A 72,089-nucleotide genomic window follows, 5' to 3' on the forward strand; every position below is an offset into this window, starting at 1 on the left:
TTCTTGAGGGCCTGAGGTACCTGCAGGCACGGGGATCACTGCAAGCGGGGCCCATGGAGAGGCACCAGCCCGGCCGAGGGGCGGCTGCCCGGCTCCGCCACCCTCCTGCCCCAGCCACATCAGCACAGAAGCGACAGAAACCTGAAGGGTTTTGCAGGAGCTGCCTGCTGCTTTCCTTACTGCTTGGTAGCAAGGGAACTGGTTATAAAAACAACAGGGTTAGGAACCTTCCTGCTCCTCAAATTGTCATCTCCAGCCGTGCAGAGGGTGCCCTTTCTGAGAGCTGCTTGTGCATGTCAGCTCAGGAGTGCTGCCAGAGCTGCCTCCTCCGGGGACATGGACTTTTATACACATGCAGCCTGGCACTGATGTGGTGGGAAAGGACAGTGGACAAGGCTGCGCACACAAAACAGAGCGAGCACAAGTCAGGACATAGAGGGGCAGCTCCTCTAACTTCAGCCATCAAAGATGGGGGCTCACTTGCCCATCAAAGGAGAGAGGGGCATCTCCCGGAGATCCAGTTTACCCTGTGTCTGTTACAGACAGGGTTAGTCACCCACGTAAAGGGTCCCTTTCTTTTCTGCTGGCTTTAGAGGGGGCTACAGGGATTACTACCACCCTGCACGTTGAAGCCTGCTCCCGAAGGCAGATGGAGAGCAGGTGGAGGGGGCACTCCCACTCTGCCTCCTCATCTACAGTACCAAGTCCAAAGGTTAGATGCTTTACAATTCGGCACCTTGGCTTCTTTTAAGGCTTGCTGCTGAGGAATACTGTCCAGGGGTCTTCGTGCTCAAAAATGCTCCATTAGGTTGAATGCAGTGTTGAATTTGGGGAGCCGGACATCTTTCTCCTACTATGTGACCCGGCACACCAGATGCTTGTTGTCATGAGACAGATAATGATGCTGTACTACGAGCTAGGCAAAAAGAAAGATTACAGCTATCTCTGGACAGAAAACACACATGTTGCTGCTCTACTAAGACAGCTCAAGTTCATTACACACTACAGAAAATGGAGTTTCAGTGTGGATTGCCAACAGCACTTACTTGCAGGCGCCAAGGCTTTAGTACTTATGTCTCTGGACAATTCTCCACTGAGGTTACACAGCAGATGGAGCTGCCAGGCAGCCATGGACAGAGACATGAACTCCAGCATCCCATCCAGCCTCTGGAGGAATTCTGCAGATGCTCTGAACAACAGCTGAGAGCGTAAGTCCCCCAGAGCATGTGTTTGTATGCCTCTGTAGAGGTCAGCACAGCATTTACTGCCATTATCAACAGCACAAATATCTCCTAAGAGATTTCCCTCTTCTCTCAGATAATTCTGCATCTTCCGGCAATTCTGAGAAGCAACAGACCCTTCTCTCAGTGCTCCTTCCTCAGCTACAGGATAGCCAGACTTCTACACAGCATCCTCAGGCTCTCCGTCAGAGAAGCAGCTAAAGCTGGGTGTCAGATACTTTCAGCAATAGCTCTTAAGTAACTACAAAAATACTTGTGTTTCCATCAACCACATAAGCAACATTTTCATTTTTTGAAAGGTAGATTTTACTTCTTGCTGTAATATGCCACTGAAATTGCATTAGAATATCTGATAGCTTCTTGATCTTTTTTTTTTTTTGAGTTCTATCTTCAGCTGCACATGGTCTCAGCATAAGGACTTTAAGTCTGTGACACAACTGGAAACCTTAACATAAGCCACGTGAAAGAAAAGACATAATTAAAGAGGATCTAATATCACAAAAAATAATATTACAGACCATTCTGTGGGGCTAATAACTAAAAGAAAAAATGTATTATCAGAGTGTAACAGACATTTCTTGAATCAAGAAAAGGTCATTTGGCTCATCCCTCTTGGACATCTTATTTCTTCATGAAAGATACTTAATTGACTCTTTAATTTGTTCCGGGAACCTTGTTAGGGAGAGTGTGCTGTAGCTGTTGCTCAGTATGTGGCATGAAGCCTGTTCCAAATTCAGCTTACATTTCCTCAAAAATATCTGTGATTTTCTTGACGTTTCTTGTTTGAATAATGAATGTTTTAATCAAACATTTCAATTAAATATCTCTTATATGAATTTCAGTCAAACCTGGCAGCCCTGCAGACTGAAGTCCATTCTTTAGCCAGGGAGGAGGAGCAAGGCAGGCAGCCACCTTGAATTTCTCTGCCAATGTCTCAGCTGTGATCTTCAGTGACAGCTTTTAGGGACAGAGAAGAGTTTAGGCTTCCTCATTATCTTTCCAAGAAAATGTAATTTCCTATTAATTTCCTGTTATCATACCACAAAACCTAGAGAGCACCAATGACAGACGGTGTGATTGCAGCAGAGAAAGAGCTGGCCTGTTTGGTTGGCCTTTGATGGATAAACTTTGTCATCACCAGTCTGCACTGGACGCCTGCAGGGAATCCATCCAGCTTCTAGGAGGTTTATCACTTGCAATGCCTGTGAAGTCAAGTGAAGGAGGTCAGTCACATCATCTTCCCAGGTTCAAACCAACTGAATTTCCAGGGAACCATTTTGGAATATTGCATCAGTGATGACAGTGATGACCATAAACATAGGATCTCCTGACGACTCAGAACTGGCTTCCCATTTCACAGGTTGACTCGTCATTCATATTGTCAGCCTTGGACATGATTTTCATATTCAAAGCTTCAATGACCATAAAGTGTTAACTGACTAATCTGCAAAAGTGACTCAGGCGTCTATTGCATCAGCCTGTGGGGAGGAGACCTTCATGGCTTTGTCTCTGAAATTAGTTTGTTCAGTCTTTAAGAGAAGCAAGTCACAGATGGGGATTCAGCCCTTGGAGCATTCCTATGTTCAGCAACAGTTGTTAAACACGCCTACTGCCCAGTCAAGATGCTCATAGAGACAAGAAAGCAGCATAGTTGTAAATCAGGTGCAGCATAGGACAGAGACACCGAGCTCTTGAACTTCTTTGGGGAAGAAGATTCCTTTTAATTTTGAAACAGAATACCACATATACAGTATTACCAGAAGACAGTGAAGAGACAATTCAGTAATTGGCTACCTTGTTTCATCCATTTGATAGGGAAAAGGAAAAAAAGAAAAATCTTGAAATTCAGAGACAGAAAATCCAGATTTTTTTTTAGTCTGAGTGAAGTTTCTTCTTAAGAAAACTTCTTGGCTGAAACCAGTACAGCAACTTCTTTTTCACTTCCCTTTGTTATCAGTCCCAAGGTATTAGGAGGATAAAGGAGAAGGTGACTCATGAATCACCATGGCTATCTGGTGAGGCTGCAAACTCATCACAAACTTCATGACTGTGATCACTGAAAGCCACCCTCCCCCTCCACATGTACATTTTTTGCCACCACCAAATGCTCATCTAGGCATCAATCTTAGCCTTTCACTTCGCTTTCAGGTGGTATCCTTAATTAAGCCCATTTTGAAAGGAAGGCATCTTGGATCGATCCTTTACATTTCCATGGATTTGGAACATGAGGTACTACCAAAATATTTAACAAGGGACTTATTTGGAGATGTTTTTCCCCATTATTACTATGCCTATCCCACCACAGAAAGACTCTCCACTGCATCCCAACCATCAGAGCTATTTCCTTCCCTCCTTCAAAATCCATCAGTCCTTTCACTTTCTCTTGCCTGATTCCACACCTCTCTCCCAGTCTGCTTAACACCCAGGGCCTCCTTAGACAGTTTGTCTGTCCTGGCAGTTCCTCCTGACAGCAGGAGCTGTGGAAGGCAGCGAATGGCCTCTGCTCTGCAGCTGGGTGGGTGGCAGGCAGGCAGGTAGCTCCCACATGATGGCTGGAGACTGTCCTTGGCTTGTACATGCTGCAGTTGGGAATGTCAAGTCTGATTTTGATTTTACTTTGCAAGCGCATTCAAAACCTTGGGCTTTGTGTGTACGGCAGATTCAAGAGCAGGGGAGAATTATTTCTGGTGCGTATTGTATCACTGTAACAGTCACTGAAGCAAAAACTGCTGACCAGCCCCTCAGGATAATAATTTTGAGCTCCTGCAGTAATGGAAAAGGGGAGACTGTGGAGTATGTGATGACATGTCCCAGTGCTCATCAGGCACTGGCAGGTTTTTTAGTTAAGAAAAATCAAAATCAATTAGGTACTTCGTTTAAAACCCTTATCCGTGCAGCATTTGCTATCTTCACTCTGATGATGATGTCATTTTACAGGTTCCCCTACGACCATAATTGTGACCTGAATTTCTTCCAGGGATAGCAGTACAACCAAATTTTAATCAAAATCTCAACGCAGTTTTATAAGTAACACAGGCCTGGCATATGCTTAACGTATAAATCCTTAATTTACAAAAAAGGCAGGGAAAAAAAGACAAAAAGATGCAAGCCTAACTCTTCTCTCTGAAGGTCACGTTTAATGAACCTGATCCCATTTTGCAAAAGTCTGGACCATTTTTCAAGGTCACATTCCATCTAAAAATTCTCATTTATCAAGTCCACATGCGAATAGTTTGTGAAACACCCCTCAGTCCTGTGAAATGGCAGGGTCCTGCTGAACATGCTACTCTAATTGTCCTCAGTGAAACGCTCAGAGGGCTGGCTCGGAAGTTGGGTCGTGTAATCTCCTATGCGCTTTGAGCTTAGATTCTTGCTGCCTCACTTCCCTATCTCTCTTAGCATGTCTTCTTACTTCCTTTTATTGTAGTCTTGTTATTAGCATTTTCTTTGCTCACCTAACCAAAATAGGTTTGCATTCTTGTAAAAGAATTATGTATCTTCCAGAATACATAATACCACAGACTTATCTTCCCTAACATTTAAAAGTAAGCTATTTCTATAGACCTAGCTGTGCAACCTTCTGTTTTGTTGGGAGTTTAGCACACAATGAATTTCAAGCCTGACAAAACAGTCTGGGAAAAGATGGATAGTACATGAAATTCGCTATGCAAAAGTTAGACTTTAATACTACTGACAGGCAGCAGGAGGTAAAACCCATCCTTATGCCTTGGCAGGTCAGGACTAAAGTTCAGGCTGTGCTAGAACTGCAGACTGACCCTCAACCTGCTTCGTCTTGGAGGAAATCACTCATTGCTGATGCTTGCTGCTTTAGGTAGTAGACTTGCAGTTCTGTTTTCCTGCTATTAAATGGTAAGCACTTTTCTTCAGAAACTGAGTAATTTTTCGCTCTTGTGTAAAAGCCTGACACCCCTTCATGGCCATTGCTCATGGACATGTGGCAGGATGGGAATGCAGGAGGTGAACGGTCTGGATTCACGCTGAAGTGCATTACATCATCTAGCTTGGGTGACATCTCAGCTATAAGCATTAAGGAGTCGACCTTTCTCTACTTTGAACAGAACTGTGAAACCGAGTGCAGAAACGCTGTCAGGTCTCAAAACGTGCACACGGAAGTTTTGCTGAAGTTTAGTGTTTTCTCTACAAAGCCTACAGCCCGTCACACCTCTGGTGGTCCCAGGACAAGTGACCAACTGAGGCAACAGCACATCCTTATCTTTGGTCAGAAAAATTCTCATTCATGAAATGCCACTTGCTGGCAATCCAGAGACAATCTCACTGACCTAGAAGGGTTCTCTAGTTCCTTTTGGCAGTAGGAGTTGGAATTAGATATGCTGATGCTAAATGGCTTAGCATTAACAGCACAACAGCTTAATTACCCTGTCCCAGAAGGTTGAACTACAATGAGCCTCTTAAAAAATGCTCAGTGCAATGGACAAGTACTAGGCTTTGTGCCATAAGGTTGGGCATCAGTCTTCCTCTCTATTTGGTGTGTGGCTATACAGCGGCAGAAAGTGTTGATCCAGATAAGACCATTTCTAAGTATTACTTTTGAAAGAAAAAAAATTATCAAATTTAGATGTGAAGAAATAACCTGATGGGAATTGGACATTAATCTATGAATAAGGATGTTTTACCATGACAAGGAGCTTTACTTAAACAATTCTTTCCTCTTTAAGGAACTTAAAAAATTCATCAGCTTGGGACTTGGCTTTGCAAATTCACACGTGTTGACAAGCTGTTATGTCTGCCCTACAACTTACCTGGGGTCCATGCGGGATGGTCTGCTGTGGGGCAGCTCAGGTGCATGGTATTTAGATTTGTGTAGCTGGCACTCTAATCCACAATAGTGGCATCGCAAATGAATGCTTCCAGTACGCAGATACCATTTTACTCACCACAAATATGTAGATTCCTGATGAAACGCTCCAGCTTTAAAGTGCTGCAGCACAGTTTATACAATGGAATGGGATTAAAAGCAGGAAGAGAGAACATGGAGCAAACAGAAACAGTAAGGGAGTAATTCCTACCAGCAAACCCAATGTTTCTTGTCAGGCAAGAAATGGCTGGTCAACGGAATTCATTTGCTAAGTTGCTTCAGGGAAGCACATCTCTAGTAAGGAAAAAAACATAAATAACAGCCACCCTAAGAAAGGAAAAAACCAAAAGAACAGTAGCCTATGGTTAAAAATACTTATTTTCTTCAACTATTTTCCAAGCCCTTTTAAAGACAAGCGACAGACATGTAATCCAGGGCATGACATGTTTGAAGTTCTGTCCTTGAAACCTTTTCTTTTTGCCCTTTTCCTTCTGGTCAGGAGTCACATAAAGTGATGGGTCTGCAATGAATTACAGCATTCCAGAGCTGCATCCCATAGTTGAGTTTGGGAGCCTGTATGTTTTAGCTTCGTTCAAGGTTACTTTCCGCCACTGCCATCTGGTAACGTGTGGAGGTTTTGCCAGTAGGACTAAGCATCCACCTATGCAGCTGTGTTAGAAAAAGTTTTCTTAAAAAAAAAGAAAATAATTTTTTTCTGCAGAACTGCTCTACCAGAAAGTTCTCCAAACACATCTAAGACTGCCCTGCTCACTGCAGGAACCTTGGGTGTTCCAAAAATGCGGGTTCCTGAGAGGCCAAGCAAAACTGCATGGCTTGCACAGTGAACCTCCGAAGCCCTTAGAAATTCCTGCTTCCAAGCCACAATTGTTGCTGTATTTTGCCTAGGAACACAATCTGAAATTGCTGTGTTCTCTCTAGTTCTGAAAAAGCAATTTGGTACGTAGCACGATTGACTTGGATCTACCCTGTACGTATTTTGCCGCTAGTAACTATTAGCCCGCTGGAAAGCCAGCAGATGCATCCCTCATCTAAACGGTGGAGATAAGGGATGTGACACTACAGCCTCACGCCGTCACACCAGCCAGTGCTAACGGATGACTAATACCCCTAATGTCCCCTCTCATCTCCAAAGCAAATCTACACCTCTAACACAGTTCGTTCTGCTTCAAGCACCCATTTAAACACTGCTGTGCTTTGCATCTACTGAAGCTCCATGTCAGACTTGCAGAGGAGAGGGTAGAAGATAATTTGATCCACAACTCAACTCATGATAATGCAAAGTGCTGACTCCACTGAAATCACACCAGCCCGAGGTGGATCTCTCACCCCGAGACCAAACCAGGAGAGCAGCCTCAGCTTTTCTGCTTTCAGCTGGAAGCAGAAAGACATGGGACAGGAAGCCTTTGGAGCACTTTTCTGTCATGCATCTGTCAAAAGCAGAGCTTGGGGACAGCAAGGCACAATGTCAAGAACTTGAATTGAGCTTCATTTGCTGGAGTTGTCTCTCGTCATGAATGTTTCTGCATTTTTTAAAAAGCAGGTAGCTGTTATGGCAATTAGCACTTGGCAGGTTTTAATTTTTTTTTATTGTTATTTCAGACTAGGCTACAAGAGGATAGAAAAATAAAAAAGGAGAAGAATCCTTAAGGCAAAGGATTTTGTTAGCACTAAAATGGAAGAATAAACGAATCAAGAAACCTTTACTGCATAATTCGTAACCTCAAGAGTGGAAAAGCATGCTTGGGTCTTATTCATGACAACGAGCAGCTCCTAATGCTACAGCTAACAGGTAATACTAATTTTTCTAAGGGTGGAGTAGGCAAAAAATTATTTTCAGTTATATTCACGAGACTAATGCAAGGCCTTTGAGTACAGCTCAAAGGCTACAGTGACTGTTTAGAATAGTTCTCACTTTCAACAGTGAGTTTTGAGCCACCTTAACACCACAGCAGTAGCAAGCAATTTCCCCTCTTTGAAAGGGTACTTTCATTTTTAGAAAGGCTGGGATTCCTTATTTTCCAGCAACTTATAACTGCACCTTGGAAGAAAAGAAAACTACTTACCACAAAAAAAATCTCAAGAGAGAATTGGGAATAGAGGCTAAATCTTGACTTCCAGTGAATTTTCTTATCCATAGGGCTGTTCTTCCTTCCCTCCTCTGTTCAGAATCTGGAAATATCAGCCTGCCAGGATCTTGCCGAGATGTAAGTGACTGGAAGTAAGGAAGCACACCCGGTCACGCACTGCCAGCTGCACAGACAGCTTACCAACAGAAGGTGCAGCGGATTTAGCTACCTGCCTTCCTAGAGGACCCGAAGCAAAAGGTGAGTAAAAGGTGGGCGCTAACTGGGCTGTCAGAGACTGCTTCTGCAGCGCCTTGAACTTGCAGCTGTAACGCTTCGGCAGCCCACGTTGCCGTTCGGGAAGTTTTCTCCACCAGAGCACGAGGCTGCAGGTGGGTGCTAGGCTGCCCCCACTGCAACAGGCGGGTCCCTTTAAACACCCCCAACCCAGCCGCTCTCCTTGTTTTGCCTGTTCCACGTGGGCTGTCCAGCCCAGAGTTGGCGAGTGCTAGGCAGTTCCCACAGGAACACCGTGCTGGGTTGCCGATGGGTGTGGTGGTGGTGCTGCTGCTGCTGCACCAACAGCTCCAAGCATTCAAGGCCCCCACGAGCCTTGTCCGCTCACCAAGCGGGAGGCTGTGCTGCAGAACGGGGTATGCGCTGTGTGGGATGCAATGCTGCCACATTTTAGGAGGTCTTCAACGTCAGAAGGAAGGCTAAAAATACACAAAAATATGCTTCTAAGAAGGGGAGACCGATCATTCAATACAGGAATTTTTTTTTCATGATCGCATACTGCAGATCACTCTAGTGGAGAAGCAGAGGAAATGAAGGCACCTGTGATATTTAAAGGATCAGCTTAGGTATTGAAATAACAGAAGCCTTTCTTTAAAAAAAAAAAAAAACAACCACAAAACAAAACTGAAAACCACGACAACAAAAAACCACAATGGCTTCCCATGTAAAGATACCTTCGTATTTTGTGTTTAAAGGCACAAGAGGAAAGCATTCCTTCTGCTATATTCCGCCACTCCTCACTTGATTATGTGCTTTTTAATTTTCAGTGATACCTTGATTTCTCCAGGGACACGGAGTAACTTTCCAGAACCCTATTAACTCATAACTTTCTTAAACAGTTGGATGAAGGTTAAAAAAAAAATAGTCACTTGCAGGTCATGTTATTTCATATAGCTTAAATTTGAATATTGAGTAAAGCAGTTTATCATGCAAGTTGAAAGTGACATCTTTTCAGCAAGGGAAGAGAGCAACATCTTCACTAAAGCCTTTCTAAGAGACAGAACTCTCATTTACTGCAGAGTCAGATATGGTCTTTCCTTTATAAAGCGGATCCAATATCCCCAAAGGAATTTTTTCGTCATGCTCTGACAACTTGTGTAGCTTCCAGACTGGAATGTAGCCCTTTGTTTTGTAAATGTTCTTGATTACTGCTTTTTCCTTTTGACAAGTGCTTTCATGTATTAAAGAAGTCATTGTTACTCTTTTCAGTAGTAATTGAGGGATATACTAAGTTCTCCCTTAGAAAGCCTCATTAACCTTTGCCCTCCATATTCTTCCCTTCTTCCTGCTCTTAATCAGATTCTAATTGTTATTACCTATTGTAACAGATTATTAACTTTCAACTCTACAATGGTAACTGGTGTCCCTAACTACTCTTTTAAGGTTTAAGATTATCCTGCCCACCTTTTCTACCAATCTTGATTCTTGAATTCTGGGACAGAGGGCTCAGCTGCTTCTAGAAATGGAGCATCACATTCCAAATGCAGTGATCATATGTATTTTAACTTTTTTTTTTTCTTTAAATACAATAAAAAGCCTGTACTGAACTACTAAAGTTAGACCTGTAACTTGCTTAGGGCCACTGCATGTGCAAAAGGGTCAGGCAATGGAGTTCACATTCAGTGATTTGGTTCATCATCTTATTCCAGGTATCAGATCAACCTGGTGACACCAAGATAACTTGTCATCCAAATAAAAGCTACCTAAAACTAGAAAATGCTTATGCTGTGCTTACAGGTGCAGTCAATCTCAAGAAAAAGGCCACTGAAGCTTCCCTCGTTGGCTACTCAAATATTGTAATACAGTTCAATTATTTACCAAAAGTATCAGTTCTTGAGAGATGTGATATTGTTTGAAAATTAGACTCAATTTCCTTGTAACCACTGCAGTTTCAAACCAAGTATCTACAAACACCATAGTTACTCTGTGAACACCATCAGTGCAGACCTCACTGGGGAAGAGGAAAGGAAGAGCATCGTTACTCTGGGGAGCCTTTCCACAAACTGAGCTGTAGTGTCCTGCTCAGTTCTTTAAAGAGCCAACAGCAGCAAGCTATGGGCTTCCGTACAGCTAGACCTGTTCCAAAGGTCAGCTCTTAAAAGAGGCTCGTATGCCTTTTGCCGTAAGTTTGGGGACCAATATGTTTGTTAAGGTATCTCCAGAGTTCCGGCCTGACAGCGAGAAAGCTGTAGGCATCTAAAATTTGTAAACTAATCAATTATAGCAGTCTTAAAATCAGATATGAAGTATTCAATCTTGACTTCCCTGAAATTAACTAAGTGCCTAAATGTGTATTAAGATTTTCCATAATGAAAATACTTCCATATGGAATTTGTAATACTGCCATTACCCTAGCAGGTGTGGGAAGACAGATGACATGAAATCTACACCAAAGGTAGTTGAAAAGTCCATTCATAAAACTTTTATTCCACTTACATCAACTTAATACACATGTTCTGAACAGTTATGCTTGGATTGTTCATGAAAATTTCGTAAGACATTAAACAAAGCTAGCCATCATCTCAAGTTATTTCCCTGTTAACTATTTTTACAGCACATGCATGTTAGGCAAGTATCAAAAAAAAAAAATCACAAAAGCAAAAGACCTAAAAAAGTTAAATACATGGGTTTTTGTTTTACTGCTGTGCTCGATATACAGTGTCATTATGGATATCAAGCAATTAATTTTTTACTGCATCTTTACTTGTACATTTGTTCTTAGGTTGCTTAAACCATTTAAATACAAATAAAATGTGTAGCAAAAATAATGAAAGCAACAGCAGGTAACTTTACAAATAATGGAATGTGAACCGTTTCTCTGTCCTTCTCTAGAGAAAGTTGACTGGGTTATCAAACTGTCTTAAGGAACACTTCAGCTGCAATCAAAGATGTACACTTGATCGGCATATTCCATAGATTTCACATGTTGACTTGACATGCAATATCCATGGGACATCAGTTTATTCACAGCCATGTGTGCTCCAGCTTGAACACTCATGAGAACTACACCTGTGGCTGCAACTGACTCTCCCTTTTTTCCATCATGACAGACCAATATGCAAGCAGTCGTCTTTGCTTGACATAGAAAGCTGTTTTAACACTGGCCTTGTGGGAAGCCACAATGTACCAAAAGTACTATGCCAAACATGTAAAACTTGTATAAAAATTTCACAACCCTATATTGGCCACCTCAGATGAAAACAGATAAATTCCCCAAATGTTAACTGGCTCTATTCCCCTAATATTAAACAAAACCACGTGGGAAATATAGAAATCCAAATAGAAGTAACATAAACCTGTCAAATCGTAAACAAAAACTATTTGTGGGACAGCATGGATGACAAATGGTCTACTGTGTAAGTTTCAGAATGAGGCAGACGGAAGTTGGAAGGCTGGTTAATTCTCCCCTCCTTCTCCTGCTTCAGCTTCATCTCCTTGGGTATCCGATGTCCACAACTGTTTGGGAAAGAACACAAAGTAAAGCAGGTATGATATTAACATTTATGACTAATAATTGATAAGAAATTATTAGAAAGCAAGCCTACTTCTTAAACAAGATTTTTGTAAGAGGTCCTACTAAGCACCATGGGAAAAAAAAAAAAACCACCCAAATAAACCACAACCCGCATGTCACCATGAATATATTTCTTGGCAATCACCAAATGCCAGTCTAGTCCTAGGTGACCCAACTCTACACTGCATTTAGCAAGGAAGTTCGGGTTTGACTGTTCATGAAGTCTCATATCCACAAGGCTCACTAAAATACAATTACAAGCAGGCAAGAATCAGACCTACAGAACAGATACATGAGAATCAGGAACTAACACTACTTGGTTTCCTGTAGTACCTTTTCCTCAAGTGAGCTTTATGCATCTTTCTGAAGGAAGAGCTTCAGTAAAGGTCTCTCTCCACATCCAACATTACAGCAAATGCTACCTTTTCTTCTGAACAGGCATCTGAAGTTTTTTGGGGTTTGTGGTTCTTTTTGTTTGTTTGTTTGTTGTTTTTTTTGTTTGTTTGTTTGTTTTTAAAAAAACCCCAAAACTAAAAACATTCCACAAAAATTTCTATCCCTTGATATCTGTATCTATTCAGTCAGTCGTGTCCCCCTTCAGCAACTTTTGGAGCACAGAGCTTCCAAACTTGGAGGGTAGGACAAGGAAAGAAGAAAACCAGGCTAAACATGCAGTATGCACAAAATCTTATTTTCAGCTCCATAAAATCATACTGAGAAGATTAAGTACCAACTACGGAAACTAAGCATCAGTTCCAGAACAACACCCAGGACAAAGAAATTATTTTGTGAAGCAAGTATTTTACCACGCTGGCTGCTTCCAAACTATTACCAGCCCAGTATGATTTGTACTCTCTCACTTTACGGAGTTACAGCAGCATTAACCGAATCCTTCACGCTCTATAGCATAAGGTGGTAAAACCTAAGAACAACTAATTCTCTACCTACAGTGTTATACCACTAAGGTCTCATAAGGTGCTTTAAAAAAAAAAAAAAAAGCCCACAAAAAACCCCCAAACCAGAAACATTTTATCCTTTCCAGTAGTACAAGACAGTAAGAGCAAGACCAGCAGCCTTGTTCTTACCCTGAACATAACACGTTACCTGCACTAGATGTTCCTTACTGAAGGCATTAAGCAATGTTATTTTACCAGAGACAACAGCATGCTAGCCTCTCTCTAGCCACCCTACTACATTCTACACTGCATTATCATAATACTACATTAGTCTCAATTTCAGTGCTATTCTGATAAGGAACAGTTTTATCAGAATTTCATCAGAGGCTTCTATCCTAAATCCTCACCTGTAGAGTATCTACAGGTATGTACATATACGTACCTTTATTCATTAAATTAAAAGGGCCTGACCGCTATGAAAGGAGGATTATTAGTTGAGGGCACAGTTTAACAAATTTGCTGGGAAAAAAGCCCCTAGGGGGAAGGGATGCTTTTTTTTTTTTTTCACTAAAGAAAACAAAACAAATTTCGCAACAAAGAAGGAACTATCTAGCAAACCCAGTAAAGCAGATGACTTTCTATGTTAGAGAACCCTCTGAACACCTCTCTGCCTTCAGTCCCTGCTGAGAATGAACAGACTCTTCTTCAGCCACGCAAGACTCGATGTAAAACCACCCCTGCACATAACTGATCGACAGGCTGAATCACTGTCAAAAGCCCACCTCACAGACTGTAACAGATCTGCATAATGAGCAAACCAGACCTTTTTTACATTTACAAAATTCATTGCAGTCTTTGTCACTCACACATACATCAAGTTATTTTCTACCTCAAAAAGTTGGGGAAAAACATGGAATCAATGCACTTGTACCGGTCACGCTAAGCATTTACGGCAAGACATATCATTCATTCAAGAACATGGAATCCTGCAGCTGTCTACAGCTTTCTCCCATATAATGGAAAGCTCACAACAATCACCAGGCCTACTACCACAATTCACACACTATGGTAGCTCAGTCCAACTTTTGCCCTTGTATGAAACAATTTGCTTTCCAACTGCTATAACAAGCGTTACATTATTTTTACCAGGAAGCTAGCAATTAAAGTCAGCTTCTATTCTCTATCTCAATACCACTCATTCAGAGGACAGCTCTTGAGCAAGCTCACTCAAGGAGACAGCACACACAGACATTGAGAGCGATGCCAACCCTGGTGTCTGTCACCACTACAGAGGTTGAGAAATCTCTTCCATTTGTTTTGTAAGCAACAGCTGGAACAATCACAAGTAGTTTATTCAGTAGTGCTAAGTTGCCATTCTAGTGGAAAAGGTTCCAAGGAACAGGGAAATAAAGTGTTCAAAACAAAAGCAGAAAACAAAACAACTCCCATTTTATGCAACTGTACAACTTTACTTTCAGTTATGTTAAAGGAAGCCCAGATGTTTTGTGAAGGCCTCTGATATCAGATGCACAGAGGTGAATAAGGGGCTACATCTGGTGACACAAGGTGCTTCTTATTGTTTCAGTTCTTGCCTGCAGCTCTTTCCTCCACAAAGACAGGGAGTGAACTATGCCATTAATTACACTATTGCACATTTGCTTACATTTACTGTCTCATTTGCTTTAGATGTTTATCTTTGCCAGTCTTAAAGCTCAAAGTAGGTTTATACTCCCCCCAAGAAGATTTGATTACTGACAGAGCAACACGATCTTGAGCCGTAACTTACACCAGACAGCTATGAGTCCAAGGAAAAGAAAGAATTAAGATTGTTGTTTTATGACTGCCATGGAAACAGCCTGGCTAGATTTCAGCTTTACCAAAATTGAAACCAAACAAAAAACCCTTAAACACATCCTTAAATGGACTTGCTAGCTTTGTTTGCAGTTTTCATGTACGACCTATTCCTTACACACACAATCACACAGAATAAGCTATTTGGAATTTGATGTAACTTTTGAAGAGGCAAATGAGACCGTATTCTCAAATGCTGTTTAGCAAAAGGTAATAGTTTGGACTGTGACTAGCAAAGCTATCTCACTTAAACATGCTAAATTCCTTGAATAAAAAACCTGAAGAATTTGGTATATTTGTCATCTGTCAGAAGACCATGCTAATCAGCACACAGACAAACAAGGACTAGGCGGGGAAAAAAAAGATGTAGCTCAGAAACATGAGGTACTGTAAACTCATCGCTAAGTAAGTGACAGACACAGCTAAGAATGAACAGAACAACTCTGAGTGCCACAAAGACCAATCCCATTACCAACAGTATGCAAACTTTAAGGATACTCACTGTCAAGTTGTCTCTCAGTAACTGCATTATTAGCGTGCTGTCTTTGTATGATTCTTCACTTAATGTATCAAGTTCAGCAATTGCTTCATCAAAAGCCTAGTGTTATAAAAACAAACAACTCCATTGGCCATGCGACAAAAGGTTATGCAAATAATTTAAATGGAATTTCCCTCCCCCTTAGACTTACCGTTTTTGCAAGGGAACAGGCTTTCTCCGGGGAATTGAGAATCTCATAATAAAACACGGAGAAGTTCAGAGCCAGACCTAATCTGATAGGATGTGTTGGCTGCATCTCCTTTTTACTGATTTCAAAAGCTTCTTGATATGCTTGTTGTGATTGCTCCACTATCCCTTTGGGGAAAAAAACCAAACACACACACAAAAACCACAACAAGTAAGTAATTCACATACTGTATTCAGACACACAATCAGGATCGTGTATGTGCTTGCATGAACCAAGAACGTTAAGAGTGAATGCCTGTGAATGAGCACTTTACCTAACAAGTGGTGTTTTATGAAGATTTTACTAAATTACTTTTTTTAATTACTTTTTTTTTTTAAAAAAGGAGGAAGTTGTCATTGACCAAATCACAGGTTTGAGTCTCTCTCTGCTACCCTCTGACTACTTGTATTCACAAATGTTTGCAGCAGTTTTGTAGCACTTCAGGAATATAAAACCCACCACCTACATGAAAAGGCACAAAACTGAAGTTTTAACTACACAGAGGTTTGATATAGCACCGCAATTTCAAATGTCTTTAAACACTGCAAAGCATTACAGATCCACATTTTAGTCACAGAAAACACTGGTGATCTTTGCCTATCATGCTGAACCCTTTCAGTAACAGCCATCTAGGAATTTCCATTCAAATTGCTTGGCAAAGATAGTGTGGCATACCTCAACCCAAACCGAATATATATTTTTACAAGCTTCCAACATAGTTCCATTTCTAATGCAGATATGGAAAGCTTTTTTACCTAACTTAAAAGTTTAGTACCTATAAACTTTGAAGTGAAGGAGAAAAATTAACAATTGGGCTCCTCAGAGATTAACCTTTTGGCATTCTCTTAATTGGTTCAATTGTACAAGTTACAAACACGGGAGAGAAAAACATGATACTGTCTACACTAAGATTGAAGAGCTCAACCGTTTCCATTCTCACTGAACACACTTGAACTTGCGAGCAGACTATGCCTGCGCAAGTCAGAGATCGCAGCCCAACACAGCCCACAAGCTGGACTATGCCCTTGATGACTGCAGGAGCTAAGACTCCCTAGACACTGCGCACAAAGGGACCGTTGTTCCTGCGCTCTCCAAGACCGTTAACAGCATCTGAGAAAAAGGTGGGCAGGAAGTCACTCAATTCAGATGCAAAAGGACTCAAATCCTAACATTTCTGGATCAAACTAGAAATGCATCCAGCATGATCTCTGCAAGAGCGCCAGTCACATGTATTCAAAAATAAAGAAAGGAATTTTAGGCTAAGGACTCAAAAATACATCAGTATTTAAGTCAGAAGTACTCAAAGTCCGAGAATAACTGAACACCAGTATTTAGGATGTCTATGCAATCTCTAGTTGTTCACCTTTACATATTCACAAAAATTAAAGCAACACGTTGTCCTCTTCAACACGGAAGAGGGAGGACACTCACTGCACTACTATTCAACATTTTGTCCTTTCTACACCCATCACTAATAAGGGAGTGCTTCAGAAAAATCAGACAACTGCCATAATATCTTGAAAGTGACCAGAAGTTGTTACATTACAGTTGAGAAGAACCAGGCTTACTGTAAGTTAAATTTAGAAATAGTGGGAAGTGTTTTACTCTTCTCATAATGGAAAAGCCTCAGAACATGGTGCTGTTTATGAAAGGCAAAACAAGCAGCATGAAAAGCAAGTAATTTCAAAGAATTAAGCTGAGCATTTTATTTTTTTAATAATTTTTCTTTAACACAAATAATTTTTTGAAAAAAGCAGCACATTTTTTCTCCTTATTTGAGAAAACAGAGTACCTTTTTACTAGTGATCTGGGGAACTTACCGCAAAATTTGATGCATTCTGTTAATTTTCAAAGGAGTCACCCAGTATAAAAAAAGTTTGAGGATTTTTAACCTTGAATTCTTTAGAAAGTGTTGTACAGTTCCAAAGTTCAAGGCTAAAATAGTAGGGTGAGGTACCTGCTTATTATTCCTGTCCACTAGACTGCCATAAGAAAACCCTAGTCAACAAAATAAACAATCCAGTTTACGAAGATAAAAATCCAATTCCTAGAGTTGAGAGCTTTATACTGTTGCTGTATTTACTGCAAAAGGCTGAAAGAGTACTGTCCAACTAAACAGTCATTATTTCCTAAACAATAATTATCAACTGCTCTTCTTCAAGGTCACAGGCAGCAGCACACAGGAAAAGCCTGTGAAATGAAACACTTGGCAGGAGGCGGGGAAATTTTCAGTTTAGAGATCACAGCAACTATGAGCTAGATGGGCTTTCAAAGCATTTTTCCCACCTGGAAACCCACTAAAAACTGCTCAGACAGGAGATTGGGTTAAATAAAAATGAACTTCAAAACCACTTCAAACAAAGATTTTTCAGAGTCTAATTTTAGAGCCTGCAACTTAATCCTCAACAGAAACTTTGGGATTCAAAATACTGTACCTTCTATGCATGTGAACGGAGATGACTACAAGGAAAGTACAATTACCCTCTGTACAGTAACGGATCTAAAGTACTGGTTACACATGCAATTCTGCAGTCACCAAGACTGGGTCAGTTCGCACACCGTAAGCGCCAGAAGTCCAATCAAGCCCTACGATACCGAGTCCCAAGTCCGCGCATTCAGTTGTCTGCACGCTCCTGAGCACCCCGTATTGCTGCAGACCGAGCGCAACTTATCTGCAATTAAGACAAGTTGCTTACATGAAGACACAAGAAACTTGAAGAAAAAAAACCCCAAAAACATTTGGACATTAAACTACCATGGTTATGGAAGAAGTTTTCCTAAATGTAAGATTAGTTTTGTTAATCCTTTTCTTCTCCAGATGGTTTCTAGTCTCTTTCCTCACTGAACCTATGCAGACCTTTTGTATTCTGTAGAAACGCAGGAGAAATAGCACAAATAAGACTTCAAAAAGCTACAAGACACTGCCCCCCTACAAACAGGTAAAAAACTCCAATACTCAGCCAGGCAGAAGATGCATAAACCTGTACTTCAGTGATAAACCAGAGGCATGCATACATAAACTGGAGCTGATTTCAAGATTTCATGACTGAACATCTGTTCCCTGCTTCAAACGGCAGAAGTACATGGAAACTTTCATAACTCATCTGAAAGCAAATGATCTATGATTTTTCTTCAGAAAACAGGAAGCCTAAAGAAATGTACATCCAGAATTATTCTAAAATTAGAGTTGCATCACCACCCCGCCAAAAGCAATCCAATTTGACAGTATTTAGCCACAAGCTGACATACGATACCTTTCTTGTCATCTCCAGCAGCAACCTCAGCCAAGTAGCGGTAGTAGTCTCCTTTCATTTTCAAATAGAAAACTTTACTTTCTGCTTGTGAAGCATTAGGGATCAAGAACTTTTCCAACAGAGACTAAAAGAGAAACAAAGAACATTGTGTTTTGAACATACATACTTCCACAGCACGCTGAACCAACAATTCAATTATATTACAATCTATTTCAAAGTCAAGACAGCTTTACTTCTTGCCTATTTTCTTCACATCCTACATAGCATATTTGGCTAAAGAGAATGTGTTCTGGATTACAACTGTAGGTACAAAAAGGAATGCTGCATGCTATGACTCTATGGGGAGAAAGCAGTTGTGTTAATTTAGCAGATGAGTCTTGTATGACCAAAGAAAGGGTTTCTATAAGCCGTTAGACAGTCCCTGACAAAAATAAGGCAATCCAAAGGCAGAGGGTATACAATGGAAGAGAGTTTGCATCCACAGAAGATAATAAAAGGATTTGTTTGAAGTATCAGCTGCCAAATCGGAGACCCAAATATCTTACATACACAAGCAATAAATAAGCCTCATTAACCTAGTTCCCATAAACCGGAACGGTGTACTGGCATCACCAGCTCAAAACTGCAAGGTGAACCTGGATTCTTGCATTTCCAGGCAGCTGACAATCTGACAGTCAACTCCATAGCACTGACAAGGATCCTCTGTTTGACTTCATGTGCTGCCCCCTAAGAGGTGTTTCCTATAGCTTCCAAAGCAAAGGTAGCTCTCTGGAGTCACTCCACCAAATCCCCTGTGTGGGCTGCCAGTTAAGACCAGGTGTTTCTAGATTATTCTAACCACTTATTAAATTAACATAGCAAGTTCCCAGCTGAGGCAGTCATCTAATGAAAAGAAAAAAGGGAAAAAAAAAAAATCCCTAGCTCCAACACATTCAGTCAAATTAAGGTACAAGCTTGTCAAACTTCTTGATACTGAGTGTTTAAAGTCAGACTTTGAAAGAAAAGCCAGTTATTTAAAAGCCAGAAAAAGCACAGAAGTGCTCTTGAATACTCAAAATTAAACCAGAAGCCATTACACGTACTTTGCTAAGACTATGTAGCAAACTATTTTTTAAAAGAGGTTTTAATAAGAATTTTTGGGTGTCTTTTTTCCCTTGCAAGTTAAGACGACTGACATTTCATTTTTGCCTCAGTTTTTAGCTCATATTTCCACAGAATGACACCACAGAAATGGACAATCTAACTCAGTTCCCACCCACAGAATGACAGCTGCTTTACAGTATTTTCCTCTAGATCGCAGGTTAAGCAAACATCTTACACAGTGTACTCCTGGGATAGGCATACGCTGAATATGGTAGGCTGTAACCACTGTACTGTGACAAAGGCCATGATACCCGCTCTGCTTAAAAGGCCAATTGACATAAAGTTACAGAAAACTAATTCACAGAAAGAGCAAGAAGAGTAAAGTTTGTTTGGTTTTGTTTGTTTGTTTTAAACCAAAGTCCTGCCAATTCATTTATATAAATCATTAACATTCAGCCTGGTAGACTCGAACTTGTGTGAAACCCCTCAAAAGGAAGGGCCCTATTATGGCAGCTCTCTCTCATTTCCATCTCAGCAGACAGCGTAATGAAAAAGTTTGGCCGACGGAAACCCAAGTCAGACAAGGTTCAGCTATGCCTATGCTTCAATGAGATAAAAGCCTGTAGTGGACTTTATTGTTTTCAAGATAATGGAAGGTATTTATTCAATCATCTTCAATATTAGCTATTTCCAGTATTGTGGGGGTTGGTATACAGCTTCATTTTATAATCACGCAGGCAGACATCAAAAAATACTGTGTCCTTGCTTCCCATCTGAATGACAGCAGAGACAATCCTTTGGCAACACAGGGAACACAACACAAGCAAGTTGGTGGCAGCAATATTTTTATGGAGCCAGTCAAAAGGGCTGCCGAGCTGCCTCATGCCAAAGGCACCCTTCTGGAGGGCATAGCACTATGCGAGGAGAAGGGTTCAGAGCCAGTCCGCCCCAGTGCGGCTGAACGAAGCACAAGGCCATAAGGTATGTGGGTCACGTGCTCCAGCGCTCTGTGACTACTTAGGCACTTGGTTCTCACCGTTAGAGAACTTCAAGATTCACAGCTATGACGTTTTTCATGAGTGCCAAGAACCTGTGACTCCAATGACATCTGAAGGTTACCAGCTACAGAGAATAAGGCTCCTTATTAGTTTTTCTCTGCAGGACTGCAATTAAGTCAGGTGTGCCAGTCTGCACCTACCTTTGTGGCACCATGGGGAGTTGCCCTCCTTCTGTACCCTTCATTAACTGGTCAGACTAAAATATTTTCAGTGATTCTAGAAAGAGAAGTCATTCACCATCCATATAGAAGGTGCTTCGATTAAAAAGTACAGCTCTGCTCACTCCCGCAGCAAGTAAACTTCCAGACTTAAAACTTCACTTAGGTCACAAATGGAGTAAAGTTGTTTGCGAACACCTAACTGAATGGGTGCACCAGCAGACAAAGAGGAAAGAGTACCAATTGAGAAAGTCTTCCTGATCAGATAGATAGTAGCAGGGCAACAGCAGCTTGGACAGTGTGTAAGCCTTCTACTGAAAAGAACTTTCAAACCCATGTCGAATTTAGAAGACTGACAAACTAAAAAAATCCCTTTGAACAGCTATTCATAGACTATAGCCCATGCAAAGAGGCTCTGACTCTGAGACTGCACTGGTAGCTTGCTCATATCTGGATGAAAGACTCTATTCTATCCAAACAACACGTAGGACTGGTAGGTCACATATCTTTGTGAGAATTTCATTTATGCAATAACAAAACCTGAAAGCAGATTAACATTTAAAAGCTAGCATGTGAAATTACTGAATGGAAATCTCTTCCCTATTATTTATCTAGTACTATATATTCAGTTTCTCCTGATTGTACCAGTCTTCTTATTTCAGGATATATTTCCTTTTGCTGGCATAAGCAAACACAAAACACTCCTTTAAAGTTAGCCTGAAGATTCAGAGTACATTGATTTATCCTAGAGAGTGGCTGTGAAAGTCTGCATGGAGGTGGTAGGGCTGCAGAAAGCTATACAGATGAGACCAATAAAACTACTGACCTTTCAGAGTTCAGTTCCAGAAGACAACATAAAATGTTAGTGATAATGAAAGGCATAACCAATCTAACACTGTTATCTGGTAATATATCTGCTCATGGGGAATACTTTTTTTTTTTTTTAATGCTTTAATAGCAAGGCTTCTCTGGAGGACAGAATTTTTTTCCACAAGGATGAATATCTTGATCTTTAAATCATATTGATTAGTTCTGTTTGTCCAAAGCAGAAGAAACAGGAACAAGAACTGTTTCAATACTACTGCCAACATACCTACCTTCTCTCTCCCTTACCAGTTGATACGACAATGTTTGTCAGCGTAGACCTGACCACCACACGGGTGAACAGCCAGCGCACGACTGTGCCAATAAGCTGAGCTGCAGTGACCAAGTGTGTAGGTGACCCGCATCACTGCGATGCGGGCAGCACCCTGACAACTGAAGTCCATGCAGCACGGGTGTATCACTGCTACACGGTGTGCAGCTAAGCCCTCGTGCTCCTTCATGGCATTCCTGCTATTGCGCCAAATTCCCATCCATTTTTGATATATACTAACACGCACTACCTACAGCTCCATGGGCAGTGAATACAGTGCCTCAGTCAGAATCTGGTATAAACAGCTTTTTAAACAGAACCCAAACAACACTCCCTGCCCCCCAAACCCCACAACTACTCAACTGCAATTGTCAGAGCTTTTAATTTTACAGCAAGAGTAACTGCTGTGAAACAAACCATAGCATTGTAGTCTGTTAGGCAGATGCAGCAGCATCTTAGAGCACTTCTCAGCTGAAGCCTGTAACAGTTTGTACAAGGGCTTCTAATACTTTTCATAGCAGTGTCATACACAGTCTTTCCAGAAAGACTTAATGGAATATTATTACCTTGTTTATAGAAAAAACATGCATGTACTAAATTTGAATATCAACTCTTACTAATATGCTGGCCGTTAAAAGATCAGGCTTCAATACTTCACATCTGCAACTGTGATTACGACTGCCTCATTTCTGGTACTCCAGGCTGGGACAGGCAGCACATTTGAACTCAGGAGACAGCAGCTATGCTCACACGTACCATAGATAAGAAATCTCATCAATTTGGTACGTTCCCCCACCGCCACCAAGTAAGCACTAGAGAAAAGTCTTTGCCTCCAAAGACATAACAGAGGCTGCATGCACACAACTTTCTTAGTCTACTGGCAAACTTCAATCCTGGCCCATTTTAAACATTAAACTGGTAAGAGATTCACTTTCTTCATTCTTACGCACCTTCTTTTGCCAGAGCAGGCAACATCAAGACATTGTGTTTTGAGCCTATTTTGATGAAAGACCCTATGGACTTGTTCCTGTGGTTTTACATGATAAAAGTCTGAAAGGGAAGAGCTATCAGACTCGGGAGTGTGAAGGAAGCAAAACAAGTAGTAATTCCGTGTAACAAGAAACATCCAACCCTCCACAAAAAGTCTGCCTGCTTCTTAGTGCAAGTAGACATGGTTCAGTTTGTCAAGTTGCGGTGAGAACTTCAGTTGAACACAGGAAGCTAACCCATAAAGACTTGAATAGTCCTTTCCTGACACTTGAAGCCTAGAACTACCCTTCTTCTGAAAGCATGCGCTTACATCTTTGGCAAATGACTTGTGTGGGCCTGAGGGCTATTCCCAAATTCATCACAAAGAGCATTAAAATAAATGCCTCAGTTTTGCCTTGCTGCTTACAGTTCTATGCATATTTCCCTTTAATAAAGGCTTAGTCTCAGTGCATGTTATTACCTGGGAACTTTAGATAATTATGCATGCACTTGAGGATTGCATCAACAGCTCCATCTTCTATTTAAGACAATTCCCTCCTGACAAACAGATCATAAGAATAAATTCACCAAATTTTAGAAAAAGAGAGTTGTAAATGAGCAGGTAATATATAAAATACTGAGAACAAGAAACTTTGTTTTTAAATACCAAGAAACTAATTATTAAGGTCCACTGTCAAGTAAAAACTATTGGAGAAGCAAAAAGATACTGCTTCCACACAAAAGAATCAAGCTGCAGAATGATAAACATCCAGAAGAATACACTGATAAACATTAGCTAATTTAAACACTATCAGTTCTGCTCAGAGCTAACAGGGCAGACCTTTTGTTTTCATGCAGTATCGAAAGCCACCTAACACAGTTATGACATTATTTCTAATTTTGAAGATGAATTACGCAGGAGTATTAGCTGAACTTTAATTCACTTGTCATCCATCTGTGGTACATGGCATAGGGATGAAGAAGAGACCGAAGAACGGCCTAACATTTTAATGATGTAAGCAGTATGCCACTATCTTTCTCCAAGACATTACAAGAACACAGGAGGGATTGTACTAGCTGACAGGATCCTTTTGTCTACTACCTACCTGCAACACTGCCCAAAAGAGGATGCCATTAGAAAAATACATAGTGAAAGCAAGAAAAAAAATCCTGCTTCCGTCAGCTTCTATTAATGCCCAGGACTTCCTGAGCTTGATGTGGTTTCTCTGAACACAGTAATCTTCAACAGGCTTCTCATTCCACACACTTGCCCGAACTCCCCTTACAGCAACGTGACCGTAACACCCACAATACACTATGGAGAAGAAGCTGGAGATACTTGGCTACCTGCACATGATAATTACTTTTGTCTGAAACCTGCTTTCCAGTTTAATTTTAAAAAAAAAAGTTTAGCTTATAAAAGTGCTGGTATTCAAGTCTGCACTTCTTCTAGAAGAATACCAGATAACTTCAGATTATGTGAAGAGTTTCAGCACTATTTCCAAACAGGAACCAAAAGCCCCTGCTGCACATTCACACCATTCAGGCAGCTGGTTCCTTTGCTCTCTACAAAGGAGGTAGGTGAGCAGGGGAGGAGGGAAACAAAAGTAAGAAAGATGTGATGGATATGAAGAAAAGGTACATCCAGCTGAAGACTGTGTTAGAACAAGCAATAAAATTACAGTCTATTGAAAGGCAAGATTCAGCTTTCCAGGTGCATCAAGACACATTGACCAACTGCACCCCAGAGAGTATCAAGCTCCCCTTGTGTTCCAATGCTCCGAAGACAATGACCCGTACTTTGCGGCATGAGACACGAAGCTATCCAGACCATCGTTGCAATGGTGACTTGGGTGACTTGCTATTTTCTGACTATCTGTGCAGCTGAATGTGTGTATTTTAAAGAATTACATATACAAAGTATCAGGTGTACTTAGGTAGGCATTCAAAAATATTGATTCAGATCAGTGTTTCCAGAACACACTTCGTGGGAAGAGCTCCATGCACTGGGTTTCAAGAGGAACCCACTAACCAACCAGCACAGCACCTGTAGCGCACCTTTGTTGAGCTATTCTTTTACAGACTTCTATTTTGATGACAAATTATTAAAGTAGGCCACCTGTGTCAGACAAGTTCAACACACCTATCATTCCCATAAAAAGCCAGCGAGCGATTTTCCATGCATGTGTTTTCTGCCTCAGCACCACAGTTAGGAAAGTTACTCAGGCTATAAAACACCACATGAAATTAGCTGTGCTGCACAGATTGGCACACACACTACAAAGGGTTCAACCAAACCATTTGTGGTCAGTAGAAATTTTATTTACATACGTCTATCTGAAGAGGAAAATGACAAATATTTGTATTTTTAAGGGGAATATTTTTAGACAATCCCTCCCAAACACAGACTTTTTTTGAGAGTCTCATTATGCTGCTTCTGATTACAGATTCTACCCAGAGCTGGGATCATGGCTCTGCAACTGCTGCCTCATGGGTGACCTCCAACCCTCTTGGGGAAAAACCAAAAGTACTGTTCTGCTGTCAGCATTCTACTCCAGCCAAAAGCAAAGCCTCTTGTTTAAAGTTAGCTATGGATTTCTATCTACTCATTTGCTCACTAGAACAGGAATACAAGAAATCCGTCAAATACTAGCGGCTGCTGTGGCACTGGAGCTCTCTCTGGCAAAACATCTGCTGAAGAAGGAAAACAAGACTTCTGCCTGCTCTCAGCACCAGTTATTGTCTCTTCCCATCAAACTGGCTGCCCACGCAAAAGACAGCAGCAGAGAGAGAAGGCTGGCTGGAAGAGATGAGGTGAGACAATGAGCTTCAGCAGGGGAGGAATTCAGAATTTGGGCAAAGGAGCTTCAGGGGGCAGAGACGAATTTGATTTTGGAGTTTATGCAACAGTGGGAAAGGTGACATGCACAGGGACACCCAGGATTGATAAGAGCAGGAAAAAAGTACACTTGATCAACAGTTTTGCTGTAGGCAGTCTGGTGAAGATCTAGAAAGTGGAAAAAATGGAGGAAATGAGGCCTGAGTAGTAAGATGGTAACTGAAAAAAGAACTAAAGGACTAATGGAGGAAAGGGAATCCTGTATAGCAGAAAGAATGGCAAGAAATTTTAATTATGCAAAAAAATACTACTAAAACAGTCCAAATGTGTTTCCTTAGAAAAGAAAACAGAAGCAGTATTGAATATGGGCAGGTAGAGGGAAACATGGAAGAAGGAGGACACCCTGAAAAACCATCTTCATGCTGACATGTATGCTGGGAGACAGAACTAAGTCAGTAAGAAGCAGGTGTATGTACTAAAATGCCTACAGGGTGCTTAGAGAGAAGACATGGCACGTACGGATGGACCCACCACCAGTCTGCAAAAGAAAGAAAAGGATGGGAACTGAGGCAATGAGGAACAGCATCTCAGTTCACACTTCCACAGCCACACACATAGCTCTCCTTGCAGATCTACCCTCCCCAATTTAACTAGCATGCCCTTTGCTAGCTTGTTCCTTCTACCACTTTGCTTTCCCATTAGTATCTATGGCAAGGGAAGCAAACGTGCTTCATATCAGGATATACTCTTTGAGATTATTCAAAAGACTTTTAAAGTCCTTCATGCCAATCATTACAGGTTTTTACCAAAGTATGCTTAACAAACACATGACAACGAAGGAACCAAATTCTGAAGCATAGGCAAAAATACCTCTCCAGCTTAGTAACCAACTCTGAGAAAACCCATATGAAAAGCAGCAGCCAATAAGATATTTAATAGAAAAATAATTAGGATTAAAGTATTTAATTTGTTGAGGTATTGCTATAGACATTAACATATAAAACACTCTCCGCTGAGAATGAAAGCCAATATGCAATTTTTACCTTTTTTTTTTGTGGGTTTTTTTTTCCCATCACCTCATTAATTTATTTCTTGAATACTGGGGACTTGCAACAAAACTGAATGGTGAAGCATTTTATCAACAAAAATGCCATTTTGGCGATGTAAGCCTACACTGCTCTAGGAGAATCTGATCAGAGATCAGATTCCTGCTGTTAAGTATTTTGTTACCTGCCTAATCACAAAGGGTATCAACATTCAGAAAAAAACCCACCAAACAACGCATAACTGCTTTCTACCTCATTTGTTCTACATTAAATCTGATTAAAAAAAAAAAAAGAATTAACTGTCCATCTCAGCAGCAGCATGAATTACTATTACTTCTACTATTAATTGGCATTAATTAGCATTGCCAATCTTCTGTCAGATTTCAAGAAAAATAAACAACTACACAAGAGCTGACGTTCAGCAAAAAACAAGTTTAAGAAATATTCACAATCTTAATGCTCTTCAATCACCTTTAATAGCACAAGCTTTCTCAAACTATTTCAAAATGGTAGTCAACTACTGCCTGAATGGACAACCAACTTCATGTTCGGAGCCAGGAGCCGCTGTGTCTGCCTACAGCAAGGAACAAGTAAAGTGTTTGAGAACCTGTTTCAGAAACATGTACTTCTATCAAGTGCACGGTAGCAAGACAGAAGCTTCCAGATAAAACCAGAGATAGTGTGCCATCTGTTTATCCAGATACACAGAGATAATGCACTAACTCTGCTCATATTCTACATTTTATATTTCTACCACTTACAGCTTTCACAGGCTAAGTAAAAGCTGGTACCTTAGCAATGCAGGATTTCTACTCTTGCCTTCTAAGTAACCACATAGTGAAACAAACACACTTAGCAGCTCCACAAGATTATAGGCACATGCAATGAAGTTCTTGCTTCAACAGCACAAAAGGAGAAGAGTGTCATAGGTGACTAAACTGATCAACTTATTTTGCTGCTTAAAACTGCATATCAGCAGTACGTGCATGAAGTACTTGAACAGCGAAGGCTGCTGTCAAATAAAGCCAGTTGTTACTTGGATGCTTTTGAACAGTATAAGCACTATTTTTTTTAAAATCAAAGCCAATCATTAAACATTAATGCCAAGTGAAATTAATACAGACTATTGGTTATAGTAAAGATTTGTTCTACTCCCAACAAACGCAAGAGGATATAGATACGTGTATAGATGTGTACACACACATATGTGTGCATAGCTAATTCAAGTATCAGAGGTAACTGCATGTTTAAATATTTTTTGCATTTATGCAGAGCACCTTAGCTGATTTTATAATAAATGGGTGCATTAAACACAGGTATCAACATTATGGATGCACTTCTTGCTAAGATTACTAAGTACTAGCCCATCTCTGCTCATGCAGCTCAACCACCAGTGCATTACTCATACATGCTAGAATCTAAAATCCTTTCAAACATGAGCTGAAGCTTCATGCATTTACAAACAATTACATGAACAACGTAGAATAAATAAAAACGAACACAAGTCATCTCATACTTGAATCGATCCATGAATGATGTTTTAGTTCTCCAAGATTCAACAGTTTAATTTTCTTAGAAAAACCCCCACAACTATTTGCTTAAAAAAAAAAAAAAAAATTTGCTCTAGTTTAGGTACTCCTTTCACTGCAGGAAAGAAAAAAAAAAAAAAGAAAAAACCCACAAAACTAAAAACCCAACAGCCAAAAACCCAAACCCCTGAAGGTGTGTAGCTACAACCAGGGAAGCGATTAAAGGATTAACAAAGTGAAATCACGAGGTTGATGCAGATTGCCTCAGCCTCCTACCTTCAATATATGTGAGCAATTATACCAGCCACATGCTAACTGAAAAAGCTAGGCTTGGAGAGTTAATGAAAAGCTTAATTTATAACCATCATGGGAAGTTTGTAAACCCTGGCTACATTTTGCTCTGTGATATACAAAAGTTCATTTAAGGAAGCATCTGTGAACCAGACATACTTGTGTATTTTCACACACGCCACTAGCACATCACCAATTACCATCTTTTAATACCAGCTTTAACACCTTGAGGTGACATGTTGAGGTGTATGTCCAGGTTTGGGCTCCACAGTACAAGACAGACGTGGATATACTGAAGCGAGCCCGGTGGAGGCCACCAGCATGACTACGGGGCTGGAGCACACAATGCACAAGGCAAGGCTAAGAGCTGGGCTTCTTCAACCTGGGAAGACCAGTAGATCTTACTGCTGCATACAGCTGCCTAGACAAGACAGAGCCAGACTCTTCCTGGAGGTCTACAGTGAAATGAAGAGAGGCAGCAGACAAGTTAGAACATAAGAAGTTCTGATTACAAACCAGGATTTTTTTCTTCCTCTTTTAAGCATAGGTATGACCAAGTATTATGACAGGCTGCCCAAAGATCTTGTGGAATCTCCATCCTTGAAGATATTCAAAATTTGACTGACAAGGCCTTGAACAATACGATCTAACTGGATCTGTTCTGAGCAGAGTTGAACTAAATTAACTCCCTTCCAAGCTGAATCATTCAGTGAAAACAGCTTAAAATAATAAGGGCTAAGTTTTTCAGAACAAAGATTTTGGGCACCTAACTCCTAGATTTCAAGAAATTAACCACCCCCTTCTGTGAGCGACATTCTGCAAACAGCTTCTACAAATACCTCCCCTTCTTTTCTGAAAACATCAAATAAAAGACATAGATCTCAGACAGAAACAAAGTGCAGTCAAAAATAAAAAATTAAGGAAGCCTGCAGGAGTCACAGAACTAAAGGTAGAGATTTTCAGTCAGAATACTGAATTTTTTGTTAGTATCAGACATCTTCATAGCATAGAAGGTTGTATAGTATAATCAGTCACTTGAGCTCATAAGCAACCTACTTATCTGCTTGTTAGCAGCACTTTATAGGTTTGTTGTGCTCTTTGACCATTAGGAGGACACATTGATCATACAATGACTGACTTTTAAAAAAAAAACCCCAAACCCCAACAACTCGCACATGTGCATGTCAAAAAGCATATGGCTTCCTAGAGTGGACTAAATTTCCTAATCCTGTCATTGAGAATTAGTGCAGAAACAGGTTTTATAGATGTTAACATAGTAACCTATTAGATGTTTGCAGGCAACCAGAAAATAGTCCCACAGCAATTTGAATATGATTGCAATAGGCATTAATTCTGTGGCATGTTCTTTAAAAAGCCATTTCAATGCATTCTGAATGGAGTTACACTCCCTTGCCCCCAGTGACCTGCAGCCCCATGACAGGTTACTAATCGTTCTCCTACTTCCCCCGCAACCCCACAACACAATATACCTATGAAAGAACTGCAAACCTAAAGCCACTTAGTTGAGATTTAACTGCACCTTCTCTTCTCACTACGATTAACACTTCTAATAAGTGAAGCATGGGTAACAAGTGCAGAGAAAGCTAAATAGTATGAGCACCCAACGAGCACCATTTTACGCTTCTGAGTGTGATGTTAGGAAGAAATAACACAGTGAGGAAAGCAAACCATATACTGAGAGGGTCTCAAAGAGCACCATTAACCTACAGCTTTTCTGGCAGGGACGGAGTGGGGAAAAAGTGCCGTGTAGTACCTATGCACACCAGTAACTCTAGAACACTGAAGGGCAGCCAAGGTTTCAGGAAGCTCTCTAGACCTTAAGGGCAAAAACTGAAAGGGAAAAAGAAACAGTAAAACAGAGTGTTTGGGCACTGCAACCAAAGAGATTTACTTAAGGTATGACTGTGGGGAACTTGGGGGAAGAAGAGACATCCCCCTCAAGACTGGGCATGGGGGAAAAACATGTGCATTGTCACACACTGTATGCTTTGGAGGACATCCAGGAGACTACTGCTTACGTGCCAGCCTAGGGAAGAGTGTAACTGTTTAGAATTACATTCTTACTGAAGTGAAGATAGCCAGTCATGTTTTAAATGATTAGTTTACGTTTAGCTCCTGTCAGAGACTGCCTGAAAGCTACTAGTAGTTTAGAGCTCCTGAGAACTTCTAACATGCAAGCAGTATCAGATGCTAGCTATGCAAAGACCTCTCCATCCATTCTTCTCTGTACTTCACAATCCTCATTAGCTGAGAACCACTTCGCTTACAGCTCTGTTTCCCATTAACTGCAAAAAGCATTCTGAAGAAAATCCAGACCCATCAGATTAATAACAATTTTTATTATGGAAATGACAAATAAAAGATCATTATACCGGTATTTTAGATAGATCCTCCCTTCTACTATAGAAAGTGAAACAGGATGTGAAGCACACACTTAGCTAACATGAGGAAAAGTACTTAACAAAAAGCTTAATTTCCTGTATCAGTATGAAATTTCTGAGGCTGGAAATTTTCTGTAATACTCAAGTACATTTAAGATGCTTGAGTATGGCAATGTACGTCCTTCCCCACAGACACTCAATATTATTCTTGAAGAATTTTGGAAATTCAGTCTCTAGTCTTACAGTGCAAGGAACTTGTACTATGCACAATGTGTCACAATTATTTGCAGGCTATCAGCACTACCAGACCAACTCCAAATTAGAGTTGGTTATACTACACCTGAATATACTGCAGTGTATATCTGACAGAATTGGTGCTGGACCAAGAGATTTTAGGTGTCTCCTCTTTGTACAGCAGCTGAGGCTGCAGCAAACTCTGAGGCTGCAGCAAACAAGAGGACAAGTTCAGGTAGAGCTGTACTCCATGGCAGGTTCAAGTGAAGGAAGATTTAAAAGTGGCAAGGATGTAGGTGCTGGCTATTCCTGCTGCAAAGTCAGTGTAAAGGAGAAAAATAAATGGTCAGACCCGACCTATGTAACCGCTAAAATTTTTATCACTGAGTCTAACAGTTACGAAGGAAGAAAAAAGTCCAGCATTAATTGCTCTTATTCATTCTGTAAGTTAGTGGAAGAGCTGGGCACAGCCCCAGGCATAGTTTAGTACACTCTGCATCTACTGGATTAGAGGAGCTATTTCTTCCAATCCACTAGTAATTTGATTCCAATACATGAGGGAAGACAGTGAGAAGCTGCAAAAGAGCCAGCTTTGGCTACATTCTGCTAGTCACAAACACATTCTCTTAATTGGTTTTCTCCCTTCAACACTGAAGTTAGGATACCAGTCACTTCCACACTCAGCTGTGATGTAACACCTCAGGGTATTAAATATTACTTAAGAGCCTAGCAGGCAATTGAAGACACAACAACAGCTCAAACTGCTTCACAATCTTAATAAAAGATATAAAAGTTTCCAAGCTGCTTTTGTACTGTAATTGATAAGGCTCGTGATTGAAAGCTTTGAAAGTTTGTTAACACTTCAGGTCTTATTAATGGCATATTTCACACCAACCAAGACCTGGTAAGCCTTGTTTTTCACTTCTGTGAACAGTTAGAGAGACTATGCAGTACAAAAATTATAGAGGATCTTCTGAAAAAACAACCCTAGACCTACATTTGCATGTAGCATTGTGCAGACTCCTGTTCATAAAAAACAACTAAACATGTTACCACAATTCCTTTTTCTGTTAAAGCAAAGTGGATGTCAATTAAAGCAATACAGTCAATCATGTTTCTAGGTGAGTAAGAATGAATTGTGAACAGGATATTCCAACAAAGAAAACAACATGTTTTTAAATGTAAATCTGTTTCTTCAACGCAATTAACAATGTCAAAGGTAGTGCATGCCATTTGAAAGCAATTTAAAATCCTATCCTTTGAACAATAATTTTTTTTTTTTTTTCTTTTTAAGCCTAAGTCTAAAAAAGTATTTTTGTTATTACTAATCACTGCCTAAGGCATTGTTTCTTCTGGACAGTAATTCTTCCTTGATCTATTAAGAAAAACTGGACTTGCAACACTAAAGATTAGTAAGACATTACCTTCCTAAAAGTAGTAAAATGTCAAAGAATAGTCATTTGTTTGAATAATATAGGCATCTCATTAAACACAAAGAGAAATTCAAGTCCATTTTGAGATTCGGAAGATTTAAAAAGACTCCCCACCCGTTTCCCCGCTCCCACATACTTCAGATGCTGTAGCAAACTTGAAAACTGGGTTTTTGTTTTAGGTTTTTATTTCATATGCACAACAAAAACTAGTTTCACCTCAATCTGGTTTCCATTACCAGAAGAAAAATTTAATTGCAAACACTAAGTTCTTCTAAGCCCAATGACTTAAGTAAAATGATTTCTTAAACCCAAACACAGTTTATGAAAGAATTTCAGATTGCTCTGAACTGAAAGCATCCACCCCCAAGGACCTTCCCACTTATAAAATAAATTAATTTAAAAAAGAAATAACAAGAATTAGAACTCCAGATTTGGATCCTTATTGCCCTGGCTTAAATACATGAGCCACAATTTAACAACACAAGAACTAGTAAATCAGTTCTTCCCTATGGGCAAGTTTGGCATTTCCATTTTCATAGTGGAAGCTTAAGAGTTATTCTTCCACAAGATAACAAAACATACGAGACTGGGTGTGCTACAATAACCACGGAAGCCAGCCTAAACTGGAAGCCAAGACTCAGTTATCCATGCCGACTTTTACACACCCTTGGAGAATCAGTCTTCTAGAAGCAATCGCCACTCGTGTCATTTATCTCACACAGTAAGCAAAATTTATGCTGCTCATTGATCTTAATTTTCATTTGACATCAGATCTTCAAGCACACACTTAGCTATTTAACACTTTCCTGCTATCACACGTCATTCACCTCCAGGTACGTGATCCCTCATCACATATGGGATGACACACCAGCAGGATCCACCGTCCAGCGGACAACTCCGTGGCTGACAGTAACACCTATCACACTAGTGGCTGCAGGACCGGACATCCGCTGTAACTGTGTGCTTGCTGAAGCACCACAGGCACATGCAGTTGGAAAAAACCTGACGATCTGCAACAAGCATTTGGAAGGGGTTTGGATTTCACGAACCAGTCTCCTAACGAAAACAGAGGGTTGTTTGCCCAGTACATGCACATTTTAACATAACTACAAGGCACGGAAAAAGCCTAACTTGAATAGCCTTTTAGTTTGCTACTAAAAATTTTAAGTTTAAGAGGGTATCACAGCATTTCTACTGCTTCTTCCTGCAGACAATTTTCTGCATGGCTGAGTCATAACTAACATTACATCATCTTACCCAGGGAGGGGCACAATTTCCGTAGAGTAAGAACTACCTCTTACAACTAGAGCAGCATATTAAAGCTGCAGAAATCAAAGTGATCTAGAATACAAATACTGCATTGAGGGGGAAGGGCAGAGGAGAAACCCCCCAACTAAACCTGTATCTAGTTCGGTCATTTTTCATAACTATTACTTTATATACAATACTGCTTCAAGATGTTTGCAAATTCATTACCATTCATAACTATGATGATTTGTATATAAATAATCAATATATTAGAGGGAAAAAAATAGTCAGACATTTTTTAAACCTTGTCCTTTGGAAATAGCATAGGAGACCACAGCTTTACTGACGGACTAGAAGCAGTCCCAGAGGGCCGAGCACCATTTACCCTGCAACTCTAAGTAAAAATGGATCAACAGTTTCATTATTTCTCACCAGCACATCATTGCAGATGTCTCTTAGCTCAGTCTCAATTTTCTCTCTGTATTCTCGAGCCATCTGCTGTTTTTTCTCAGCGCCTTCCGTCTTTTGTTCAATACTTGAGACGACTCTCCAAGATGACCTACGGGCTCCTACAACATTTTTATAGGCAACAGAGAGAAGATTCCTCTCTTCGTTGGACAACTCAGCTCCTTGCTCAGTCACAGACTTCATGCAACTTGCCATGTCATCATATCTTTCAGCCTGCTCAGCCAGTTTGGCCTTCTGCACCAGCTCATTTTTATCCATGCTGATATTTCTGAAGAGGAGAAATAGTGAGGCATTATTCAGACATCAATCAAGGACAAAGGTATTTTAACTTCATATGCAGAGCAACCATTCTCTAAGTAGTTTGGAACTGCAGGAGGTACAACTGAAAACCAGAACACAAGGCACACAAGCACTCAGTGCTCAAACACATGGATAGGTGGATTGAAGAGTTAAAGTCACTGCTTCCTCCTGAAAAATTGTTAACCTTTAAAAAGGTGTTATTATTTTAATAAATGCAAACAAAAGCAACCAAAGATGAATGGAAAGCAAATCATTCCTATCTTACGCACATAAACAATTCTAGTTCTTTGCCATTGCTCTCTCGTAAGACTACCTTCAAGTTGCAGCATCAACTGCATCCAATTATCAACATAAAATTGACAAAGAAAATATCCAATAGTAAGTCTTTCACAGGAGAAGACCAAATAAAGGCTAGACAAACAGTACCAGGCCAACTCTCTGTGCTTTAACAGAATCTTACAGTTACATGCAGAAAGACATGGCACAGGGATCTGCAAATCAAAGCCCACACTGGATGTTACAAAGTCAGAATGCACTAAATATCTAAGTTTCCAGGTGTACACCCTTCAACAACGCTAACGTCCTTTCCCAAAATGGGATACGGTAGATGTTCTGAGCCAGGTACTGCTGCTCAGCCTGAGAGGCTATGCTTTCAGAGACAAAAGGAAATTTTACTATTTAAAAATACTACTTCAACATCAGTACTTGGGATAGCACGACCTGGCCGAGACCTTCATAACCCACACCTTATCAGCACTTTTTAAAAAATCAAGTTTGGCTGAACAGAGATTATCAGGTTGGGGTTTTTTTCTGGCACATCAAGGAAGATTACTCCTCCCTCATGCCCCATCCTTTTCTGAATCTTGACTCGAGCATTTTGAGGTCCTGTCAATGTGCTTTGGGATACATCATCCTTTGAAGATTGAACAGATCATTAAAGCAAGAACCAATTCCGATCCTGTATGCTTTATGTATTTCTGTACGTTCCATACGCAACAACCCAGCACCTGAATCTTTAACCATTAACCTTTTTGTCATTTTATATGAAGTTACCACAAACAAGAGTGGCACTGTCTTCCATTTATTAATAAATTAAGCACGTTTTAACATTCCAGTCACCTGAAAGAGAAAGTTTTAGTAGCTCCTACCCTCAATACCGGGGCACAAACTCAGTGGAAAACTTAGCCGCACCGCCACCAGCGGGGTTAAGGAGCCATTTTAAAGCAAGGTTTTGACCACGGTTATTTACCACCCGCCGTGAGGGGGGCGAACGTGCTTAAAACACCGGCTCCAGCGCCGCTCTACCGGATCACCCGGCCGCCCGCGGGCTGCTCCGGCAGCATCCTTCCCGGGCGGGCAGGCCGCCTGCCGCTCCCGGCTGCCGAGGGCCGGGCGCTGCCCGCGGCTCCCCCACACGGGAGGTGACAGCAGAAAATGGAGCGGCCCGGGGGAGGAGCGGGCGGCGTGGCCCCCCGGGGCGAGGGGGCGCGCTCCGGGCCGCCCCTCCCCGCGCTGCGGCCGCCGCATCCGCCCGGCGCGGGGACACCGAGTGCCTCGCGGGCCGCCTTTGTCATGGCGGATCGGCGGCGGAGCCCAGCCCACTTCAGCGCGCGTTAATCCCGCTCACCTCCGCCCAGCGCCGGGGGCGGCGGCAGAGGAGGATGCCGCGTCCCCGCCCGACAGCGGTCGGACGAGGGGAAGCCCGCGGGCACAGCCCCGGGGGATGGGAAGGGGGGGGGGGGGGGGGTGGAAAGGGGGCGACGAGGGAGGAGCCCCCTCCTGTCCCGTGGGAGCCGCCGCTACCGCCCGGACCCCTCGGCCGGGGAGGGGGGGGCGGGGAAGGCTGGGTGGAGGCGGGGGGTTGGGGAACTGGGCGGAGGAGAGGGAAGCGAGCCCGACCAAGGGGCGGCCGCTGCGGCTCTTCCGCGCCCGGGCAGCGCTCCCGGCGGGAGACCACACCCAGCGGCAGCCGCCCGCGCCCCGGCCCCCCGCCCCCGCCCGGCGGAGGCGGCGCGCCCCGGCCCCCCCGCCCCGTTCCCCAGGCGCCCACGGGCGCGGGGTCGCCCCCGCCCGCCGCGCCACGGGCGGAGCCCTCACCTGCCGCCCCCTCCCCCGCCCCGCCGCCCCCGGCACCTCGCCCCCTCCCCCCTCGCCGGCGGGGAGGGGCAGCCGCGGCCTCACCTGCGCGGCCCCCGCAGCGGCCCCCGCCGGGCAGGCTGCTCCCGCCGCCCCGCTCCCTCCCCGCGGAGCCGCCCTGCCGGCGAGGCCGGAGGAGGGGGGGGGGGGTAAGGAGGGCTAGACGCTGCCCGCCGGCCGCCTCGCTCGCCGCCCCCGCCCCCCCGGGGACGGGGAGCGGGGTCCCGGGGCGGCGGCCGGAGGCGGGGCGGCGCGGCGGGCCCCGTTACCTGTGCGCGGCGGGAGCGCGGCGGCGGGTGTCTCGGGGCGGGCGGCCGGCGCGGACTGTGCCTGTCTCGCGGCTCGCTGCGCTGCAGCCTCTCTCCCAGCGCCACACACGGCGTCTCCGCCAATCACCGCGCCGCAACGCACGGGCAGCGCACCGCCCGTGACGTCAAGCGGGGCCATGGCAACGGCGAAGGCGCGAGCACGAGCCCGCACCTCCCCCTGCGCGCCGCAGGGTGGAGGCCTCGCTAACCGCCGCGGGCGCCGGCGGCGCGCGAGCCGCCGGGACACGCCTAGAACCGGCGGCCCCGCCCGCGGGCGCGCGCCTCCTGCCCCCCGCCGCCCCGCGGAGCCGCGCGGCATGGCCGTCCGCGCTGCGGGGCTGCCGCAGGGCCGGGCCGGGCCGGGGCGACGGGAGGCGGCGCTCCGCCCCGCCCGCTCAGCGCCGGTCTCTAACGCCCCGCCAGCCGCCTCGCCTGGGTCGGCCCGCTCCGGCCGCCGCCCGGCGCGGACCCGCCTCACCCTCCGCTGCTTTCGCCGCTCGTCGGCTGAGGCGATCGGCGGTGGCGGAGCTGTCCGCCGGCCTGCGGCACAGGGCGCCGTATGGAAACGGGGGGGGGGGGGGGGGCGGGGGCGGCACCACCTAACGTGGGTTGTGGGTGGGTGTCCCCCCGCCTCCCCCATTTGCCACCCACCCCGAGCAGCCTCTCCTGCCTTTGTGTTTTCCACGAGGGCCAAGTTTTTCCCGTTACCCTCCTGCCGAGCCCCGCAGGGCCCGGCTGACCGTCCGGCACCGCTCCCCTTGCGGGGCCGCAACGCGAGGGCACCTGTGGTGGAGGGTGGGTTGGTGGGTGAGATCCCGGGTACCGAGGGGACAGGGACCGTCGTGGTGCCCGCGGGTTGGTGTGATGGCCTGCGCGTGCCGAGCGAGGCGTCGCACCGGGAGCCAGGAGGTTGCGGGCTGGAAAGGCCCAGAAGTGGATGGTCGAGGGAGCCGGGGCAGGGGCCCGGGGTGGCAGCGGGGCCCTGGGAGGGCCTGCCTGGGACTGGCGGGGTGGGCGCGCAGTCGGGCTCTGCAGGCGCACAGCAACCCATTTGCAAGCCTCTCCCTTGGAAAGGCAAGCGGGTGTTTCGGCCAGCGCCACGCCGAGGCTGATGAGAACGTGCTGACAGAAGTAGGAAGAGTATTAAAATAATAAACATTGCTGCAGTTGGAAATGCCTTTTTTGAGTGTTTCCTGGAGGTGTTCGAAGCCTGCGTTCGCTTGTCCCCTTTTTGAACCGTGTGCCCCAGCTTGAATCCCTCAAGTATGTGGTGCCCTGACCTCTTGTATGCTTTCTCCTAGGCTCTGAGATCAGCTCTGTCCCACAGAACACAAATAAGATGGAGAATAATAAGGTGGAGAAAGCACCTCGATATGTTTTTTGAAAGGGGTCAGATAGGATAGAGGGGGTAGGGAGATTTTCTGTTCCAGACTCACGTTGTGTCTGGCAATGCCACCGAACCGGAGCATCTCCAGCAGGAGACAGATTCCCTCCCAGGGGCTTGCTCCAGGCCCTTGTGCCAGCAGGACACCCCGGTGAGCCCTCCGCTCTGTTCCTTGTCAGTGTAAGGTCTCCTGTAAAACCTCAGGCTCTGGTCGCGTGGCCGGTAACTGTATCCCAGCTGTGGAGCCGTAACTGGAAATGGAGCGGCGGCAGCTTTCTGAGTGACTCCTGCTCGGATCACAAATGCTTGCTTGACTAATCGTTCAAAACAACTCATGCAGAAATAGCCACAGCGCAGGACGGACATGTACTTATGTAGACAGAAAAATCATAACCATAAAAATCTGTTGGTAAGGCAGTATGTGGGAACAGCATAGGAAGAGTGAGGTGCTTGCTTCTCGGAAAGCAAGAGGAAGTTATGAATGTATTTGTGTTCTTGACAAGTGACTGGCCGGGACCGCACTGGTACGGTACCAGGGAAAACAGCGTCAACAGGTTCTCTGGCAGATGTGCTGCCTTCTGCCTCGTGCCTCCTGGTCCTGCCGGCGTGCCTCTCTCTGTCTTTTCCAGGCTCTTCTGGGGTAGCTTCTTGGCATGTTCCTTGTCTTCCTTCCGCTCTGCAGTGATGAAGTGTCTGTAGATCTGAGAGTGCAATAAAGTGACCAGAACAGGGGTTTTATTTCTCAGTCTTCAAAGCAATGATCCTGTGTTTTGACTGAGTATCAGAAAGGTGCTATTTTAAGATCTGCATGACAAAGATGACTTTTTAAGAATAGGGCTTTTTTTCATTTACCCTTAAAATTGCATTATAAAAAGAACTGTTAGGCTTCCTGTGGTGGCATTTTACCCATAGGGTTTGTTTATGGATCTCTTACTACCCTTTCTTATGGCCTAAGATGTATGCTGGGGTTTGTCATAACGTACATTTTTCTCTGTGTAGGTTTTGTCCATCAACTTCTGTTATCCTAGACATTGATTTAACAGCAGGGTGGGTTTTTTTAATTATTATTTCTCATCAGTTCTAGTGCCTTCCATTTACTCCAAGGTTTATTGAATTTCACTCACGTTCCTGTGGAATATTGCTGGAACGCTTGAGAAGAGAGCTAAAAAAAAGCAAAGTGGGCAATATTGAGTAGAGCAAAGCTCACCAGAATTTCCTAGCTGTGTCAGGTGAGAACATCACTGTTGCTTAATTTAAATGTGAAGAAGAATAAACCCTTCCTTTTTACTTCCACAGTGGTGCTTTGTTGGCGCATCCAGGTACAGAGGAGTTTGTTTTTGAAACAAGCATCATAAGGCTCAGGTTCATAATGTATTCCAATACCCAATGTTTCTTCATCTTATCTGTTTTTATTTTTTACCATTATTTTCCACTTTAGGAAGCAATAGGAGGAGAGCTTGAGAGCTGTACTTGAACACAGATGGTATGATGGCACAGCATTTGCTGCAACTTGCTTCAAGTTATGTTACAGAGTTCATTTTTAACATAAGCTTTAAACCATTATTTTGTAGAAAAGTCTCATTGAAATGGCAACCACCCAAATGTAGCCTATGCGTTTTCAGATATAGTTGAATATTTTTGATGAAAAAATATACAGGAAAAATAATAATCCTTAAAGGTGCATGAAAGTCCAGACTGGAGCATGCATTAGATGAAGCACAGGTATGTATTGCTTTTGGGTATCTCCTGGAAATATAGGGGAAGCCCTTGTGAAGTAGGCTGCAATACTGTAGGCAGTGTTAACAGTTTTGTGGAAGGAAAACATCAGCCTTTCCATTCAGTCCTTTCCATTGTTTCTGGTTTTAGAGTGAGTGGAACATCTCCTGCAACAACCCTAATTGCCACTAACCATAGTTTTTGTTTGCTGGCAGCCCCATATGTCAATAGACGCTGCACTGGTTGCCCTTTCAGTGGGCTATTTTTGCCAAACACCATTTCCACTCCTCTGGATTTCATGAACGCTGCCATTTGAAACAGATCCAGGGAATTAGACATTACTCACCTTTGCATACGCAGTCTCTTGAACAGATACTCTCCTGCTGTCTTCTATTCTTACATTTCCTGCACTTTTCCCCCAGTGTGGAATGTTTTATTTTGTCTTGCTTATTACAGTTGTGACCAGGGAACTTGGTCTCTTGAAAAGACAGGCTTTAAGCAGTTTCCCTTTTCTTCAAATGCATTTTCTCTGCTGCTCTCCACACAGCTTTTTGTTCGATGACTTGCACTTTCACTATCTCAGACTGTCAGGCATGCTTGTCGGCAGCTAGAAGCAAAAACTCATTTATTGAGTTAGACACATTTGCATATAAAAGTATATTTATGTATGTTTATTTACAGTCATTCTTACTTTACTTTCTTATATGAGAGGAAGAAATGCAGGGATGGGGAGGGAGGAGAAAATGACCCCGAATATCTGTTATTCTCCCTCTAACAAGGCGTTTAGTTCTTTCTTCTCCCCACCCCCATCCTTTCTCCCGTAAGTGCTTAGTTATTCTTCCCTGTGCTTAACAATATTTAATTAAAAGAGGATGGGTAGCAAGGCAGGGTTATCCACACACTAGAAGAGGACAGCAGGGTTTTTGGGGAGCTACCCTCCCACAGGCCAGGGAAGGCAGTCCAGGAAGTCTGTAGGAACAGCTCTTAAAAGTCCATGAATGCTGTTAGGCCTGGAAGGCACAGCGGTGGTTACTCTTGGTACAAACCAGGCTGCTTCTAGAAAATGGAGATGTTCTGATTGACTGTTGGTTTTTTTCCTGGGAACAGGAAAATGAGGAAAGGCAGCCTAGCAAAGGGCATTTCTCTGGAGACCAGGAGATGATTCTGCAAATCTACGGCCTGTGGGGGAAAAAAAGAAGAGTTGGCAGCTCTGTCGTGCGCTCTCCTGTTGTCAGGAGCTACTTTTCAGAAAGCTGCTTGCTCAAAATCCTGGCTGTTGTGACTTTGTTACCTACCTTTCTGTGCTGATTCTCAGGCTACATGATTACACTGTGTATAGGACTACTCTTATGCAGCCTTTGTGTGGTTCTGTAAGGCTTTGAGCTTCTTGCCCCCCACTTAGCAAAAGCAAGATCGTCGGAGTATTACTGCCTTTCTGGAATAAAACATTTATTAACATTTTTAGGAATGTGTCCTAGCTATCTTTGTTTCTTTCCTTGGCCACAGCCTGTGATTTACAAGCCAAACTTCAAGCTTTGCACCAGGGAGTGAGATCTTTCATTCCTCTCCTTTGTAGTCTATGCTTTTGGATCAACTGACACCCTTCAGCTGCAGGACACTCTTGTAGGTTGACCCAACTGAAAGACTTTAGTGAAGGATGGATGCATTTTAGACTTTTCTTTTTTTTCTGCCTGCACACCCCCCCACCCCCACCCCCCCAGTGATCTAAAATGAGTCAGATTCAGACTCTGTCAGGTGCCAGTGATAAAACATATGAATTGTGGATAAGGCTGCTGTTTTCCATCACTGAGTGGAAAGTAGTTAGAGCTGCTGTATCTCACATGGCCTTTCTCTCTGCCTCGTCGAAGATGTCCTCAGAACCTTCTCTGACTTCCTCACCTATCTGTCCGTAGTCGTCTTTTATAAAAAATGACACACTTAGCTGAAGAATTGAAGTACCAAGTACCAGTGAGGCCTACATAAGTAATCCTGTACCTTGGATTAAAATACTCAAATGACTTTGTATATGGACTGCTTTAAGTATATATATTAGAGAGTTAGTGCATGGTTGGATGTGTCCCCAAGGATGATTCCTCAGATTCGACTGTCAGTAAAATGCAAAGGTCATTTTCACAAAAATAATTTAAAAATGTTTGCAAACATCTTGTCAGCAAAGTGACAAGTATGCAAGAAGGATGTCAGGATACCCACCAAATAAATGACATAGAAGTGATGAATTGTAAGTTACCGCATTCCCTGATTCTGAAAAAAATTAATATAAAATGGCAACCTCCTTCACAGAACTTGTCACCAAGTGATGAAGATAAATCAGCACTGCTCTTTACTTCCTACTGACCTTTCTGAGAAAGGAAGCTAGATGCTGTTCTTCCTTGTTTAGAAAAAGCTCCTGAAAGGTACGAAAGACTGTAAGTTTGCATAGCCATCCCTAAGAGCTGAACTTAATCTAAAGAACTTTTATATCTGACATTTAGTGTATGAGATGGGGGAGAACATCAGGACCTGGCTGCACTTGGAGGGCTTCAATAACTTTCAGTAACCAATTAGCTGGAAGGACGGTTTGAGAGGTCTCGGTGGCGAGGCTGTTGTGTCCATATACGGATCTCATTTGGTTTCTTTCATTGTAGTGCTTAAGTGCTTTAGTGACATACTGAATGTAAAAGTGTGCAAATTCTTGGATTGCTGAGAGCTCATTTTTAAAACAGGCACTTTGGCATTGCTTTGGGTGTATCTACTTTCCCACGGAAAATTCAGGTTTTTTCTGTACATGAGCTGATTTTACAATATTAGATGCAAAGTCAAAAGCTGCACGGAAGAACAAAGTTCATCACTCTTGAATAAGGTTGATTAATCAGACTATTTTGAGATGCAGCTAAGGAGTGTTTTAGGGATGCTGCTGTAGTCATCAGAACAGTGAAGAAATCAAATGAAATCTCCCCAACATCAGTAACAAAAAGGAGATTTAATGTGAGTGTTTGAAAACATTTGGCTAGACAGAGGCCTGCGAGTGGAATACACATAGTTTATATATTATGATTTTATTATATTCTCATTCCTAACTGATTGGCCAATGCTGAAGTATTTGTGTGTCTTCCAAAGATATACTGAAAGGACGTATCACGTGTGTTTTCTTCTCCATTTCTCCCTACAGGAAGCAAGATGGATGGTGCCGAAACGGGTGTGCTTTGTCCTGGGATGCGTGAAGGTGGTCGGCCACTCGCCCCGCTGGGAGCACTGACTGAACGTGGGTCCTCCGGGCCTGGAAGTATGAGTTCGAGTGAATTTAATATGATAAATTAACTGTGCATTGGTCTTATCCTGATCCTCCACACAGGACTGACTTACACCCTGAATTACTGAATCCAGAGTAATTCTGTTGGTTTGTAGATGAAAACAGTTCTTTTCTTTTTGCAAACAATAGCCATTGGGATTTGGGAACTTGGAACTCTTTTTACCTTGTATTCATTTCTATAATGTGTAACTGCTCTTGAGTGAGCAAGATAATACTTAAAAAAGTGTTACCAGAAGAGACAGGATGTCTTGAAACAAACTTGAGACTAACATCATTCTATTATACTTACTTTGATTTATTTTTGGACTTATTTTTTATTTATTTGCGCTTACTAGCTAATGTTATTTTAATGTTGATTGTCGGGGAAAAGGCTCCATAATGTCTTGCTTCAAATCAGTTCTGCCACTTAATTTCAGAGCTTCTTGTCTTGTATGCATTTATTCTGAGTTTGTCTCCTATTTTTTAAATGATGAATTATTTATTTTCTTTACATTCTTTAGAAATATACCATAGCTGTTAGAGTTGAAGGCATCAGAAAAAATGCTAAGGTGCAAGTGACCAGTCTCATCAGGTATGCCCTGAGGATTTCTGAAGGACCTCAAAAACGAAATAGCGTAGCTGCTATAGAGTATGTGCAAACTCTCCCTATAAACGTTTGCCATTAAAAGGATCAATGGGTAATGTATTGCACCTGTATTTTTATAACGTAAGCCAAAGAATTATTAATACAGTGAATTGTGTATTAGGTGATCATTTGAAGTCAAAAATGGAATAATACAGCACTTCAAAGGTCATTTTATGAGGTGGTCTAAGAAACAACAATTTCTGGAGTACAAAAATCTCATTAATTTCTTACTAGTAGCTGAATGGTTCAATAGAGGAATAGATGAAGGAGAACTTACTAATGTATTTTATTTAGATTTTCACAAGCCCTTGGTAAAATTATCACAACAGGCTACTAAAGAAATTCAAGATGTAGTTTTACAAGGGCAACTTAGGCCCCTAAATACATACTTAAGTAACTTTATTCAAGTTATAGGCATTAATAGTATTTCTAATCTTGAAGGTTTGCTTAATGCAGTAGGAACTTAGATTTTTCACTGGTAAAATTGCTCAGTTCCCTTGTTTTTGCTGCCGAGCATGTGCAAAACCATCTTGACAGCTCCAGGCTGCTAAGCCCCAAAGAAATATATAAAATAAGCATTTTCTTGCAAGTTTCCTCACAACTGCCTGTCAACTTCAGTTTTGCATCCCAGCAACCAATTTCAACTCATTTTATTTTATACTGACTACATTTATCACCATTTATTTTATATTCTTGATAGGATATTGAAAGAGGCTCTCAGGGCCACAGATTGCTGCTGAAATGTTAGACAACATTTGGCATGAGCAGGATCAGAAATTAAAAATTGGCATTTTTTAGCCTGGTTGCCTTTGAAAGGAGGTTTATGAGATTGTGTTGTTTATCTCTCTCTGTACATTCAGCAATTCCCCTTAAAAACTTTGGGACCCAGTTTCAACCAAATCTGAAAGATGAGCTGAAATCTCAAGATAAATAAGGTCTGTGAAAAACTGCAGCTGTACAGAGGACAAAGCGCATAATTAAATGCCTGCGCTGTGGAAAAGGCAGGTGGAAGCAAGCCTTTATATAGCAGTTGAGAGCCGCCAGCCTGCCAAAGTATGCTCAAAGATTTTGATCGAGCATAGCATGTGCCCTATATGGAGAGCGGATTTTGGAAAAGAACCTGAGATTGTTATGGCAGAGGAGATTTTAGGAGACAAAGAACACAAGTCTGTGAAAATAATCAGTCAAACCCCAGCTTGGTTGTTTTATTTCTTGCAGAGCAACTCAATTCTCTTGCCCTGCCTCATCTTCCTCCCACCCTGGACACCTTTTTTCCTCCCAGAATTTCCAGAGTCTGTTTCTATCTTTGTATTCCCCTTGGTCTCCCGGCTCAGCATAGATTCCTGTAACTTAACCGGCCTAAGAATTCTGTCTGATTTAATCAGATATACGCTGGTGGGAGCTAGTTAATGGCTGTTTCTTCATCCAAATTTAAACCAAGCTGTTAGGATGTGCTTATGTCAATAGCTAACTAAACTAGTTGGTAACTAATGTTAGCAAAACTAATTAGTACTGACCTGTTTCCATCCTGACTGGAGAATCTCCTGCTTTAATATTTATACTCCTCAAATGTTTGTGGATTCTAATTGTGCCCCCCTGCCAGCTACCTGACATTTTAAATACCCAACTGTTGCTGCTGGGAGTAGTGAATCTAGTTTAAAAGAAGCTAGCTAAAATTAAGCGAATTATTATTATTTGAATCTATATACACATTTCAAATAGTATGTCCAACCCAACATTGCAATGTTTTAGAATAGTGCTATCAGATATGTCCCATGGGGTCTGTATTGCTCTAAAAAAATGTGTGAGAGTTGTATGTTTTACAAATTAGCTTAGCTGGAGAAACAAAGAAAAATGCCTTGTCTCCTTTTGTCTTTACTGTCAGGTCTTCCTCAAGGTGGATACCTTATCTAGCATGGAAAGTTTTTGTAGTTCTCTGGTCAATTATCTAAACAGGACCCAACAGAGCTGACATCAAAACAAAGAATAGACACTATACATAGTACTGGGCTGTGATAAAAGCTGCTCTTCTGCACAACTTCCCAGCTTATGAAACCTGTCTGGTTTTGCATAATAGATAAGGCCCAGGAAGTATAAAATTAGTGGGAGTGCTTGCAGTGTGGCCAAGTTACAGTTTTACAGTCGTTTAAAGGTCAGCAGCAAATTGACATCTACACCCAGTCCTGCAGAATAAGGCTCTGTATAGGAACAAAGCTCTCAGGCGAACGTCCACATGATTTGCCTGTGGCCATATGGAAAACCTGAGGCCAAAGAAGGGGCTGAGATCCCACCCTGTCACTTGCAAGCCAGGGCCAGAGTTACCCAGGCAATACTTTTTGTCATTTATCTAGGGCAGACTTTGAAACCTAAGCCTTGAGGAAGGATTTTTGAAGCAAAAATTCCAGGCCTAAGTTCTCATGGGGCAGGTACTCTTTTTTCCTGCAACTTCTGGATTCTCTTTTTCTTGCTACTTAACTTGAAAATGTGGTTTTGATGAGAAGAAAGTTAAACTGCTGAAGGAGACGACCAAGTTTATGGATGTTGTTGTCTCTCAAATAGTTAATGTGTCACTTCTCAGTTACATGTGAGTTTTTTCAAACTTGGCAGTCTTCTGGGTAGGCTAATTAAGAGTGCAACTAGGCTGTAACCAAATGATCTCTATGATACGAAAAGCAGCACGCGAGCAGCATTAATAGCAGTAGACTAACTTCAGGGTGCTGTGAGTTCCTCTGAGCTTCACCAACATATTTGTTGATCAGCTCCAGATTTTACAATGTCATTTTTCTTCTTCTTCTTTAACAGAAAAACTGTCAACAGAGCTGGTTACAGCTCATGCGTGCAAACGCAAAAAGTTGTATGGAGCCAACAGCACACAGGAAGACTTGCTAGGCCATGGATTAAGATGCATATCAGTGCCAATTTTCAGAGAAGATGGTTTGAACAAGGAAAGTTCAGAACTCAAAAGCAGAGATTGGGTGCTCTACTAAGGGGAATAGGTGGAGGGACAAGATTTGGGGAAAAAACTAAACCCAAAAAACTTTCTGTAGAAAATGTTCCAGCTGCTGTGAAAACAAAACGGAAGGATGGTAATAAAAGAAATTTAAAGGGGACCTAGTTTCAGAATTTGGCTGAAGAAAAGGAAGCGGTAAAACTCACTACTACAGATGAAATCCATAGATGGTCTTAAAGGATGGAAAGATCTGTACGGCATCCTGCAACTATTGGAAAGCCCATGGGGTGGGATGGAGTTCATAAGCAGATTATAAGACAAGGTGGAGGTTTGGAAGTGTCCAGCTAGAGCTATGGTTAATGTTCAGGCAGGAAGTTCTCTAAATGTTCTGAACTCCACAGAGCATGGTTAAATCCACGAGTCAGTGCAGTATATGCTACAGCTATGCCGCATTGACCAAGAAGCTCTCCAAACACTTTATTTTCTCCATCTCCTACAGATAGCTGGTGATGAGGCAAACATGGTTAGAAGTTCTCTCTCTGATGAAAAATTTAAGCTCCTGGTGCACAGGCACTTGACCTGCAATACCAAACTTACCCCTCAAACAGCTGGATGGAAACTTGGGGAAGAATTTTTCTGCAGGTTCTTGGGTTACGAGCTAGGCTGACATACCTGTATCTCGGCTGTAAATGAAGCCTCTTCTGGCACTTGTGCAGCATGCCACTCCCAGGAATGTTTGGGAGTTTGCTAGGCATGTCCTGCCCCCAGCTCACGCAGTCCCTGGCACCACTCTGACATTCACAGAACAATTTATATCTCCAGCACATCACCTCTCCAAGTAAATAAGGCATAGCAGCCCAAAGGATGCTCAGAGGGCTCTTCAATACATTCATTTGGATATATGCAGCACTTTTTCTACGCCTTGGTGCTCTGCCACCAACCAAAAATTCCACGCTCCCCTCCTGCCATGATCTTCCTCCCACAGACCAGCCTTGCTGGTGATTTTGGCCTGCTCCTCCCTTCCCCAGCACTCCCCAGCAAGCTTCTTGCTCTGACAAATTCTCCCTTGGCAACAATAGCTCCTGCTGGGTTCCTCCCAGTCTGTGGTCATGGCTACTGGGGTGTGAAGTGTTCTGCCCACCTGAGTCAGAAATGCTCGGCAGCTCCTCTGACAGCGTAACAAAGAGCAAGTCATCAGAGAATTGTACCCAGCCATCAGGGCTGTCTCAGTGGAAAGGGCTGGATGTGAGAATACCTGGCCCAAATGCTGCAAACTCTCAAATTATTTTTTCAGCTCTAACAGCCTGCAAACTTCTTCAAATTTATGAATCCATCCTGCACATAATTTAAAAGTGCGTTTTCTTCAAAGAAAAAATACATTGCAAACATAAAAATATTTCTCTATCTAAAAATGATCACGTGTTATGCTTTGGGAGTGGAAAAGAATCCCCAAACTAGATTACAAAAATACACAGTATATTATTTTGATTACAGTTGTTCTAACTGAATATTTTTACAGATCTGAAAAATGTTCAAAGGGCTTTAAAAATAAAGAAGGCACATATTTTTTTTGCTCCTAGGGTTTTAAAATCTAAATACTATCTCCCTGTTTGCTAGAGATCCTTTTCTCTGATTCCTTTATACTGGGCTTCCTAAGGAAGATACTGTTTTTCTTGGGTTTTTTTGAGGAGGGTCTTAATTAATCTGAATGAGACACTTTCAGAGAAGGCTGTCTGCTGAGCACACAAAACCATTGACACTGCAAAACCAGTGTTTGTAAGAGGTGCAGTACCAGTGGGGGCTTGTTCGATAACCTAGTGAGAGGCATCTTTGCTGGACCAAGTGCACACAGTCTTTTCGTGTCACACCTGTTGCGTCTTTCCTTTGAGCATGTGTTTGTTACTATCAAGTTAGCGACCCCATGCAGTTGGCTGCCTGCAATGCCAAAGGGAATGCCTTTTATCAGGTCGGAGGGCATTAACATGTGGTTTCCGTGTGGAGAAGAAAATGGCAGGTTTCTGCATATGTTTGTTTCTTCCCATTTTTTTTTTTTTATGATGAAGTAAGTCAAGGTCTGATTTGTTATCTATAGGGTGGTTTCGGTCTTTCACCATACTGCGTACTGCTGCAAGGAAGGTGCTAGGGAATCATGATACTCCTTGAAAAGGCAATCTGAGTTTATTTATTTTACACAGTAATAATCACCAGATAAGACAGAGAAGTAGTCCTTAGGGCATGGAGCAGAACCAAATCTCCTCGCCCTTGGCCACGAGCTCTGGCCAGCAGAGCAGCAGGCTGAGATTGCTCTCAGGATCAATGTTTTGTCATTAATTTCTGGACAAATATTGCAAATTTTTAGCAGGAGCTAAAGGTCCCCTTGTGGAGCCTGATAGCAAGACTGCACCCTGAAGAAATGGGTTTGTCTTCTCTCAGGTGGATGAGAAAATTGAATCTGGGTCCTCTGTGTCCTGGGTGAACACTGTTGCCACTGAAGTTCTGGGTTAAGGTGATGGGGAAGAGAAGGTAGGAAACTTTGTTCAGTGTTGAATAGGAAAACGTGATACCTGCTTGCTCTTCTCCCAGCTTCACCTTCAGAAGAAGCAACTGGCTCTTAACCCCTAGGAAAGAGGGATCCTTTCCTGCAGCCTAGATGCAGGCAGAATGAAGATGCACCATTGGAGAGATGGTGCAGGGGACCTGGAGGCCAGGTCTGTTCATGCCGCAGCAACAGCGTCTTCAGGAGATGACTGGCGTAGCTCCAATGGGGCTGTGTCGTGCACAGCAAGTAGAAGGTATCCCTCTACGTAGGCAGGGAGTCTGTCCTCTGGGAAGTACCAAAATCTTGCCAGAACTTGATATGAGGTCAGTGGGGAGGAAGGGAGTTTTTCATGTTTTACGCTGAAACAACATGCATATTTACAAGCCTCTATATTTGCGGTCTTTCTTCCTGTGCTCCGTACAAACAGGAGTCAGTCCCAGTTAGCAGGCAGCTGCATATGGGATGGGCTTTGGGTTGTTACTGATATTTCCGTGATACTTGCGTGTAAAGATGTCAACCTGTGCTGAGACCCAGTTAGGCTATAAACACAGAAAGTTGGAATCCCTTGGAGAAACAGAAATATAGATGATTTGCCTGCAGTCAGACATAAGTCAGTGGCAAAACCAGTACCTGGTCTCTGGACTGAAAAGCCAGGATGGAATCAGCCTGGTTTGTCTTGTGCTTCCTGCAGCTCGCAGACCGATGTGAATATGTTGGGCTGAATTGGAATCTGTTAGATCTAATTGAGCCTTAATTATCATACATTAAACCATTAAAATAATGAAGATCAGGCACAATCAAATTTCAAAACAAAGAGATTTAGCGAGATTAGACTGTTAACACTGTACAGATGATGCCATTAATCTTGGAGGAGGTCCAACAGAAACGATACAATATCTAGCCAGCTGGGAAGACGGCAAACTGAAGGTAATATCAGGTCCCCAGCATAAAGTGTAAGGGAGTAAATGGATTTTCCCCTTCCATTTTACGGCTTTATTTTTAGACAAGAGCAAAATACTGAAGACATCAAAACATGTATATGCATGCACATATAACATAGGTGTGATGGCTATGAGTCATACAAATTTGTGGACTTCAAGGAGGCAGGGAGTTCACAGCTTTAAATGCTTGGTGAATTATATATACTACTGTACTTCCCATTGATGTTTTTAAGTGTTATTCTGTTATTTATAGTAACTTCAGCACCGAGGAAGCTGGCTTTGACTGACAACTCTGGGAGCAGAAGTTGTTCTTTGTCCATAAAACAGGTACAGCACTTCAGGAGATGAGAGGGGGCTTTGGGCCCCACGTTCATTCCTTTCCTGGCCTCTCCAGGGATCTCATCATCACTGTTACCAACAGTAATGCATTTATGACACTTTGTCATTTGTGAGAAGAATCTGCTGTGTTGTTCGCATGAAGCCAGGCTCCCCCCAGGAAACCCAGAGCTAGTGGAAGGTCCTGGAGCCCAGGCACAAAGCCATGGAGAGGGAGTGCTGCAAAACACCCTGAAGCTGTTGTTGGAGGCAGAGCATGGGGAAGAATAATATGTAACAGCTGATAATGGTAAAGCAGGTAAATGTGACCAAAAGCCTGGCCTGCAGTTCACAGGTAAAATGATTTTACCAGAAAAGGAAATTCTTTTTAAAAAGAGAAAGAACAAAGACATTTGAGGCCTCCTCTGGGAAATAAGGATGAGCAATCTAAACTGCGGGTTTTCTTTGTATAATCGAACACTGCATTCCTGGAGGGATCTTTTTATTTGGTTCTTTGCTCTCTCTGATTCCTCCCGACAATGTACACAAGCTGCAGTACAGAAAATAGAGAATAGTCAGAGAGCGATAACACTGTACCGAGAGAATTTAATTAATAAATCCTTGTGGGACTGTGGGTAACTATGGAAAGAATGGAGGAAGATGAGCAAAAATAAATCCTCCTAATGTCTGAATGTATTAAATATTTGATTGAAAGAAAGCAAAAGAGGCACAAAAAGGAGTCCATAATTTTTGGAAAACCAAAAAAAGAATATTAGGCAATGTATTCTCTTTCCTAATTTGATTTTGCTTTAGACAAACTTAATATGGCGACACTCTCAAGGGGGAGAATTTGGGCCAAGGATTTAGCAATAGACATCTGAAGACCTCAGAAAAAGCAAGGGACTGGGGAAACAGAACAAAAGAAAAGACTCACTCCCTTTTTCAACACCACCACCTTTTACAGTTCTTCAGGAGACACATATGGAGTCCTGCATGGGTGGACGCCATGAACACCCAAACACAAATGCTAGACACCCATTGCTCCACAGCAGGCAGCAGATAGACAACAGCAGCGCTGCTTAATTTCGGGCTGACCCAGGAACGAAAGATTTTTGCCATACTGAACTTGACGTCTCTCTTCTGTCCTGTCAGCTGTTACTTCCCAGTGCCCTTAGGCTGGCTGAATTTGCTCTTGCTGATGGCCTTTGTATAGTTCCCTGCCCCGGTACTTGTGCTGAAGCTGGGCTTCTAGGTGTTTGGGTAGATCTTGGAACTGCAGATTAAAATCACATATCCCTGCTTTTATTAGAAGATTTGCTGAGGTCCAGAAATTGCTGGAAGCCTGATACTCTCCACCATTTACTGGCTGTGAATTATGTAGATACTCATATCTTTAATTTCCTTTCATTTAGTTGTGTGTGCAGGACCTCTGTCATGACCAGCAGGGAACTCTCCCCCAGGTACAGAGGCAATTCAGCGTCAGTGCCAACCCTGGCTTGTAAAAGCCTGGCAGCTCTGGACAAACAAAGCCTAGAAATGTTGCTATTAAAAGCATTTATTGAATAAATCCATATGTGACAAAATGATAGCTGCAAAAAGCAGTGGAATTGTTTTTTAATGAATAAATCTTATTTGAAAGGTAAAGCTGAGCTGCGAAAGCTCAGAGAACAGTCACCTGAGGATAGAGCTTTGAGCAATGTGGGAAAAATTAGAACCACTATGAACAATATAGAGGATAATAGATTTGAGAACATGCCTGCTTTGAGTGGGAGCTTTTATGTAAAGAAAAGAGAGGATAAGCCTGGATTTAACTTCAGCATTTGAACACTGTCACAAATAGAGATAGAAGAGCATTCTATCATTCCCTTTAGCAAGCCTGTAGCAGTTGGAAACAAGAGGACCCCTGTTCTTCTACTCGGGGGTCATCAGCCTGCAAAGGGGTACAGTGGGCAGGCTCTGACCTCCCAGCAAGCTGCGCAACTGAGCTGCAAGGCCCCTGGGCCTGCCTTTGCACCTTGGCTCCGCGTCGCACCAGCCCGTCAGTCTGTGCACAGCCTGCATGTTTAAGGGAGGCAGGGTGCTGAGCTCAGCTGGTTGAAATCTCCCTGGGCGGGGGGGAGCAAAGGAGCAGCGATTGTGTAAAGGCTGTTGCAACAAATGAAGAGCAGCTCTGCTGGAAATCCCAAATTGTCGTGGGACAGGATCCTGTTTTTCTCTCTCTCTGCTTAAAGTATCTTTGCTTTGGCCTTGCTTGGGTGATCAGAGCTTGCTCTAGACATCAAAAAAAGAACAACAAGAAAAGGTCATTCTTTAAAAAAAGGCATATGGGCAGTATTTAGCCATAAAAATAAACCAACATTGACTACCTGAATTGTCTCTTAGGATGCCAAAAAGAATCTGTCATGATGGGCTTTGGGCAGGTGATGGCTGGGGGAGGATATTTCCTGGTGAGGGATGAGGAGCCCCTTATTGGAACTGGCAGAGGCAGATGTGGTGACCTAGAGGTGCAAAATAGCCTCTCTGGGAATGTGTGGTCTCCAGTGAGGACAGACAGCCCCCGTGACTGCTGCTGACATACATGAATGCAGTATGGAAATACTCAAACTAATTCAGGAATTTCTTGGCGCACATAATGTCCACATTAGGGAAATGTTTTACATCACTTGAGAGATGATCTAGCTTGTCCAGTCTCTTCAAAGAGATTGTTGGAGAAACTATGAAAACAGCATATTAGGATTATAAAGGTTTACTGGAAGATCAGATAGAAATGCAAGGGAGATTAGAACAATGTTATGGAACAATGAAAACAAATAACATCTGAAAACATAACATCAGAACTGATCCTGCAGAGAACTCCAGGATGAATGTCACATGCAAACTTATATATAAGAAGATATTTGGGAAGTAATGAGTTCAATCTAGCAAGGAACAGATTTTTCAAAATCAGTCATAGGAAAACAGTCAGAAGCACCTACTATGTTTGGAATATTGCACATACAGGTGCAAGTGCCCAATTTAGAAATAAGTCTCTGACATGCCTGCTCACAGTCTAGGAGCAAGTGCATGTTTGTGTGCACCTATTGCTGGAAATCAGTCTCATCACCTATGAATATCTTGCTTTTGGAAACCTCAATGTTTTCTGGGGGGAAAAATGTCCTCTCTTCAGTTTCTTCCTAAAAGATGATGCCTAATGTTGGTAAAATTGTAGACATTTTATTTCAAGATAGTTCTACACCGGGTTTTCTGTGATACCAGTTTTCCCATATACTGCTTCCCAAAGTGGTTGTGGTAGAGCATCAAAGAATGTTATGTACTCAGTGCTTGCAAACCACCTTTTTATTAGAAAACATCTTAGTGAAAAAAGAACCATTTACCAAAATTTGGGCTATTTAAACTTTCAGAAGTGTCTAGGATCCTTAATTTCTACCTTCCTCTTCAAAAAAAGATGGGTAAATGGAAAAAAAATCTCAGTTCAACACCTTATCTGGGAGAGAATAACTAGAAAATGGAGAACAGAAGCACGCCACATTTAATTCACATGTAAAATCCCCCCTTGCATTACAGGTGAGCCAGGGTACCACTGCTATGTTTCAGTCCCCAACTGAAGTAATTTGAATCCCATATACGTAAAGCCCAGCTCTCCTGTCTTGTCTTTCCTCCTTTGCCTGGTGTTTCTGTTGTTTCAGGGATGAAGATGGGATGCTCTGCTTGCTGCCAACCCCAGCCACCCCATTATGGTTTCTCTTTCTGGAGGAGAGGTCTTAAGTCCAGACATCTCACAAAATGCTCACTGTATGGGATCCCACCACTGGGAAGAGTAAGATGCTTCTGTGATAGAATAGAATAGAATAGAATAGAATAGAATAGAATAGAATAGAATAGAATAGAATAGAATAGAAGTAGTTCAGTTGGAAGGGACATACAATGATCATCTAGTCCAACTAGATATTAGATATTAGCCAAGCCTTCTGCAGAGACCGGACGGTGTTTTGCCACCGAGTGCAGATGTGCTGCAGATGCAGACCCACAGCTTGCCGGGGGAATGCACGCTGCCACACGCACCCCGTGCAGGGCGAGGGCTGGGCACAGGCGGATGGGACAGCAGGCTGTCACAGCAACACAATGCATCAGCCCTGGGAAACCAGGCTCACAGCTGCAACAGCTGGCAGAGGAGCACAGATAGCCAGGGCAGTAGTTGCTGTTAGGGGTAAAGGGAGGGCCCCATCCTGCAACAGCACTTCTGTCTTCACCCTTCCTATCTCTGCAGTAGAGGCAGTGGTAACAGCCTGGTTTTCTGTCACAGTGCTGCCCTTCCTTCCCCTTTCCTGTGGCAGGAGCAACCCAGCCCTGGCCCCTTGTCCTCAGGATGGCAATGTTCAGTGCCACTGGCTCTTCTGAGGAGCCTTTGGCTGGCTCTGCCTTGAATTCCTCATAGCAGAGGGCTACATTTGAAGCTGGAGACTCACAGCAGCCTGTGGTCCTGAGGCAGTCCACAGGAAAGGTATGAACGTGTCCCTCATGTGAGTTCTTAGGGAGAAGTCAGATGCTTTAGCTAAATTAGGATTCAGAGCTTGCAATCAGTTTTGCACCAGCAGAATAACCTCACAGTTAAGGGAAGGTCAGTGAAACCGGAGAGCTCAGCCCGTCTCAGCCTGCAGGGATCTGAATGCACACATCCTTCGGGAATATCATAACCACCAAACTGTGCTGCTGCCTGCCTAACAAAACCAGATCTCTTCACCACAGGACCTGCTGAGGAGCTGCCGCCTCATCCTCCCAGTCGTTCGCTGCCTCTTTCTGAAGGAATTTAGGCAATCTGCTCCAGCCTTGAACCTGTACTATGAACTAAAGAAAGCGCTGGACTCGGATGCCTTTGAAATCACTTTGAGCCTTGCATTGCTCTATTTCTCCCAACAATTCCCATTTGTATACTTTGACATTTAAGTCTCCCAGACCCTTGAAGCAGAACGGCTGGGCAATTATAAACTGCATTTGTTGTTCAGCTTGCCCCCCCTCCTGTGAACTGAACTGTGAAAACGGAGCTCACGGCAGCCCTGCAGTTGTGACCAGGCAGCACCATTTATAAAGCTCCAGGATGAGGCTTTATGGCCCATCCACAGTGATGGATGCAAAACTGCAGTTGCACGAGGCTTGCTACTCAAATAGTCAATCTGATCTCCAGATTCTTCCTTCCACAAGGCCAAAGCAGCTTCTCAACAGAGAAGGGCTGAGCTGAATTTCCCATCCAAAAATCCTGCTTGGATTTCTGTTTGCAGACTCCCTTTCTTCTTGGCTTCTTCACAACAGTGGGCGCTGCATAAACAGTATTTATTATCAACCTCCCTGGGAATGGAGTGTGACTGGCTATAATAATCCCTTGTATTAAACACCTTATGCCTGATTTCCTAGCCCTCAGCAAACGTTAGGACTTTGGCCTCACAGTGTCTGGTCAGGAAGGTCAGCATTGTTATCCATGGGTTATGGGTGGGAAACTGAAGCACAAAGGTTTTAAACGGCCACTGGGATCCCTGACTGCTGTGTGAGGTGGATCCTGAGCATCCCAGCCTCAGGTCTGTGCCAGCTCTCTAATAACAGGGCCAGCAGGAAGAGAGAAGCATAAAGGAGTGCTATCTTTGCCTGCTTTTGCAGCACAATTTATCAGCTTTTGTACAGATATGGGGAGCTCTAAACAGGACTGCTGAGTCGCAGGGGCTGGAGCCTGTATCACCTTCCATCACCATTGCCCTGGGGCAGTGACTGCTGGCAGAGCTGGGTGCTCAGGTAGGGACAAACAATACGAACAGCCATGGCAGAATTGCCCGGTGTTGTCTGTCAAGAGACCTCGACATAACCCAGAAGATACATCTCTAATAGAGCCGATTCCTTCTCAACCACAAAGGCATCCTTCCTTCCCCATGCCTCACTGTCACTTGTTTCAATAGCTGTGGTATTTTTCCAACATGAAATAAATACATGTAATATATTTTTCCCCCCAGCTCTTGAGTTTATCTAATCCAAATATTTTTAAGAGCTGGATAATAGAGCAGAATGCCAGCCTCAAAACCATAACTTTTAAGTTGGGTGAAAAATTAAAACAAATTAAAAATAGATATTAAATTTGAGAGAGGCTGAAAAAATTCTGTTGGAACTTGGAGGAGTTTCAAATGTTATTTTTAACCATAGACATTTAGGTCTTATGGGAAACAAAACTTAGAAGGACAGATATAATTAGGTCAGATATTGAGAACCTTATTACGCTTTGCTACAGATGATCCCAGGAGAATGTAACTTAAGCCCTTTTTTTGTATTAAAATTCAATCATGGTTCTTCACATTTTTATGTAAAATAAGGTAGGATAGAAATATGCTTTGTATTACTAAATGCTTCAGCATGTGAAGCAATGAATGTTTGACAAGAAATCTAAGGACAGAAGGCAAGATTCTTATTTAATTTTGTACCAAAATACATAACATTATGCTAGCATCTGTGCCTGCTTTTGTTCACTGTGTAGATACAATTGAGTTACTGACACTACGGGTATCTGCTGGCATTATCTGATGCTTGGCATCTCCAAAGCGCCACCGTGTAAATATTAACTATGCCTTTCAGCGTGATGACAACACAGACATTATTCATATTACAAGTGGGGAAACTGAGGCAAAGAGCACCAGTTGTTTGATCAGCACCAGTCTGTTTCACAGCCACAGTCAGGACTCAAGAACTTCTGCCTTCTGCTCCCACTGCTTCTGTAGAGAGATCCACCTTCACATGAGAAGTATGCATTTCATACATAACCAGAGGAGAAAAGCCTTTATCAAAAGAAGAAATGAGCCAGTAGGTGGCTGATAGAGAGTACTGTTAACACATGGATCTGTCATTACTCATAGCATTTATCATGTCTGTAACTGTGAGGCACACTGTTCTTTAAAGTAGGTGTCTGATTTGAGGGATACTGGTTTTCCTAGCAGCTACAGTGATCTGAGGAGAGAGACTTGGTGAGTTGCCTGAAGTGAGATACCGCACATCATTCATCATAAAGCCTGCTCAGAAGAGGTGGAAGTGGACTGGAGTCATGCTAGGCAGGTCCTGGATACCAAGTTTTCCTGGCACAGCTCCAGTGGCTCAACAGTAGGAAAAAAAATATTCTCCCTGACAGAGATTTGCTAGCACCTGTCCTGGAACCCACAGCCAAAGCAGACACAACACATACAGGCCAAAAGGCTCTTTTTGCCTTTGGCTAGATAGCTTGAATTTTTCAGAGAGATGGTCTAACTGTATCAGCAACAGGTCTCCATTGCTGGTACAAAATGTTTCTCCAGACAGCAGGGGATTGGGATGTGTAGTTGTTAGCAAAACTTCCGTAATGCAGGATCAAAATGCAAATATATACAATGACTGGAGTACGTGGATTTGAAATTTGGGTCAGACTCTTCGTTATAGATGAATGAAATAAAAGGAATCTCTTCTTGCTGCCAGACAGTGTCCGGGCCAGGAGTGGTGGTAAATCTGAACAACAGATTTATCTTGAATCCATCTTGAATCTGAAGTGAAGATTAGCCAGATGCAGTGTCAGGACCATCTAGACCTAAGCATGTTCAAGACAAGTTGATCCAACTAATGTTAACATGGAGCAAGACTCCATACCCGACATAGCATTGGAGGAACATAAGATAAGCCAGGAAACAGAATACAACACTATTTCTTATAATATTTTTGAAAAGCGTAGGTGAAAGGAAAACACATAAATTCCTATGGTAAGTAAAAATCTCATGCTTAGCCTATGAGAAATCTTGATCTAGTCAAAGTGGTGGAAGGTAACTGACTCCTGGGCTGCATGAGAAAGCATGTATTTGTTGCAACGTGAAAGTGTCATCCATCCCACTGTTGCCAATATTCAGGAGTTTACTTGCTTTATATACTTGTAGATGGTAGAGATTGTGGCAAAGTTTCCCTGTCTGCCACAGGAGGTATTCAGGCTGATGAGCTGTTCATAATTATTGCTAATGACTGCAAGGTAGTGATATTGCTCTTCACCTTCAAGGTAATAAGTGGCATCAAGCTATGGCAATAATTTCCTGGAATGAACACTGTACTCTTACTTCCTAATGTAAATTGCACTCTTATTGATGCAATAAACTGCAACTGTTTCTTCAGGCTGTGGAAGACTTCCAGTAAGTGATAAAAGCCTCAGTCATGTAATTCTGTTGGGTGGTAGTTCCTCAGAGTGCTTTGGTTGCTGAGCTCGCAATAGGGGCTGTACAAAAGGAACACATTCCCGATCTGCAGCATCTGAACTGTACAAGAAGTTTGTCTTTTTCCATGTGGCTCAAGCAGAGCTTGTTTGCTGTCTCGCAAACCTGCCACTTCCTACGTGCAATTGCAGAACCTCACTGCCCTGAGAAACTCGAATCAGCTGAGTTGTAACTCAAAGCTCAGAAGTAACCATGCCAAGACAGGGAACTATCTTGGATAACCTGTTAGGGATAACGCTTCTTGGTAGTGCCCAGACAATACATTGACTTAAATTAGAGTTTATTAAGATTAATACTGTCTGAGAATACATGTGCCTTCCTATGCTGAGTGACTCTGCAGCCACACTTCTACAACAGTCCTTTCTTACCCGCTGCTTCTCTGTGTTTCCGTTAAACTCTCAGTCATCTGTCAAGTCTATCTCAAGCCTTGTCAAGCCTTGTATAGTTCTGCCAAGACCGTAAATTTCCTTACTCAAGATACATTGGCTAAAAAAGTTTGGTTGGGGTTTTTTGTTTGTTTTTGCTGAGGGAGCTGGTTTAACTTTTCTCAATCTAAAAAAAAACTATCCCAACAAAATTACTTTTTTGCTTCTGTACCAAGACTCAACTTTTCCCAGCATATAAATATCATTTGAATGTGTAATGTTGCACACTAATGACTGGTGTAGCAGTAACAGCTGTCTCCTGCCACAATGGCCAAGCTCTGATTTTGACATTTGAGTGTTCCCTGCTGTAGGCAATAGTGTCTGCATCTCTAGAGCAGTGGCAGGAGAGCAGACTATGCAGAAAGCAAACTCTGCTTTAGGTTTTTAGGATGCTCAGCTAAAAGGTATTATCAGGCAAACATGGAACTTTGTCATCAGGCTTTGACAGGTGAAATTGTATTCCTTTTAATCCTTGAAACATCATATTTCTCTGTTAGTATTCAAGGCAACCGGTAGGATGGCTACTTGCCTTTTCTATTTTTCAGAGGAAAGCAAAACCAAATTCTTCCTGGTTTGATACTAGAGAGACACTGTCTACTTGAAATAGAGCCAGCTTTTGAAAATGAGCTAAAAGTCATCTCCTTGCCAATTTTGTGGGTGTTCATCCTGCCTGGGTAGCAAGAAAAATCCTGCAGGGAATCTCATGAATGTCAGTGCAAGCAGGTAATGAAGAGCTAAGCCCCTGCTAAATTTCTTTCTTCCTTCCTTTGAGGAGGAGGAGGAGAGGGGAAGGCAGATGGTAACTCTTCGCTGGAGCGCTGTGCGTATGTCTGTTTTTGAAGCTTTACCTCTATAGAATCGATGTGTTTGACTAAAGAATTAAATCCTTGCTGCAGAAAACAGTAGCAAGACATCAGCATGTTCCCTGACTGCATTCCCCTGAGCTGGTGAAAAAGTACTACAGCGAGCAGGGAGAGGAGAGGGTGGAAGCTGCTCATTGCAGAGAGCACTCCCAGCTAGAGGAGAAAATGTCAGGAGTCCTGCCAACATACTGAGTGAAAGGTGTTGGGGAGTGTTGTTCAGATTTACCAAATTGATGTGATTTATTGTGCTTTTCTTTCATCCCCCTCCAAAGATGTTATGTCTGTTCAAATACATTTTTTACTTTATTGCTCACAGTTGGAGATGTTTCACACAATGAGGCCCAGGTAATATATTGCAGTTTCCCAGATTTCTCCATGGAAGCTCAAAATAATGCTTAAGTGCTTTTTTTTTTGCAAAGACCCTGTAAAAATTGAACCCAACCCCTGCTCCATCAGTCAGTTTGTGGCAGAACAGTGGGAAAGCCTGTTTCAACTTGGACTTTATAGCTACACTAAAATACATTTTTTTCACAATAAAGACATAGCCTATAACTTCTCATGAAAAAAAAAAGAAAGACTTCAAACCACTGTTAAAGTAATTTTTGTTCATTAGTCTTTGATCACATTCTAGGGAAGACAAAGCAGTGCATCCTTTTAGATCCAAGGGAAATATTTCCTAAATTTGGAGGGCATAAAGTGTCTCTGCTTCAGCCAGCTGAGGAGTTTGGAGTCTACGACATGGCAGGGAGGATGTTAAAAATCTATTTAAGTCTATGGTGAATGCGCTGAACTATGTTTGTTTCAGAAGTCTCCATTCTGAAAATATTTTATTCCAACATATTCAAAATGAAGCCCTTATTTTTTCACATCTAAAACCCTTTTCAAGTTTTGCCTACATTTAATTTGGTAAAAATCAGCCTGTATGCCCAGGTAAAACACAACACCGTTCACCGTCATGCCCAGTTCCCACATTTTGTTTCTTCACGGGTTTTCCACTTCAGCCAGAGGGTTGACAAGCTCTTGATCCAGATCAGACCCAGACCTTACAGATCTTTATCGCATCAGGTGAATACAAAACATTGGTTATTTGTGAAGTTGAACAAAATGGAAGATTTTCACCTGCACTGGCCCAGCATCACCGCTGCCCTCACTGGGACTCCCCCCGGCATGGAGAGCATTCTGTCAGGGCAGGGATTGGGCAGCCCTAATTAGCACCTCAGTTGGGTGATGGTTAATTAGGTTAATTGGTGATCTGAGCCTTGAAGCACAGTGTGTGGTCAGGGCTGGCCCTGAGAGCGAGTGCTGGCAGGGCACAGGCAGGTCCGGTTGCCGTTACCACCCTGGGGCAGTGGGGAGGGCAGGGTCCCACCGCCATCTTTGGGCAGTGCCTGGTGGGCACCAGGACATGGCAGGCTGGGCCAGTGACCAAAGAGGCTCCATTTGGCAAGGGAAGAAGCTCCTGGAGGGGGAGGAGGTGGCACCGAGCAGAGTGGATCGACTGAGCAAGGCAGGGCTGAGTGGGGTGAGAAGCCCCAGGCGTTTATTTTTGGTGGAGAAAGGAAGGACCTGGCGATGAGGAATGATGGGCTGCGGGGGCCAGAGGCCTCTGGGGAGCAGAGGAAAGCATGTGCCTTGCTTGTTTAAATGGCCTCGGCACACGTGTGAGGACCTCTTCTTTGCAACTCCTCATATGTATGGGAGCAAGAAATAAAGTGACTACTTTCGAATTGCTATCATGCACACAGAGAAAATCAGTTAAAATGCTAGAGGGGTGCTTCTTCCCCCTCCTTACCTCTGCCTCATGATGTATGACTGCTGTTGCCCTCTCCCTATGGAAGTATATGGAGTTTTGCAGCAAACTGTGGGCAGAGGTAGCTGGGGAAAACCACATCATCCAAACAGCAAATCCAAGTCACCCCCGCCACCCACCTGTACAATGTCCACCACATCACTGTGGGGAGGCTGGCTGTATGTCTACACGGTGGGAACATGCAGATGCCATAACAAACCCACCCGCTATTCCCATCACCTCTGCCCCTCACATGCTCCTGCCCCTAAGGCCCATCCAGCACCTATGGCACTGGTTTAACGCCAAATGCCAGCAGGTGTCACTTCCGTGGGACGCTCCATGAACACGCAGCAGAACCATGGCATAAGCATCAAGGAGAATTTTATCCTGAGTAAGCCAACAAGAATTTAATACAGAGCATGATCATTATGCTTCAGTGCTACCATTGTCAGATGAGGTGCATTAGTGAGTATCTAGTGAGTGTCCAGACAGTCACCAGAATGTAGTTTCAGAAAAGATCTGATGCCCACCATTGCAGAAGATATACATGACACTGGAAAAAGGTGGGCAGCCAGTGCCTGCAGGGTAGGCTTTATATTGGTTCAACTGCCCTGCTTTGTCCTACAGCGGATAGCAGGGAGACATGGAGATGGAGGCCAAAGGTATACTGCCAGGCTGTTCGAGGAAATGGTAGACATGAAGTCTCAATTAAAGGCCACAGAGAATAACACTTCTTTGGATCCCTGGTGCTCTGGGGTAATGTAGAAAACTTGGGTGAAATGTGGCGAAACCAATCCCAGGCGGCATTTGTCTTTAGATTGCATCTGTGCTGGTGTGGAAAATGGAGAAGATGTTTCCAGACTGGGAGCTGGCTCCTTTGGAATCCTGCACCACAGTGTGCCTTTCAGATGGTGAAGATACCTGTGAGCTTCCCAGCCACTGTGCTGGAGCCAGGCATGGTACAGCTGAAGGGGACACAGGCAGGACTAAGCTATCTTTGGTGTGAGACCCAGGAGGAACAAAATGGTTTGAAGGCACTTTTTCATGCATCTTCGCCTTGCTCTCTCATCCTGCTCTGAGCCAAGGACATGAAAGGTGAAGAAAAGAAATCCTGGAGATGTCTTATTGGTTCAGTTTTATGAAGTTAGGAAAATAAGAATTCTTTATTTAATTCTGGCTATTCTGCAATAGTTTACTTCTGCTTTTGTATGTATTACACTGCATACAGAGTCCTCAAAATCCTTGCCTGTTTCTTTCTGTTGGACACAGCTAAAGACACAGGGAAGTCCAAATGAATCAACATGCAGCTACCTTGACCCATTGCTTCTGCTGAGATCTCAGCAATGCATGCAGCAGTTGTGGAATGCCTATCCTGCTTTGCATTCAACCCCTAGCTTATTCTAGAATAACTTTCATGTGTAGACAAGCCAGGACAAGGCTGCAGTGCTAACTACCCTGTCTTTCTGTCTTCAGGAATTCTCCCATGGGAAGGCAATGCTTTATTTCCTTTTTAAAGCAGTGATTGTCCCAGTATCTTCCACAGCTGCACAAAAGAGCAGAGACTAGACACCAGGATTTGTGAGAAACAAGATGGGCTGGAACAGGAGTAAGCAAATCAAACTCCCTTTATGTGAAGGTCCCACCTACCATTGTAAGATAGATCCAAACCAGAACACTGAATGAGACGCCTCTCTAATGCCAGCGAAATTCAAATCCAGGTCCAATTTAGAAACCTAGGAATGAGAGGTGAGGTAATATGACACTTCCCCTAGGGATGGCTGTGCGAAAGAATGCAGGAAGAAGGAAAATTAACCCTGTCTGCATGCAAAGTGAGCCACATCCCTCCCTCCCTCAAATCCTGCAGGAAAGACTCCATTTGCACGTTCAAGATTTGAACATTATTCCTGTGCCCCAGGCAAGAATACTCACGATGCAGTTCTAATGACTGGGATTTAGGGGAATGTGGAGTTCATTATGAATATCGCAGACTTTGGAATACTGATTGTGCTTGTATGGAGGAGGCATAGAATAATAAACATTTTAGGGATGCGTGCTTTCATTTGATGCAAGAAAGTTAGTTAGCAAAATCAGTTGCACTTGATATTTATTACGTTTTTTACAGGTGAGCCTTACCTACACTGGATGTTTGCTCAGTTGTGTAGCACTGGATTCAGAATGCGTGTTGTAGTATCATCTGCAATGAATAAAGATGATCCTAGAACTCAGTACCACTAACACTTGCTTTACTGTCCCTTTTATCATGGTTTCATGGAATTTATGCTACATTACAGAGCTGGGAAAGGGATTCTGGAGGCGAATACAGCAGCTATAACACTCGCACTCAAAGCCTCCATTAAAACCTTTTTAGGAGAGAGAAGAGATGGAATTTGAAAGAAATGAAATTTGCAAGAAATTAAATTTGAAAAAAAGAGCCTGGGGCAACGGCTGATTTCCACTTCAACAGACATCAGTGATGGGCAAGGGAATCTCAGCTATGGTACCATCTGAAGGCTGACACTTTTAGTTCAGGAGCACCTAAGTGCCACCCACCATCAGCCAAAGTTTTGTTCACTATTTATATAGAGCCAGCACCTGTGATGTTCTGGTCTGGAGGCTACAAGAGTAGCAGCTAATGCAAAAATGTAGTTCCTGCTAATGAAAACAAATTCACTGCAGATACACACACCCAGTTGCTTGATAGTGTTGTGCTTGCTGATAAAAGGCAGATGCTTAGTCTTGAGTTTGCAGAGGTACTTAGTCAATGCTGAAGAAGTGGAAAGCTCAGGTGGGAAGAGCTTCTGACATTAAAAATGAGACTTGCATACTGCATGAAACCTTCCAGTATGGAAGGTTTAAAACATACGGTGACTTTACTTACTCCTACCTTTTGGATCAGTGACTATTGCAGTTAGCTGGAAAAAAACCAAGGCAAAACACAGCCAAAACCGTGGAGCTGCATATGGTTTTGACTCGAAACTGTGCAAAAATGCAGCATTTCAATGGTTTTGGGAGTTGAAATCATAATTCCCTCCTCCCATGATCCGCTTCATAATTCCCACAGGGAAGGATACCCATCAGGAAACTTGGTCCTGCTGCCCTGCCCAGATGGGTCTCAGTTTGCTGAGAAGGGCTGGGAAGCAGTCAGGGGAGCTCAGCCGAGACTTTGTGCTGGAACAGTGAACCCTGTAGCCGAACTCTCGAGAGGTCTCAGGTGGTTCTATTTAGAAGCTACAGTTTCTATCAAATTAGTTATAGCCCCCCGTGGGCTTAGATCTAGGCCAGTTTTAAAATGATCGCAGAGCCTATTATATTTAAATACGTACTCCACTCACAGCTTGAGTGGTAGCGGTGCAACTCTTAAACCAGGTCGATGACTAATCAAGGGCAGTTTGTACTAAAAAGAAAAAAAATTGTGACACGTATGACTTCAGGTTGAGGCCCAGTGTCACACACTCTGCCAATGTGGGGCTCAGCAGCTCTGGGGCTATTCTGGTCCCAGACAAGTTCTGGACATTATCCTGATGACTCTTTAAGGTCACTCTACTATTTTATCCAGTTTTAAGTACTGAAAGGCCATATGGTGTTACAGGTATCTGACTGTAGGATTAAGGGTACTGTTCACATCATCTTGAGGATGATGCTTTCTCATGCACATTGGTACAGTGTTACACACACAAGCATCTCCAGATATAGCTGTCTGCACATATAAGTGCCGTATACCAAGCCCTTGTGTGAAATTGCCCTGATTTCGAAAGATGAGATGGGATTGATATCACCTGACTTCAGTGCTTTCCATGTCTCTTGTCCCAGTTAGGCAACAGGTCTCTCTTTGCAGTCAGAGAGAAACAGGCACTTAAAAGGTGTTTCATCTGATCTCCTTGAGATATCTGCATGAGGATGAGAGGAATGAGGTTCTGGACATGTTGATTTCTCTCCACTATCAGAGGATTCCAGCGCTTTGCTTTGGAGCTGCTGTCCCAGCACCCCAGCTTCCTGCTTTCTGTGTCACTCATGTCTGCCTGCATCCCTGACTGATCACAGCTTCCACAGCAAGCACACGTGGGCAGCAAACACAGTCAACCCCATAGTATAATCCTGGCTGATACACAGAGTGCTGCAACGAGAGATCCCATCTGAAGGTGGGGCAAGTTGCAAGGTACATCTGTGGGAAAGGAAAAGGCACAGGTATTTGTCATGGGCAGCTAAGAGACCAGAAATTTAATGACCGTGAATGTTCTTCATAAATCCAGTCCAGGAACCACCCAACACACTAGTATGCTTTGCTATGATTTCTTCTGATTTTTACAGACTTATTTTTGGTATCTTAACAGTTTAGTGAGGAAGATTTCTCTTTCCTCACTCTCTTCAGGCCTTTCAGTCTCCACATCTTGTCTATCCCAAGATACCACCTCACAAGGTCCTCCCTGCATCTCTAGCCTTGTTAGGATGGCAGCCTGCAGAGCCTTTTACAGCCGCGGTCAGTCCCACCCCACACTTGGTTGACCCTGCCTGGCCGTACCAGCCTTTTACTGGAAGACGATTGGAGCAGCCTCAGCTCCAAGCTGCAGGGAAAGCCAGGACACGAGGGAAACTGGCCAGCAACCCAAACCTACCCTGGGACTGTGTACAAACAGATCTGGCAACGAGCCTGGCCTCCCAGGAGCTCCCAGGGAGAAATACCACGATGAGCAAATGTGAAATGCGAAGAGAGGAGGATGAAGGAAACAGCTGAGCTTTTCAGATGATCTGAAGCAGAATCTAGTGGGTGTTTCGCTCCTTTCAGTTCCCTCTGAAAACCCTGGCTCACAATGATAAGATCACATGGGTGCACAAGCCAGTTATTGCACAATTTTGTTCCAGACGGTTTAAGAGGCTGTGCGGTTGTTTTTTAATATACACTGCCCCCTCTGGCTTTCCTCACTGCTGCTGCTTTGCTGCCAGGTGCTAGCCTCCTGCAGGAATCGGGAGTGCAAGCGGGAGGGGAGCAGGGATGCAGAGAACGGGAGAGCAGCGTAGTTTTATGCATCACATCAGCTAGGACACACCATGTCCTCAGGCAGCATGGGAGAAAGTGGGAAGATGCTGGTTGGAGAAGCTGGCAAGCAAATGGTGTCACTTCTGGAGCACAGGAGGTGTAAGAAGATTTTTCTGCCTCAAAGTGGAGTTCACATTCCTGTAGCTGGCACTGCATGGTGACAGGGTTCAAATTATTTGACTTCCATTTTTTTTTGTTTCTTTCACGGTTTTGCATAGCAATGTTAGCACTTATATAATCTCTAGCAGGCTCTGATATTAACACTTCATTAAAATGAGCAGGGAACAGGATTCGCACTGCTATGGCTGTTGTATTTGCTTAGAGACAGGTGTTCTCTGAGATGGCTGAACGAAAGTCGATTTTTATGGGAAGAACTATCTTTATAATAGATAAGACTAAGAATAGACAAACTCCTTGGCTTGCACCCATCTTTCAAAGAGACATCCAGATGGGAATCCTAGTCCAGTGAGTCAGACCGTCTGTGCAAGATGAGGGGGCAGAGGGCTCCTTTGCAAATCTTTTTGCTAGATAAGCAGGATTTAGAGAGCATTTTCACTCCATGAAATCTCCCTGTGATCCTACAGGGTCCTGGGGACACTCGTGCAGCAGGTTATGGCTGTGGGCAAGGCTGCAGTCGTGTTGTTCCTCAAAGAGCACAGCCATTAGCACATCCCTCACTGGGGGCTGCACATTGGTAAGGACTTTGCACACTGGCAAAACTCTTCCAAGAAGGGAAATGTGATGGTACTATTCCAGAAGAGTAAGTGGTGTAGAGATACACTCAAATGTCTGAGGAAGAGGGCCTGTCCTTCCGATGGGTTCGGAGAGGTTTTTTCTCAAAGAAGAGAAAGGAGAAGGTGGCCCAACCAGGCTGAATTTGCTCCTTCTGCAAGGTTCCCGGTTGCCTCCCCTTGCTGGCAGTTGGAAGGGCAAGCAAAGGCCAGTATTTCTAAAGCAAGAACGGTCAAAGAACTAGGTGGTGAGATGACTCTTTGAAGCTGCCTGTTTGACATTTTTTCCCACATGAGAGGCACTAACCCTTACTTGATTGGATGTGCCAAAAATGAACTTTCTCTTGAAAGTATGGTATTTCTGAGCAAGCACAGAAGAGCTGGCCAGATAAACACAACACTGAATTTGGTATTCTTTTTCTTAAAGTGTTTTTGAAGAAGGGTCACTGCCTTTGAATTAAGTGGTTTCAGGAATCATCCCTCAGAAGGGAACTAGGTCATCCAGAAATGCCAGCTGACCACTGCCAGAAACTATTTTAGAGGCAGTACTTACATGAGTGAAGTGAGAATATAGAAATCCTCAGTCTTGTACCCCCAGGTTGACAGAAAAGTTGAAGTTCCACCACTACAACAAAACGCAGCTCCCTGGCGTACCATCAGCAAACTGTATATTCATTAACCCCTGTATATAACTGCATTTGTGTGCATGCCAAATAGGATAAAAGACCTATATTGTTGAAGAAAAACACAGCCATACTGCAGAATTTTTTTTTAAAGCTGTGAAAATAAAAAAATATATTTTATATGGATTCACCTATTCTTAAAATCAAAGCCTAAACGAATGTCTTTGGTGTTCAGAGAAATGGCACAACATGTATCTTTCCCTCACTGCAGGATGGTAGGTTTCAGTATTGTGAATACTTCTAGTGCACAAAGCTAAATAAAAGGTATTGCCTATCTCTGTGTGTGGGATTCATTCTTGATTCACGTGGCAACTTAATTTATACCGTCTTTGTTATGTGAAACAAATCAGACCAGCTGTTCAGTGTCAGCAACTAGAAAATGCAGCTTCTGAGCTTATGGAAACCAGTACTGCTGCTGTAGTATGCCATTACTGGTCCTATGGGAAGATCTTTTCTATGGTAAGGAAAAATAGTACCTCTGCGCACCATTTATTTTTAATTATTTTACAATGAATGCTCTAAAAGAAACATTCGTGAAGCAAAGCAGTCATAGGAAGTTGTCCTTGTATATTTGCTAAGGAGGAGAGCAACAGTGGTCCTTCGTCCACTCTTCTGAGGTAATAGTGTGCTTGGCATACTATGCATCAGTGCAAGATCATTGCTGTTTGCAAAGTGTATTCAGGTGCTCTCAGAGAAATTAGATATTACAGGATAAAATGTTAATTCTATCTGGTCTTGCTGTTATCCCTATAAATCCCAGAGGCAAATAACACCAAACTTAACAAATCAGTCCCTTAACTGTCTATCAGGGGTGGCATTTCAGGGTTTGGTAGAGCAGCAAATTAATACTGCATTCTGGGTGACTGGTTGAAGAGGTCTGATCACATCTTTAGTTTCTCTGCTCATGGATTTTAAATTTTCAGTATTCAAGGATGCTGACAAACATTGTTTTCCCCAAAGCTACTCTTCTGTAATGTTGTGTGTATAACCCAGTGCAGCATCATGAAACAAATGTACCTCTTTTGCATTCACAACATGACTTTTTCTTTTTGCTTACATTCTGTGTTCAGAATGGCTAAGGTCCTGATCTGTAACACAGTCTAATACCTGTAGAAATTAATGGAAGTGAAGCATCTGTCTGCTTTGTGGCTCTTGATCTGGTTCCTTAATTTTCTGGTTAGCCTCACAGAGATTAGCTGCTTGTATGGGAGGGGCCGGCTGTGTGTCTGTCAGGAGCACTGATACAGGGGAGAGAATTGGCATAGTTATGTAAGAGGACAGAGTGGAACTTCTGGCAGGTATCAGTTTCACAGGAGAAGTAGAAAAGAGAAATGTCTAAGCATCCAGTGAAATTAGATACAGATGCTCCCTTTTTCAGATTTTCCTCTAGCCTTTATAGCTCACTGGTAGCACATCAAGGCCAAGCTCTTAGACGTGAACACAGACTTGGACCTCATCAAATGCCACCTAAAACCACTGTGGATACAAGGGCCAGCAGATGGAACATGTTGTTCAGATGTTTCCAGAGGCTCTAGCAGAAGCCTCCCCTGGGCAGAGCTAGTCAGACATTTTCGTCAGTTAAAGATACTTCTGACGGAAACCTGTCTAAGTGCCAGTAAGTACTGGCATTTACCCGGTGGCAGATCACGCAAACAAACAGTGCCCCCTCCCCTTCCTTGCGGTACTGAGTCGCAGAAGAGTCTGTAGAAATGGTTCAGGAATATCTCTGTCAGTCTGGAGCTGGTGAACCTCAAACCCAAAGTTCACGTGGCTGCCCTGGCCTCTTCAATCTCCCTCTGGTGCTGTTGGTGGCAGATGAGTGTCCCTCCATTTCCCTCTGTATGCTTATGCTGAAGCTTTCATTAAGCTGGTTATACCCTTGCTTATGATAGGCACTGATACAGAAACTGGGCCCGTGCAATCAGCAGGGCTAAACTCAGGAGCAACGTCCCACCCCTGCTTTTGGAAGCCAATGCCCTCTGTCCTCCTGCCTGGGTGCAGGGTGAGCACTATCCTCTGATGGATGGACTTCATCTAGCTGTAGGACCTCTTTCTAGAAGCACAGCTCGTTCCTTCAGTTACGCTTTGGAGCAAAGTCATCACCTCTGATCCTGAGGCTACATGTATGCTTTAGGCTCCCCACAAGATCCCCTTCACCCGCATTTGGAGATAAATGCACACTGATACTCTGCAATGTTTTTGCCAACACCGTAGTTATCAGAAGAGGACACCTTATCCTGCAAAGAAACAGAAGCAAGGTGGCATGAAAGAGTGGAGGAGAGTTTTGATTTATCAATTGCCAAATTGCACTGTGTTCAACCATGAGGAGTAAATGCATAACTTAGCACTTCCCTATGTAAGTAAGATAATATAAAGGACTAAGCACTTTCCTACATAGAAAAGATAATATGAAACATTAGTAATTTCATTAAATCAGCCATACAATTCTCCTAATTCTGTACATAAGAAATGTGGCCCTAATTGCAAGTACTCTAAATTTCAGCTATGCCTGCTCTGGGCTGACACTGTTGTTTAGATTATGCAGTGAATTAGGCTTAGACAAAAACTGTATTAAAAAGCTAAGTGGAACTTGACAAACCATCAAGATACATTTTATGGGAAGAAAATTTATAAAATGAGTAATATTTATGCATAGTTAAAACGTATTTGCCAAATGCCAAGGAAACGGGAAATATTAATTAATAGTGCTTTTTTACAGCAGAAAATTAATTGAAATTATTCAGAGTCCAATTCTGCTCTCCTTGTGCTGTGACTAATCTAATTGAGATGAATAGGCTACTTGTGGAATAAGAAACTACTCAGCATGACTAACTTTGGTTGAATCAAGCCCTCCATGAACATTATTAACCAGTTTTGAAATACAGTGCTCATTTTGTGTTCCTCTACGGAAAGACAGGCAATTTTATCCACTCCTTTAGATTTCCAAGATGCCCAGAAAGGTGTCATTTTGAATTGTGCCCAGAGAAAAACAGCTAGTCATGAGAGGTGCAAAAGGTACTCTTACAGGTGTAAACCAGCTACTGTATGTATAAGAAGTGAAATCACACTTTCAAACTTTACCTCTCAAGAAGGCGGGACCTCTGCTGGGATGTTATGCTGGTGGAGGCTTAGCACCCTCGGTGTCAAAGTGAAGTACTGTTTTTTCCAGTGTCAGCTGAAGGCAGATAACACAAA

The 72,089-nt window shown here is 43.0% G+C and overlaps 1 protein-coding gene across 1 annotated transcript; it reads right to left on the bottom strand.

Moving 5' to 3' along the window:
- Positions 1-10,866: 10,866 nt before the first annotated feature.
- Positions 10,867-37,333, bottom strand: YWHAZ (tyrosine 3-monooxygenase/tryptophan 5-monooxygenase activation protein zeta). The gene is made up of 6 exons (XM_086466201.1): positions 37,298-37,333; positions 34,557-34,860; positions 18,700-18,823; positions 15,410-15,573; positions 15,223-15,318; positions 10,867-11,915 (listed from the first exon to the last, which is right to left on the bottom strand). The coding sequence occupies exons 2-6, from the start codon at positions 34,848-34,850 to the stop codon at positions 11,856-11,858; spliced, it is 738 nt and encodes a 245-aa protein (XP_086322327.1). The 5' UTR covers positions 34,851-34,860; positions 37,298-37,333; the 3' UTR covers positions 10,867-11,855.
- Positions 37,334-72,089: the final 34,756 nt, after the last annotated feature.

The sequence above is a fragment of the Leptosomus discolor genome, chromosome 5, assembly GCF_034619465.1.
Source record: "Leptosomus discolor isolate bLepDis1 chromosome 5, bLepDis1.hap2, whole genome shotgun sequence".
Taxonomy (NCBI): Eukaryota; Metazoa; Chordata; class Aves; order Leptosomiformes; family Leptosomidae; genus Leptosomus; species Leptosomus discolor.

Coding starts and splice junctions, on each gene's coding strand:
- YWHAZ (XM_086466201.1), bottom strand. CDS start 34,850: ATGGATAAAAATGAGCTGGTGCAGAAGGCCAAACTGGCTGAGCAGGCT. Junction 18,824..34,556: donor ACATCTGCAATGATGTGCTG/GTGAGAAATAAT, acceptor TTTCTCTTTTAG/TCTCTGTTGGAAAAGTTCTT. Junction 15,574..18,699: donor TGCTGGAGATGACAAGAAAG/GTATCGTATGTC, acceptor TTTTCCCCAAAG/GGATAGTGGAGCAATCACAA.